Source organism: Dasypus novemcinctus, chromosome 13 (genome assembly GCF_030445035.2).
Source record: "Dasypus novemcinctus isolate mDasNov1 chromosome 13, mDasNov1.1.hap2, whole genome shotgun sequence".
Taxonomy (NCBI): Eukaryota; Metazoa; Chordata; class Mammalia; order Cingulata; family Dasypodidae; genus Dasypus; species Dasypus novemcinctus.
The window spans coordinates 23510474-23582562 of NC_080685.1; the positions used below are offsets into that span (position 1 = coordinate 23510474).

A 72089-nucleotide genomic window follows, 5' to 3' on the forward strand; every position below is an offset into this window, starting at 1 on the left:
CCAAGTAAATGGCACATCTGAAGAGATAGAACCTTTTGTCAGGGTTGACCCAATACTGTCCTGGAGGAATTTCTGAGGTATCATTTATCTAGTTTTCGAAAAGCCCTGCAAATGAGCCAGTGGCCACCTGTAGGAGAAATACTGGATCCTGGGGCAATGTGAGACAGCAGCCTCACAGACTGCAAACTGGTTCAGACAGAAGATGGGTGGGCACCCTAGATGCAATTGCCTTTTAGAGGACCCACCACTCACAAAAGCTGCAGTCAGGGCTTCAGTCTCCATTCTAAGGATCTGCAAATGTATATGAAACTCTGGTGGCTTGTGGAATTCCTGGAATGTCCAGCATTCTCAGAATGCTGAGAGAGATTACTGCCAAAAGTTTGTGTGTTTACATGGTAATGGTTAAGCTAAATTTCTTATGGAATTTGAAGGGGTCTGAGTTTATAGACACTTCAGTGGGGAAGGACTTTCAAGCATTGGCTGCTACTGAAAAAACATTGAACAAAGCACTGGCCATTAAAAAAGAAAATCAGTGCTATGGTATGATGAAGAGTATTGGGGAAGGATAGAAAAATCGAACACCCTGCAGAGGTGGTTTTGCTGCTAGGATGTATTTTGGAGACAAGACTCTTTTAGATGAAATGGTCCTCATCAGAAGCCATTGCCAGAGATGGCCAAAGCATGGCAGTGCCCAGAGGGGCCATAAATAATTTTATTCTGGATGCTTATCAATAGGACAGAATCATTCAATGCCTGGTGATGCTTCTTACAACTGATTCGCAAAAATATTAACAGGTCAGTCACAGTTCTGCCTGTCCTCTCCTCTTATACCTGACAATGAGAGTTCTACATTTAGGCAGATGGAATTTGAGTGTATTCCAGAAATATCTTCACCCATAACCTTTAGAGATGGTCAAAACATCAGAAAACCATTAGAAAACCCATCTCAGGGTGGGAAAGTATATGTGACAGACATGTTACCTTGCCTTTCTGCTGTGATCAGTTGTAGATATAGATTACCTTGTCGAATAGTCTAAAGAAACTCCTGAATAAATAGTATTTGATATGAGGAAACTGAGCCTCACATCAGTGATGCCTCTTGTTCAAACCATAAACTGAGTCAGTGTAAGATTGAGGATCTGGGGAAACAGACTTTGGCCCAGTGGTTAGGGCGTCCGTCTACCACATGGGAGGTCCGTGGTTCAAGCCCCGGGCCTCCTTGACCCGTGTGGAGCTGGCCCATGCGCAGTGCTGATGCGGGCAAGGAGTGCCGTGCCACGCAAGGGTGTCCCCCGCGTGGGGGAGCCCCATGCGCAAGGAGTGCGCCCATAAGGAGAGCCGCCCAGCGCAAAGGAGGGAGCAGCCTGCCGAGGAATGGCACCGCCCACACTTCCCGTGCCGCTGACGACAACAGAAGCGGACAAAGAAACAAGACGCAGCAAATGGACACAGAGAACAGACAACTAGGGGAGGGGAGGGGAATTAAATAAATAAAAATAAATCTTTAAAAAAAAAAAAAGATTGAGGATCTGAATCTCGTGCTGTGTGGCTTGAAAGTGTAGAGGTAAAAGCTTGGGCACTGGACTTTGAAGGCCAGCTCTGCTGTTTACTGGCTATCTGACCTTGGCCAAATTACCAAATATTCCTGTGCCAGTTTCCTCATCTGTAAAATGAAAAGACAGTAACAGGAACTCTTCATATAGTCATTATGGGGAATGATGAGTGTCAGTGATAGGGGTTTGAACAATGCCTGGCATGTCATCAACACTGTATAAATATTAATCTATTGTTACTTTCATTATGATCACAGTATTGCATTAAGTTAAGCCTTGCCATGGTACCCCCAGCTATGTTCTAAAACTGGAAATACCCTGTAGCAAAGAGGCTTTTGCCATGTCTTTGGCACCACATTGCAAATGAGCCTGGTCAGTGATGTTAATTCCCCTCCCCCCAAGGTAGTAACATCATAGCAAGGATTAGGGAAATGGAGCATTGGAGAGGCAGGCAAAGCACTGAAAGATGAAGAATTCCCAAGGCAGATATTTTATTCTTGATATTACCCTGAGACAGAACCCAAATATGGCTAGAAGATCATCTGCTATCAGAGCTGAAAGTCATCTTAAACATCATCCAGTTCCACTTGCAATTTTTTTAAACATATAAACTCTTTCTCATCTAAAATCAAAGTTTCTAAGTTGGTACTAAAAACTTAGCTCACAGCAGCCAAGCTCACTGTGTCTCTTGATGTTTTAATTAATTAATTAAATTAAGTGTTTCCTTGCACTAAAGAGAAAGGTCCCACTGATATTTGAACACTATTCCCCCAGTTGTCTTCCACTCCCCACCCTTTCTGTCCCCCATCACCTTCACCTCCCTCTTCCTTGGATCCTCCTCCCCAGTGCAGTGCATTCCAACATAGACATGAACAGCCAGAGTGTGAGAGGAGGATAAGGAATACATCTATCCCTGTTCTAGACCCTTTGGAAGTCTTTGTGGGCAAGGTAAGGGAATTGACATCCACCAGTACAGGTTCAGAATAAAAGTTGTTTTATTATCTGGGATGAGTTCTCATCATTACACCCTAGAACCACTGGCAAGTGTTAACCCCTGATGCTTTGGAGGTGTGGGCCTCTTCCCATGCTGTCTCCTTCTCAAGGACTTCCTTCCCAGACATTTCCTATCTGGTCACACAGGAGCCCTGTGGGATCCTCTGCAATAGGAGGAGATGTCCCTGGCTGATGATGTCCACGGATTGGGTGACCCATATAAAAACACTGGTCCAGAATGGCTAATGTGTGTCCTTGGAAGTCCAGGGAAATTGAAACCAGGGAATACCTTTGATTTTTGCAAGTGGAATTCAAAGTGGAAGAGTCACAGCACCCCCTCGTGTCTCTACAGGGACCCATCTCGCCTAGACCAGGGGCATGTCCAAAGTAAACCAACCTAATGCCCTGTCGACACCCTGGGGTAGTCTCCCATGGCCCCTGACCTTCAGCTTCTCTCAAGGCCTTTCTGTTCTGGTGATGTGGGGAATCTTCAGCACCACAGGCTCTTGAGGGTGCTGCCAACTTGTGGCCTCAGGGTCCTCCAGCAGTCTCCTTGCAGGGAAGGCCTTGTCTACTCTGAGCAGGATGTAGAGCACTGCCAGGTCCTAAGCGTCACACTACACAGCATTGCTGGCCTCCGTTGGGGACAGAGTCATCTGTTATGATCAGGATTTGAACAGAAACTGCCATGGCCCTAACACAGGTCCCTAGGTACACCATAGTCACAGCTGGAACCAGTGTGGCCAGGTGTAAGTTACCATCTCTTCTAAGTAGACAACATTTTCTTCTGGGCTATTTCCTCAAGGCCTAGAGGGGCATCTCCTCTCTCTCTGTGTATCCTTTCAGCTTTCTCAGTTCACCCTCCTCCCCACGTGCTTGTGTCTCCCCTGTTGAAGGTTTGAGGCCTCTGCCCCATACTGGGTGGGGAGTTTAGAGCCGTTCCAAGCAGTGCCCTCTAGATGTTCCCATGATCAGGACCTATAGCTGGTTCTAAAACAGATGTGGATATAAATTTTTTAAAGAAATTTTTTGGATACAACAATATATAAAAAGACTTATGCACAGTGACCCAGTGGTATTCATTCCATGTATGCAAGACTATTTCAACAGAAAATCAATTAATGTAATTCATCACATCAATATGCCAAGAAACAAAAATAAATAGAAACAGGAGTACATTTAATGAAATCCCCTCAGTTATGATAAAAATAAATTCTCAGCCACCTAGATATTGGAACTTCCTCTACTTGATGAAATCCATCCACAAAATCCTATAGCTAACATAATACTTAATGGTGAGAACTGGATGGTTTTCCTTGAGGTGAGGAGCAAGGCAAAGGATGTTCCCTCTTAACAAACCTATTCAACGTTGTACTGGAAGTCCTAGCTAAAGAAAAAGAAAAAGGATTGAGAGATATGCAGATTGTGAAGTAATAAAAACTTTCTTTGTTTGCAGATGAAATGATTGTCTATATAGAAAAATCCAAAAGGAAGGACAAAAAAAAAAAAAAAAAAAGACACTCCTGTAACTAATAAGTGATTGTAGCAAGGTCACAGGCTATAAGGATAATATTCAAACATCACTTGCTTTCCTAATACCTAATACAACTGAAAAGAAAAATATAATATCATTTACTTTAGCCCTCCTGAAAAACATAAATCTAACAAAATATGTACAGGATCTAAGGATGGAATACTAGAAGACTGTAGTTAAAGAAAGTAAAAATGATCTACATAAATGGAGAGAGATTCTATGTCCTGGGTAGGAGGAATTAGTACTACTAAGATGTCAGTTCTTCCCAACTCGATTAATAGATTCAGTGCAATCAAAATCAAAATCCAAGCACGTCATTTGTGGATGCTAACAAACTTATTCTAAAACCTATAAGGAAATGCCAAAGAACTCCCACTTTTGGAAACCATTAACATTCTTCCATTTTGGTTAATGTTAAGACTAAAAACATTGAATACACATGAAATGTTAGGCATACCCCTTCCACTGAATCCTAGGACAGAATGCCTTCATTTACTGAGCACCTATTTTCTGCTTACTAGATACCAGGATCGGCTGTGGATAAGGGGTGGTATCTGGAGCAAAGCTAAGGTCCCTGCCCCATGGGGTCCATATCTAGAGGCACCAAGAGGGGCAGCACTGTATAGACAGACAATTTGTGTTCTTTACATGACCATCTACTGGCTCAGATCTGTGGATTCAGGGTGAGAATGACCGGCAAGTAGAGTGAAGAATGGGATTTGGATGACTTCAGCCTGATAGGCTGTGGTTGTCACCCTTGGGGGCAGCTTTCAAGGTAGTGAGAGGAGGTGGGGAAGGTAAGGGCCTGGCATTTGATTGCCAGAGTCCTGCACTCACCTGAACTCCTTGTCAATGCCCAAAGGAGCCCAATGACAGAACTCAGTGTCACTGGCACCAGTGATTATTTTCTTCCCATTAAAAAAAAAAAAAAGCCTATTTCTGTTACTCAGATTGAGCAAATTCTATAGATCTGTCCTCAAGTTCACAAATTCCATCTTCTGTCATCTCTACTATAGAGCTCATCCAGCAAGGTTTTAAAAATACTGGTTACAGTACTTTTCATTTTGATTTTTCATTTTTACTTATAGCCATACCAGCCTAATTAGATTTAGTGTTTGCATGGCAATTAAATTTTCCATCTATTTACTTCCAACTTGTGTGGCTCCTTCTATTCAATGTCAGTTACTTATAAACAGGTAGAGTGCCACCATAGCTTTTTATGCAACATTAATCTATTGGCATCTTATGGAATTATTGATATGGCTCAGTTTGAGTCCACCACCTTGCTATTAGTATATTTTGTTCCCTTTGTTGTTGGTTCTTTAGCTACTACTTTACAGTAAATTTCTTTATGTTTGACTACTTTAGCAAGTTTGAACTCCATTTCCTTTGGTAGATCCTCATTTAGCTTATCTCATAACGCTGGCCTTCACTTACAAAAATCAAGAAGACTTAGGTGATATTTTCGATATTGTTGATGAACTCTCTTTAGTTAAACCACATAATTCATTATGTGTATTTTTCATTTTCCACAGAACAACAGGCAATGTTGTTAAATTATGGCTGCTACAGAATACACATGGCCCCCTTGCCTGATTCCAGTGTTTCTCACTTTGGTTTAAGCTTTCAAATGTGGAAGCCTCTTCAAATATCTTAGAGCTTTCACCCACAGCCTAGTTCCAAAGTTACTGCCACATTTTATCTGCCAAATTCTATATTTCATTTTCTCTTGCTTTATGATGAATTACTAGAAAGGTTGGCAGCTTAAAATAATGAGCATTTCCTATTTCAGACATTTTTTGTTGAGCTATAATCTGGGAGCAGCATTCCTGGGTGGTTTTGACTCTGGATCGAACCAATGTATTCTCCTTGTAGAACTAAATCCAAAACCAAAGAAGGGAGAAGATGAGAAAATAGTCTATAAATGGTGTGTGTTTAGGATGGCAGAGTTGACACAACAACAAGTGGCAGGTAAAAAGAGAAATAAAACAAGAGAATAGGGTCATTGATCAAGGGGTAGAAGTTTGAAGTGGAGAGATATCTTTTAAAACTTGTAAATCAAACAAAAGATGTTGCGTACCTTAATAGATTTTATTGCAATTGTAAACATAGCGTATACTATTGTTCCTCAGTAAGAAATAACACACAAACATCACATGCTCAAACAAAAGAAATAACATGGAGAAATGCAGTAATATAATCTAACACATACAGTTAAGAGAGTCTACAGCTCATGAGTTGTAAAAATAAATATAAATAGGGAAAATTATATTTATGATGATATATATCCATATGAAACCAAAAATAATGACCACACTGAATCAAAAATACGTGAGTCCATAGTGATAGTCAAAACAAATTTAATAGTAAGGAAAGGGTTGGGAAAGCTATTTTTTTTTTACAGCAGAATAATAGCAATTAAAACAATAGAAGAATGACTAAATTAGGAAATTATCAACCTAGAAACACAAATAGTGTAATTGCCAAGGAGCAGAGATGATCAAAGAAGCTGGGAAATTCAGAGAAATATTATAGAACAGGATATTAACTACTCTCAAAGTACCACTCTCCAGATTACTGCATCATAAAAATAAAATAATATATCTCCACAGTGCAGAGTTCTGCTAGACCCCTCCTTACCCGGGTGACCAGACCTAGGACCACAGTAATGCTGGTGGACGCACTGGACATCATCCCTCTACTGGCATGTGCTAGGAAGCACACAATCTTTCAGAAATCTTGCCCAAAATGTTAACCTGAATTTAGTCTTGAGCAAAATAATCAAACAACTTCAGAATATAGAACATTCCATGAGAAACCTGACCTGGCCTCTTCAAAAAATTCAACATCACTATGAACTAGGACAACAAAACAGTGAGGACACACTTTTGGTTCAAAAGTACTACAGAGTAAGTTCCTTGGTTGTGAACCAAAAATACATCCACGCCATTGTGTTATTATAGTTGTTTGTGATGTTGATTGTTTGAAGAGGACAAGTAGGTTGTCTTGTTGAATGGAATATATTCTGTAGTTGTCTGATAATTTCCTCCTGATTAAATTCAAGTTAAAATTTTTGAGCAAGACCACAGCATAGTTAATGCTGTGTGCTTCCTAGCAATCCCATCTGCTGTCAAAAGATGTCCAATTGACATGCTGTTTCTTCCACCTGCTCCTTCCTCCAGTTACAAATAGTTGGGGATGGAAAGGAGCAAGGATTAAGGACTCTCATATTTGCCTGTCGAATTTGGCAATGGTCCCGCTAAGTAGTAATCACATTTGAAGATGGAAAGAAGATGATTTTTCCAATCCATATACACTTTTGGACTAAAAATAAGAAGTGGCTGGTAGCTGTGAAATTGATCCCCAGGGATGAATGGCTCCAAGGGTCTGTTTGGACTTCAACTTGGACTGTTGTTTTATACTTTTTTTTTTGGTCAGGTAGAGAAGGTACTTTTCAAAAAAATCATTTCATTCAAATTAGTAGCATCTTTCCAGCAGAACTTAATATCTAAGACAAAAAAGAAAAAAAAAATCAAATGAGATTCCTTGTCAGTGATTGTTGGTAGTTGAGCTGGAGTGACTGCTAAATTGTGAGAGAGATCAGGCTTGTACTGAGATTCTATTGAATTTATGATCCTAAATGGTGGAGCTGTGGAATGGATCAGGGGTAGTGACAGCCTCAGATTAAAGGAAACATGGCCCCCCTTAAAATACAGTCCAGTCTATGGAGGAAGACAGAGATCTGCCCAACCCATACCAGGAACCAGCAATGGTCCTTCTCATCACTGCACAGAGGCCATGTCTGATCCCTACCACTCTTTCCTCAGCTGCCAGTTTTCACCTCTGTCCCCTTTGTGTAGAACAAAATCAGATTTTCACACCTCCAGACTGGGATTGGGTTTAAAATAAAAACAGCAAATTCAGAAACTGACTGCAGTAGGAATGAGAGGGCACATTGCTGGGAAACAGACCCTCCTCAAATTTGAAGTCCCAGGGTTTCCCTGTTATTGTGAGGCAAGGGGAGTGTGATCAGCCGGACAGCAGCTGTGAAACAAAGCAGAGTTCAGAAAATAAACAGGAGATGGAGTTGGCAGGGTGTGGCCTGGACCAACTTCAAGGTAAAAACAGGCAGAACTAGATGAGGTAACACCATCTCTTGGCGCAAATAAGGAAGTAAAACTGCAGTGGGAGAATGAGCAATGATCCCATAGAAAAAGCAAGAAGGAAGACATGCCCCAAAGAACCACAGATGTGTGATTACCTCTGTCTGAGCATGAAGGCCAGGGAATCGGCATGCTAACTTCCTCTTACTGAGCAGCAGTTTTCTTTTCAAAATCTTCTCTTTCAAGGCACTGGTGGCATCAGTGTGGCCAATGACTTGACACCCATGATTGTTGGCTGCTGGATTCTCAAGAGAATCACACTCTACCTTGGGAGAGGTTTTCATGCCTATGGAAGCATCAAAATCCAGTTATGAAAAATAAAAACATGGCTAAACAGGTTCCATTATTTAAAGCCTTACTATGATACATTTTATCAGTCTAAGAGGGGGCATCAAAGAACATAAGTCTCTGGGAACAAACAAGGCCAATAGAAATTCCTGGCCTGGTAGAGGCACTTCAATATTAATTCCTTCTTGATCATTGTTCCATTAAACAATAATATACACAGTGAGAGTATAGACACTTTAGTAATTTCCTTCTTGTAGATCTCTTTTCCATTCAACAATAATAGAGTGCTAGGAGGAAACAGCTCCCAATATTGAATATTAAATAAAAGTTGAGTTACTAAAAAGGAATTGTCCATAGGTGGTGAGGGCAAGGGCAAGGAAATTGCACTGGATGCAGACTGTTATTGGAAATGGAGAGACTGGAGTGAAGTTAACACAATAAAAATATGAAGTAAAACCCCATAGGAAAAAAGAACTGTGGAAGACTTCTGAGTTTCCAGTGGAAGTTAATTCTCTTTATAATGGAGTACTCACAGGCTTCATCTGGATTTAAGGTACTTGCTTAAATACATGATATATGTTATATATAACCCTTGTATAATATATATAGAAAATAAATATCATTACTATGACATAAGATATGAGTGTACATCTATATTTGTGTGTATATATCTAATTGAAAATATGATTAATGAGGATTTTAGTGATATTGAGTATGGCATTCTAATCTCTCTTCTAGTAGTTGGAATTCAAAAAATGTAGAAACAGAAGGAGAGAGAGATGTCAGAGTGGGAAAGTGATGACCTGTTAGGGACCAGATAGAAATCACAGGGTGGAGGAGAGGGAGAATAAAACTAAGAGTCCTACCTACAATGACTCTTTCTGCAAATGCTGGCATTTGGTCTGATTTCATGACATGGCCTGGGTGGGAAGTGAGTAGGAGAAAGCACAACCTAGCTGGTGGCCTTGAGTCTTGTTTGCTGTTGTGGGAAATCAAGAAGGAAAGGAGGGGCTAAAGGGAAGAGAAGATAACATCAAACACTTGAAGATAAAATAGCACTTGTGAGGACTGTGGGAAGATGGAGACAGACTAACAGGCAGAGCTGGGTGCACTCAAAAAACAATGGAGAAAGAACAAAAAGTGGTCTGAGGGACCTGCTTTGAGAGTCACTAGTCCAGGACAGTGTTTCACAACTCTCAGGAGGGTGCAGAATAGAGAAAAGCAAAAATAAGAAACATGAGTTACCAAGCCCCCCTAGCAGCCAGGAAGGGCTCCGCTCCCCCACCCCCAAGATATTACATTCAGGTAAAACCCCTGTCTCAATGTAGCCAAATGAGATCGGAACAGACACTGTCCTTCCTGTCAGCTGTTTCAAGAGAAAAGGAACCTGCATGGTTTTTTCCTGTGGATTTGGCCAAAAAATCCACTTAGAATCTCTAATCTGGATTCAACACAGGAACACACAAAGCCAGGACTGAAATACCTCTATGGAAAAATGTATTGGCCAGCACCATCTCTTGGCCTGTCTGGAAACAGTATAAACAAAAACTGTTCTTGCTCTCTGTATCCATCCCCTGGGAGAAAATCTATTCCCCAAATGTGAGGTCCTGACCCAATTTTGAAAACTTATGATGGGCAATTTTTAAAGACTGAGAATAAGTTGAACCAAAGACCTAAGAAGAACTGTGGAAAAACTAGGCAAGAGAAAGAAATTAGCCATCAGATTAAACACAACACTATACTCAGATGCCTACATATCAGCAAAAAATTATAAGCCATACTAGGAAACAGGAAGAATGGCCCAGCCAAAAGAAGAACCAAATATTGAAAGGTATACAGGATTTAAGACAATCTGTGATAAACACACGACTCTTGTAAATCATTTCAAAAAGTTAAAGGAAAACAGGATGAAAGAAACAAGGATCTTAAGAAGACACTGAGAGAGAATAAAGTATATAAAAGCCTGCAAAGAAAAAATAACATGCCTTATGGAAATAAAAGACCCAGTGGATGAGATTAAAAATATATTAGAGGCACCTAAGAGCAGATTTGAATTGCTTGAAGGCACAATTAGTGTTTTCAAAGACAAGATCTGAAATGGAAAAAGAAAGGAGAATAGAAGAGAATAGAAAAAATGGAAGAGTCTCAGACAATTGAATGGCAAAGCAGAATGCACAAACATTCACATTATTGATGCCCCAGAAGAAGAGAACGCAAAAAGGGAAGTAAGATCATTTTAGAATATAACTGAGAACACCCCAACACTTATGAAAGATATAAAAATCAACATCCAAGAAGGACAATGCACCCCAAAAAGAATAAATCATCATAGGCCTGCCCGAGACACCTACTATTCAGAATGACAAATATCAGAGATAAAGAGAAGATCCTGAAAGGACAAGACAAAAGCAAAGAATCAGACACAAGGGAAAATTGACCTCTCATCAGAAGCCATGGTAGAGAGACGAAAGTGGTAGGATGTATTTAAGGTCCCGAAAGTGAAAAACTGCCAGCCAAACATTCTGTATCCAGCAAAAATGTCCTTCAAATATGAGGTTGAGTTCAAAGCCTTCATAGACAGACAAAACCTGACGGAACATGTTACCAAGGGACCAGATTTGCAAAGTATATTCAAGGGGGTGCTGCAGCCTATAGGAAAAAAAACTAGGATAAGAAATTTGGAGAAGAGTTTAGAAAGGAAGAGTATCAGGAAGGGTAAACCAAAGGGTAAGAAGACAAAAATAGAAAAACATAACAAGAGAAAGGTGAAGGACAAAAGGGATGAGGCAAAACAAAGTTTTCAAGTAGTCCTTCACATCTATCCAATGAACCCTGAAATATGGAAAGAACACTCCAGGAGTAGCAGAAAGTGGCAGAGAGGATTAAACAGAGTGAAACAGCAGCAGAAGTAAGATTTCTCACCAAAGTCAAATCCTGAATATGACTTTGAAAGTGATGAAATTGTTGCTGTCTCTGCATCTGTTGCTGAGAAACCAAAGATGGCTTTAACAAGTAAAAGAACGGTTATTGTGTCTGCTTCTGGGACTGTAGAGACCGTAACTGAGAAGGAAGATGGTGCTCCAACACCAGATGATTCTGTTTTCATCAAAGCTTGATGAAGGAAAATGCATAGCATGAATTATTTGAATCTGTCTTTCATGATTATCATTTAAAATTTTAGAAACAGGGACATTTGTTCTGGAGAAACAGGGCAAAAGTCCTGTTTGTTAGATGAGTTTTCCAGATGAAGCATATCAATCTAAATGGTAGCATTATTGTACAATATTTGGACAATTCTTTGTTAAGTAATGGCTTATATTTAAGATTAGAATTCTGAGAAAAATGTTTTTGATGTATGAATTTAATCCAAATATATGGATGAATATATTTTGAAGATGCAACTTGAAAGGCAAATTCCTGAACAGTAATAGCTAGGTCAGTGTTATTAAAATGTTGAATCATTGACTTTTGCTTTATGAGAAAGGAAATGAGTGATTGCCTTCTCTCCTAGGAATATACTGCTCTTACCGTTCACTCTGGGTCCCTGGCTTCTGTAGAGTATGTTACAAGGCTTTATGTTTTTTATATGTATTTTCATTCAAAGTTGTGGTTTTGTTATATGTGCAATCTTTGAAAATTCAGCCAAAAAGACATCCAAATGTGAATATTCTCTAAATTTTGATTTGTGCTTAAGTTTTTGTCTATAAAGAAGTTATAACAAACGGGGGAGAGTGTTAAGTACATGGGAATCCCCTATATTTTCTATGTGACTTTTTTGTAACCTAAAACTTCTTTCAAGCTTATAAAAGGAACAAAATAAGATACTGGAGGAAAAAAAAAAAAAAAAAAGAAGTTATAACAATGGAAGTAGCCTCCTCCAGTATTTGTCAGATGTGTGAAGTAGTGATAACTGTCACAATGATGAGTTTTTAGATGATTACTCTATGTAGGTTAGTCCTAAACAAATGTGAATTTTTAATGAGCTTTTCATGTAACTTTTTTGTAATCTAAAAATTATTTTAAAAATAAAGTTTACTGTCCTTCTTTTAAAAAGAGCACTTGTGAGGATGGTCTGTTCCTCATTTCAGAGAGGAGGGCATCCTTGTACAGCTGAGCACCTAGTGATTAACATAGCACAGATAAAGTAGATGTGATGTGCTGAAAGCTGAGCACCACAATTATTGGAGAAAAAGTAGATCCTGATGTGAAAAAAACTGAAGGCATGGCCACCAAAAGTGAGGGGGAAATGAATATTTAAATGGAGTACCATAAAATAAGCTGTTTTGCATACTTTACTTTATGAAAGTATCTTAAAAAAAAATAAAGGTGTGGGGGTGAACAGTGAGCAGAAAAAGAAGCTTGATTTATCAGAAGACTGAATTGTGTGTCCAGGATTTACACCTATACACAATGTGTGAAACAGGAGAAATTCACTTGATGAGGGAAGATAAGAGAAGAGGAAGACAACTGGCAAACAGCCTTCTGAGATGCAGGGAAGGGAGGGTCTCGACCAAAAAAATGTTACTTCAGATGTGAAAATAAGGGACCAGAGAAATACAACGCTAATATTACATACTCCTGCCATTTACTGAATAATTTTTATTAAAGAATGCATTGTGAAATATTATCTTGCTTAATGCTCCTATAGGAGGTGGATATTATTTTTCTGGTTTCACGGATGATGAAACTGAGATGAAAGGACCTAAAACATGAGTAACTTGGACAAGTACAAATGCTGGTAAATGGCCAGGCCATATCTGATCCTAAATCCAATGAACTTACTGATCTTGCAGTTTTAGAGAATCATGGGATTCAATGAGAGCTTAAGCAAGCAAGGGAGAGGTCCCATTCTTTTACCCAGATCACTTTCATGAAGTACAGGCTGACTAGAGTGTCCTATTCTTCTCTTATTTCCTACCTTGCACAGATGACCATTTGTTTGCAGGCTCATTATTGGCTGTGAAGCTCCAGATGGTGGAGAAAGGGCTGAACCTAGCTCTGTAATCCCCACTATCCCACTGGCGCTGCAGCTGCAATTGGAGGCAGTTGTTAACCAAAGGGCTTGGCGTCAGCTGCAGCTGCAAGCCTTGCATATACGAGATGGGATGGCTCATGTGTCCAATCAGGGGGCCTGGGTGGTAGGCATCACAGCTGGGAGCTGAAAGCAGAAGAGGTATTTAGGATAATCAGTTTAAGTTCTTGCTCTGATAAACTCTCTCCAGAACACCCTTCTTTTTCCTCCCAGTGACAGCACCCTGATCCTCAATATCTAGGCAAAAATTACAGGCACCACTGTGTGAAGATGTCACCTTTCATATGGTGCCAGGGGATACCGAGATGAAAATTAGTGCCACTAAGAGGACAGTATCCACTGGCATGCATGGGGATGTGTGTGCAAATGAATGCCACAGTCACAGCCCATGCTGGTGAAGCTTATGGTCTGGCACTCAGGTGATATCGCTCCAAGGACAAACCAACTTAGAAAAGAGACAGACTGGTGCAGATCTGAGGAACAAAGAGGGTAGACATGCTCCAAAATTAGAGTCAAGAGGGCTGACTCCTTGGACAGCAATATGTGCTCAAGGCACCCATTTCAGGGAAGAAGATTCACAAGAATAATTCAGGGGAACTGAAATGAACCATTTTAAAGAGGGAGCTCTTGGAGACACCTGCATGCATGTGTTGCCCTTGTGCCTGTGATTCACTTGATCCTTTCATTCTACAGACCCTGCCAGTTTCCTCTCCCCTCCATTACCCAGAGATGGCTGGGGTGACAGGCATGAGACAGGAGATGAGGAAAAGTGTGAAGATAGTTGACTCTGCTATCTGTGGTTAAATCTCTTCTAGAGGCAGTTTCAAAAGGAGATGGTTTGACAGGGGCATCTACACGGCCACGTGTCTCAGCCTAGACAGAAGTACGGGGCACAAAGAAATTACAGACTCCCTGAGGTCCAGTAGGAGACTTTTCTCTATCATAAGTGTTCCCTATAGGTCTGATCTAAAAGAGAGAGGACTTCGAAATCATTATATTTGAAGGCCAGTATACTGGGAAGTTCCTGGGAGCTAAGGAGTACATGGCAACAGGAAGGAGTCAAAGAGCTTGGGTACATAATGGATAGGATCACACACACAAAAAAGAGGGCTGAAGAGTCGGACTTGGATTCTTCACACTCTCCATCAGAGCTGCCTTGGAAGCTCCATGCACCACTTCTAGTGAACTGAAGATGAATTCAAACTAGGATGAATGAAAAAAGCCTTGACACATCAGAGGCCTGAGATTATGATTTGATGACAGACATATTTTATAATCAAGTTTAGTCTCTAAAAGGAAAGTGAAGACAAAGTATACCAAAGCTGAGACGAGAATGGGGAGAAGAAGAATGAAAAGCCTTCTGAGAGTCCGGTGGAAGTTAACTCTCTTCCAAACGGTGTACTCACGGGCTTCGTCCACAGCCAAGTCAAGTTTGTAGTCATCGAACAGGAAGCCGCCCCTGCGGCCAGGCCCGAGGGAACCAGGCAGGTCAGGAAGACTCGAGGGAGCCAGGTAACGCTCATCCACGGTGTCCCGAAGGACTTCCTTCACCGTCTCTGCCTCTTGCTCTGGACGGTAGAACCTGGTGGAGTTGACGAGAGAGACTTGAAACCCAGAAGATGACCTAGCACAGGACCACCAGGTCCTGACAGGAGGCTTGAGAGAGAGGTCAGAGCAGGCAGAGGCTAGGGCCACTCGACATGGAAGCAAGCCACCCTGCTGGGACGAGGGCAAGTCGCGGTGCCCTTTGGGCAGGAGAGAGCGAGAGGTAGGTGACGAGTCACCTGTACACAGGCCAGAGACTGCCTGACGGAGGGGGCTCGGCTCCCTCTGTAAGGCACATAGCCAGGATGGCCCAGAGCACCCCGGGAGAACCCGGAGAGGGACTTCGATTGTCGTTGTTTCACGTGCAGAGGCCTAAGGAGTACTTGTCCCTGAGGCACTGCCGTTTTTTTTTCTCAGACCAATGCCTCCTACGTCTCTTTCTCGGAGCGTTTTCACATGTACGATACCTCTTCTGCACTTACATTCTTTTCTACGAGCAATCTGCCGAAACCTAAGTCAAAGAGGGCTGCAGGCAGACATACATCTCAGCGTGCTGTGACCCACCCAGGGGAGGACAGGTGGTTTCTGTGAGTGTAGACACTCCCTGAGGCCAGTTATACTAGCTCACCTGAGGTCCGACTGGCTACTCCAGGACCGTGAGGAGAAGAGAAGCCTTACGTGAGAGAAGGGCGTCATCCCCGGTGAAGGGAATGGAATCAGTTCCGCACGCGCTAGAACCTGGGGCTACTCTAGACCTCTCTGCCTGTTCCTTCTGGGAGGTGCTGTCCAAGTTTTTCCTGCTAATGGCCCTCGCCTGATCATTGGCTCTTACCTGGCCTCCAGCGGCAGTTCTTCTTCACCCGCCGCAGCCTCGGGACTTTCTGCAAAGAAATGAACGAATGCCCGGTCATACAGGGAACTGCTTGAGTTTCGCTTATTATCAAGACAGTAGCCTAAAGTGATCATGGAAACCCAATTATTTTTGGATGAGTTCAAGGGACACTAAGAGCATCTGACGGAAAGCCCCCCCTAGTTTGTATTTCACGAAAATCGACGGGCTTGCATTTCTAACCCTTCAGGCCAAACCTTCCCCATCTGGATCCTTGTCGTGCCGTGCTCCGTATCCAATGGGGCAAGTGTTAAACATGTTCTTTAACCATGCCTTGGAGCTCTCCCAGCTGTGCCTGCCATCCTGCCGTGAATCTCCTGGGCAAACACAGCCCCTCCACGGCCATCGGGGCTCTAACACAGACCCATTCCTTTCTGGACGGCACGGAAAAGTCATCCTGACACACCTCTCCCTACGCACTGGGCCTTCCGAGAGACTTATCGATCGGCTTCTACTGTGTTCACACGGGAAACATTCACTATGGGGAGTGCTCCAGGGTTAACCACATCGAGCTACGGCATCCGGCACCTAAACCGAGGCCAAATCGAGGCTGTATCTGCTTTTCTGACCTGGACTCAGGATGATTACACTTTTCCTTCTATCACAACCATGTGACACGAGCTGTGCCAAATTGCACTTGTGGAAACCCAAATCCATGATTATAACTCAACCCCCCTTGCCCTCAGGAAGAAAGGATGGGGGGAAATCCTCAAGGTCCTCATCCCCGATTTGGGCAGAGGTAAACATCTCTTGTCTTCCCAGAGTTCCTAAGGAACTGGACGCAGTGCTGTCTACAAGTTTTGCTGCAAGACGTAGGCTTTGCCCAGCGAGACCTCCTGATTGCTCTTGGCCTAGACGAGCGTCTCCTGTTACTAGCCTGATGGTTGGACTCTACAAACGTTCAGAAGGGAAAAACCGGGCTGGAGTTTCATAGACGATACGATCTGGGACCATTCGCGGGCTTGGGGACAAGGTCTGTGTCACAAGGTCTGTGTCACAGCCACGGGATTTACACTGGGACACTTCTGGGCCAGGAGAGACTGGGGCCTAGAGCCCAGGACTCAACGTAAGCAACACCCCCAGAAGTAGAGCCAAGAGACGGCCAACCTCCTTCCCTAGCCATAGGTTGTCCGGGGATATTGTTGCCAGGGGAAGGCGGGCAAAAGCATTTCAGGGGAGACAAGGTGGCCCGCCTTTTCTGAGAGGACCTCCCGCGGGCCAGGGCTGTACACGCGAGGCAGTGGTCACTCAGAGTCGGCCCTGGCCGCTTCCTCCTCCACGCCCAGGGCTGCCTTGTGAGCTACACCCACCGCGGGCCCGCAAGGTGAGGCGGGAGCGTGCAGATGCCCGACTCAACCCATGTCTGAGTTTCACGTTTGTTCCTAGAGACTATTTTCAAATCGACATGGGTCTACAGGGATTATGTGCAAAGACGCCTCTCAGCCGAGACAGAAATGGCGAGCCCAAAGAAGGAGAAGCCTTCTGAGAGTCCGGTGGAAGTTAACTCTCTTCCAAACGGTGTACTCACGGGCTTCGTCCACAGCCAAGTCAAGTTTGTAGTCATCGAACAGGAAGCCGCCCCTGCGGCCAGGCCCGAGGGAACCAGGCAGGTCAGGAAGACTCGAGGGAGCCAGGTAACGCTCATCCACGGTGTCCCGAAGGACTTCCTTCACCGTCTCTGCCTCTTGCTCTGGACGGTAGAACCTGGTGGAGTTGACGAGAGAGACTTGAAACCCAGAAGATGACCTAGCACAGGACCACCAGGTCCTGACAGGAGGCTTGAGAGAGAGGTCAGAGCAGGCAGAGGCTAGGGCCACTCGACATGGAAGCAAGCCACCCTGCTGGGACGAGGGCAAGTCGCGGTGCCCTTTGGGCAGGAGAGAGCGAGAGGTAGGTGACGAGTCACCTGTACACAGGCCAGAGACTGCCTGACGGAGGGGGCTCGGCTCCCTCTGTAAGGCACATAGCCAGGATGGCCCAGAGCACCCCGGGAGAACCCGGAGAGGGACTTCGATTGTCGTTGTTTCACGTGCAGAGGCCTAAGGAGTACTTGTCCCTGAGGCACTGCCGTTTTTTTTTCTCAGACCAATGCCTCCTACGTCTCTTTCTCGGAGCGTTTTCACATGTACGATACCTCTTCTGCACTTACATTCTTTTCTACGAGCAATCTGCCGAAACCTAAGTCAAAGAGGGCTGCAGGCAGACATACATCTCAGCGTGCTGTGACCCACCCAGGGGAGGACAGGTGGTTTCTGTGAGTGTAGACACTCCCTGAGGCCAGTTATACTAGCTCACCTGAGGTCCGACTGGCTACTCCAGGACCGTGAGGAGAAGAGAAGCCTTACGTGAGAGAAGGGCGTCATCCCCGGTGAAGGGAATGGAATCAGTTCCGCACGCGCTAGAACCTGGGGCTACTCTAGACCTCTCTGCCTGTTCCTTCTGGGAGGTGCTGTCCAAGTTTTTCCTGCTAATGGCCCTCGCCTGATCATTGGCTCTTACCTGGCCTCCAGCGGCAGTTCTTCTTCACCCGCCGCAGCCTCGGGACTTTCTGCAAAGAAATGAACGAATGCCCGGTCATACAGGGAACTGCTTGAGTTTCGCTTATTATCAAGACAGTAGCCTAAAGTGATCATGGAAACCCAATTATTTTTGGATGAGTTCAAGGGACACTAAGAGCATCTGACGGAAAGCCCCCCTAGTTTGTATTTCACGAAAATCGACGGGCTTGCATTTCTAACCCTTCAGGCCAAACCTTCCCCATCTGGATCCTTGTCGTGCCGTGCTCCGTATCCAATGGGGCAAGTGTTAAACATGTTCTTTAACCATGCCTTGGAGCTCTCCCAGCTGTGCCTGCCATCCTGCCGTGAATCTCCTGGGCAAACACAGCCCCTCCACGGCCATCGGGGCTCTAACACAGACCCATTCCTTTCTGGACGGCACGGAAAAGTCATCCTGACACACCTCTCCCTACGCACTGGGCCTTCCGAGAGACTTATCGATCGGCTTCTACTGTGTTCACACGGGAAACATTCACTATGGGGAGTGCTCCAGGGTTAACCACATCGAGCTACGGCATCCGGCACCTAAACCGAGGCCAAATCGAGGCTATATCTGCTTTTCTGACCTGGACTCAGGATGATTACACTTTTCCTTCTATCACAACCATGTGACACGAGCTGTGCCAAATTGCACTTGTGGAAACCCAAATCCATGATTATAACTCAACCCCCCTTGCCCTCAGGAAGAAAGGATGGGGGGAAATCCTCAAGGTCCTCATCCCCGATTTGGGCAGAGGTAAACATCTCTTGTCTTCCCAGAGTTCCTCAGGAACTGGACGCAGTGCTGTCTACAAGTTTTGCTGCAAGACGTAGGCTTTGCCCAGCGAGACCTCCTGATTGCTCTTGGCCTAGACGAGCGTCTCCTGTTACTAGCCTGATGGTTGGACTCTACAAACTTTCAGAAGGGAAAAACCGGGCTGGAGTTTCATAGACGATACGATCTGGGACCATTCGCGGGCTTGGGGACAAGGTCTGTGTCACAAGGTCTGTGTCACAGCCACGGGATTTACACTGGGACACTTCTGGGCCAGGAGAGACTGGGGCCTAGAGCCCAGGACTCAACGTAAGCAACACCCCCAGAAGTAGAGCCAAGAGACGGCCAACCTCCTTCCCTAGCCATAGGTTGTCCGGGGATATTGTTGCCAGGGGAAGGCGGGCAAAAGCATTTCAGGGGAGACAAGGTGGCCCGCCTTTTCTGAGAGGACCTCCCGCGGGCCAGGGCTGTACACGCGAGGCAGTGGTCACTCAGAGTCGGCCCTGGCCGCTTCCTCCTCCACGCCCAGGGCTGCCTTGTGAGCTACACCCACCGCGGGCCCGCAAGGTGAGGCGGGAGCGTGCAGATGCCCGACTCAACCCATGTCTGAGTTTCACGTTTGTTCCTAGAGACTATTTTCAAATCGACATGGGTCTACAGGGATTATGTGCAAAGACGCCTCTCAGCCGAGACAGAAATGGCGAGCCCAAAGAAGGAGAAGCCTTCTGAGAGTCCGGTGGAAGTTAACTCTCTTCCAAACGGTGTACTCACGGGCTTCGTCCACAGCCAAGTCAAGTTTGTAGTCATCGAACAGGAAGCCGCCCCTGCGGCCAGGCCCGAGGGAACCAGGCAGGTCAGGAAGACTCGAGGGAGCCAGGTAACGCTCATCCACGGTGTCCCGAAGGACTTCCTTCACCGTCTCTGCCTCTTGCTCTGGACGGTAGAACCTGGTGGAGTTGACGAGAGAGACTTGAAACCCAGAAGATGACCTAGCACAGGACCACCAGGTCCTGACAGGAGGCTTGAGAGAGAGGTCAGAGCAGGCAGAGGCTAGGGCCACTCGACATGGAAGCAAGCCACCCTGCTGGGACGAGGGCAAGTCGCGGTGCCCTTTGGGCAGGAGAGAGCGAGAGGTAGGTGACGAGTCACCTGTACACAGGCCAGAGACTGCCTGACGGAGGGGGCTCGGCTCCCTCTGTAAGGCACATAGCCAGGATGGCCCAGAGCACCCCGGGAGAACCCGGAGAGGGACTTCGATTGTCGTTGTTTCACGTGCAGAGGCCTAAGGAGTACTTGTCCCTGAGGCACTGCCGTTTTTTTTTCTCAGACCAATGCCTCCTACGTCTCTTTCTCGGAGCGTTTTCACATGTACGATACCTCTTCTGCACTTACATTCTTTTCTACGAGCAATCTGCCGAAACCTAAGTCAAAGAGGGCTGCAGGCAGACATACATCTCAGCGTGCTGTGACCCACCCAGGGGAGGACAGGTGGTTTCTGTGAGTGTAGACACTCCCTGAGGCCAGTTATACTAGCTCACCTGAGGTCCGACTGGCTACTCCAGGACCGTGAGGAGAAGAGAAGCCTTACGTGAGAGAAGGGCGTCATCCCCGGTGAAGGGAATGGAATCAGTTCCGCACGCGCTAGAACCTGGGGCTACTCTAGACCTCTCTGCCTGTTCCTTCTGGGAGGTACTGTCCAAGTTTTTCCTGCTAATGGCCCTCGCCTGATCATTGGCTCTTACCTGGCCTCCAGCGGCAGTTCTTCTTCACCCGCCGCAGCCTCGGGACTTTCTGCAAAGAAATGAACGAATGCCCGGTCATACAGGGAACTGCTTGAGTTTCGCTTATTATCAAGACAGTAGCCTAAAGTGATCATGGAAACCCAATTATTTTTGGATGAGTTCAAGGGACACTAAGAGCATCTGACGGAAAGCCCCCCCTAGTTTGTATTTCACGAAAATCGACGGGCTTGCATTTCTAACCCTTCAGGCCAAACCTTCCCCATCTGGATCCTTGTCGTGCCGTGCTCCGTATCCAATGGGGCAAGTGTTAAACATGTTCTTTAACCATGCCTTGGAGCTCTCCCAGCTGTGCCTGCCATCCTGCCGTGAATCTCCTGGGCAAACACAGCCCCTCCACGGCCATCGGGGCTCTAACACAGACCCATTCCTTTCTGGACGGCACGGAAAAGTCATCCTGACACACCTCTCCCTACGCACTGGGCCTTCCGAGAGACTTATCGATCGGCTTCTACTGTGTTCACACGGGAAACATTCACTATGGGGAGTGCTCCAGGGTTAACCACATCGAGCTACGGCATCCGGCACCTAAACCGAGGCCAAATCGAGGCTGTATCTGCTTTTCTGACCTGGACTCAGGATGATTACACTTTTCCTTCTATCACAACCATGTGACACGAGCTGTGCCAAATTGCACTTGTGGAAACCCAAATCCATGATTATAACTCAACCCCCCTTGCCCTCAGGAAGAAAGGATGGGGGGAAATCCTCAAGGTCCTCATCCCCGATTTGGGCAGAGGTAAACATCTCTTGTCTTCCCAGAGTTCCTAAGGAACTGGACGCAGTGCTGTCTACAAGTTTTGCTGCAAGACGTAGGCTTTGCCCAGCGAGACCTCCTGATTGCTCTTGGCCTAGACGAGCGTCTCCTGTTACTAGCCTGATGGTTGGACTCTACAAACGTTCAGAAGGGAAAAACCGGGCTGGAGTTTCATAGACGATACGATCTGGGACCATTCGCGGGCTTGGGGACAAGGTCTGTGTCACAAGGTCTGTGTCACAGCCACGGGATTTACACTGGGACACTTCTGGGCCAGGAGAGACTGGGGCCTAGAGCCCAGGACTCAACGTAAGCAACACCCCCAGAAGTAGAGCCAAGAGACGGCCAACCTCCTTCCCTAGCCATAGGTTGTCCGGGGATATTGTTGCCAGGGGAAGGCGGGCAAAAGCATTTCAGGGGAGACAAGGTGGCCCGCCTTTTCTGAGAGGACCTCCCGCGGGCCAGGGCTGTACACGCGAGGCAGTGGTCACTCAGAGTCGGCCCTGGCCGCTTCCTCCTCCACGCCCAGGGCTGCCTTGTGAGCTACACCCACCGCGGGCCCGCAAGGTGAGGCGGGAGCGTGCAGATGCCCGACTCAACCCATGTCTGAGTTTCACGTTTGTTCCTAGAGACTATTTTCAAATCGACATGGGTCTACAGGGATTATGTGCAAAGACGCCTCTCAGCCGAGACAGAAATGGCGAGCCCAAAGAAGGAGAAGCCTTCTGAGAGTCCGGTGGAAGTTAACTCTCTTCCAAACGGTGTACTCACGGGCTTCGTCCACAGCCAAGTCAAGTTTGTAGTCATCGAACAGGAAGCCGCCCCTGCGGCCAGGCCCGAGGGAACCAGGCAGGTCAGGAAGACTCGAGGGAGCCAGGTAACGCTCATCCACGGTGTCCCGAAGGACTTCCTTCACCGTCTCTGCCTCTTGCTCTGGACGGTAGAACCTGGTGGAGTTGACGAGAGAGACTTGAAACCCAGAAGATGACCTAGCACAGGACCACCAGGTCCTGACAGGAGGCTTGAGAGAGAGGTCAGAGCAGGCAGAGGCTAGGGCCTCTCGACATGGAAGCAAGCCACCCTGCTGGGACGAGGGCAAGTCGCGGTGCCCTTTGGGCAGGAGAGAGCGAGAGGTAGGTGACGAGTCACCTGTACACAGGCCAGAGACTGCCTGACGGAGGGGGCTCGGCTCCCTCTGTAAGGCACATAGCCAGGATGGCCCAGAGCACCCCGGGAGAACCCGGAGAGGGACTTCGATTGTCGTTGTTTCACGTGCAGAGGCCTAAGGAGTACTTGTCCCTGAGGCACTGCCGTTTTTTTTTCTCAGACCAATGCCTCCTACGTCTCTTTCTCGGAGCGTTTTCACATGTACGATACCTCTTCTGCACTTACATTCTTTTCTACGAGCAATCTGCCGAAACCTAAGTCAAAGAGGGCTGCAGGCAGACATACATCTCAGCGTGCTGTGACCCACCCAGGGGAGGACAGGTGGTTTCTGTGAGTGTAGACACTCCCTGAGGCCAGTTATACTAGCTCACCTGAGGTCCGACTGGCTACTCCAGGACCGTGAGGAGAAGAGAAGCCTTACGTGAGAGAAGGGCGTCATCCCCGGTGAAGGGAATGGAATCAGTTCCGCACGCGCTAGAACCTGGGGCTACTCTAGACCTCTCTGCCTGTTCCTTCTGGGAGGTACTGTCCAAGTTTTTCCTGCTAATGGCCCTCGCCTGATCATTGGCTCTTACCTGGCCTCCAGCGGCAGTTCTTCTTCACCCGCCGCAGCCTCGGGACTTTCTGCAAAGAAATGAACGAATGCCCGGTCATACAGGGAACTGCTTGAGTTTCGCTTATTATCAAGACAGTAGCCTAAAGTGATCATGGAAACCCAATTATTTTTGGATGAGTTCAAGGGACACTAAGAGCATCTGACGGAAAGCCCCCCCTAGTTTGTATTTCACGAAAATCGACGGGCTTGCATTTCTAACCCTTCAGGCCAAACCTTCCCCATCTGGATCCTTGTCGTGCCGTGCTCCGTATCCAATGGGGCAAGTGTTAAACATGTTCTTTAACCATGCCTTGGAGCTCTCCCAGCTGTGCCTGCCATCCTGCCGTGAATCTCCTGGGCAAACACAGCCCCTCCACGGCCATCGGGGCTCTAACACAGACCCATTCCTTTCTGGACGGCACGGAAAAGTCATCCTGACACACCTCTCCCTACGCACTGGGCCTTCCGAGAGACTTATCGATCGGCTTCTACTGTGTTCACACGGGAAACATTCACTATGGGGAGTGCTCCAGGGTTAACCACATCGAGCTACGGCATCCGGCACCTAAACCGAGGCCAAATCGAGGCTGTATCTGCTTTTCTGACCTGGACTCAGGATGATTACACTTTTCCTTCTATCACAACCATGTGACACGAGCTGTGCCAAATTGCACTTGTGGAAACCGAAATCCATGATTATAACTCAACCCCCCTTGCCCTCAGGAAGAAAGGATGGGGGGAAATCCTCAAGGTCCTCATCCCTGATTTGGGCAGAGGTAAACATCTCTTGTCTTCCCAGAGTTCCTAAGGAACTGGACGCAGTGCTGTCTACAAGTTTTGCTGCAAGACGTAGGCTTTGCCCAGCGAGACCTCCTGATTGCTCTTGGCCTAGACGAGCGTCTCCTGTTACTAGCCTGATGGTTGGACTCTACAAACGTTCAGAAGGGAAAAACCGGGCTGGAGTTTCATAGACGATACGATCTGGGACCATTCGCGGGCTTGGGGACAAGGTCTGTGTCACAAGGTCTGTGTCACAGCCACGGGATTTACACTGGGACACTTCTGGGCCAGGAGAGACTGGGGCCTAGAGCCCAGGACTCAACGTAAGCAACACCCCCAGAAGTAGAGCCAAGAGACGGCCAACCTCCTTCCCTAGCCATAGGTTGTCCGGGGATATTGTTGCCAGGGGAAGGCGGGCAAAAGCATTTCAGGGGAGACAAGGTGGCCCGCCTTTTCTGAGAGGACCTCCCGCGGGCCAGGGCTGTACATGCGAGGCAGTGGTCACTCAGAGTCAGCCCTGGCCGCTTCCTCCTCCACGCCCAGGGCTGCCTTGTGAGCTACACCCACCGCGGGCCCGCAAGGTGAGGCGGGAGCGTGCAGATGCCCGACTCAACCCATGTCTGAGTTTCACGTTTGTTCCTAGAGACTATTTTCAAATCGACATGGGTCTACAGGGATTATGTGCAAAGACGCCTCTCAGCCGAGACAGAAATGGCGAGCCCAAAGAAGGAGAAGCCTTCTGAGAGTCCGGTGGAAGTTAACTCTCTTCCAAACGGTGTACTCACGGGCTTCGTCCACAGCCAAGTCAAGTTTGTAGTCATCGAACAGGAAGCCGCCCCTGCGGCCAGGCCCGAGGGAACCAGGCAGGTCAGGAAGACTCGAGGGAGCCAGGTAACGCTCATCCACGGTGTCCCAAAGGACTTCCTTCACCGTCTCTGCCTCTTGCTCTGGACGGTAGAACCTGGTGGAGTTGACGAGAGAGACTTGAAACCCAGAAGATGACCTAGCACAGGACCACCAGGTCCTGACAGGAGGCTTGAGAGAGAGGTCAGGGCAGGCAGAGGCTAGGGCTTCTCGACATGGAAGCAAGCCACCCTGCTGGGACGAGGGCAAGTCGCGGTGCCCTTTGGGCAGGAGAGAGCGAGAGGTAGGTGACGAGTCACCTGTACACAGGCCAGAGACTGCCTGACGGAGGGGGCTCGGCTCCCTCTGTAAGGCACATAGCCAGGATGGCACAGAGCACCCCGGGAGAACCCGGAGAGGGACTTCGATTGTCGTTGTTTCACGTGCAGAGGCCTAAGGAGTACTTGTCCCTGAGGCACTGCCGTTTTTTTTTTTCAGACCAATGCCTCCTACGTCTCTTTCTCGGAGCGTTTTCACATGTACGATACCTCTTCTGCACTTACATTCTTTTCTACGAGCAATCTGCCGAAACCTAAGTCAAAGAGGGCTGCAGGCAGACATACATCTCAGCGTGCTGTGACCCACCCAGGGGAGGACAGGTGGTTTCTGTGAGTGTAGACACTCCCTGAGGCCAGTTATACTAGCTCACCTGAGGTCCGACTGGCTACTCCAGGACCGTGAGGAGAAGAGAAGCCTTACGTGAGAGAAGGGCGTCATCCCCGGTGAAGGGAATGGAATCAGTTCCGCACGCGCTAGAACCTGGGGCTACTCTAGACCTCTCTGCCTGTTCCTTCTGGGAGGTACTGTCCAAGTTTTTCCTGCTAATGGCCCTCGCCTGATCATTGGCTCTTACCTGGCCTCCAGCGGCAGTTCTTCTTCACCCGCCGCAGCCTCGGGACTTTCTGCAAAGAAATGAACAAATGCCCGGTCATACAGGGAACTGCTTGAGTTTCGCTTATTATCAAGACAGTAGCCTAAAGTGATCATGGAAACCCAATTATTTTTGGATGAGTTCAAGGGACACTAAGAGCATCTGACGGAAAGCCCCCCTAGTTTGTATTTCAAGAAAGTTCATTCGGTGGATTTCTAATCCAATTGGTAATATATTCCTATTCTGTACCATTATCATCCTTTGAGTATCTCTAATAGGACAAATATTTAAGTTTCTTTTTTTCACGAATGATTTGAACTTCCCAGCTAATCTCCATTCTCTGATATTGATGATTTCTAGACACAGTAGCTCTATGACCCCTCAGAGGTCTAACCCTGACCCCCTTTTGTCTTTATTGTATGGAAAAATCATCCTGCTTCACTTACCTCTACACATTTGATCCTTCATGGGGACTAGATATCTGCTTCTACTGTGTTAATACAAGAAATTCATTATGGACATCATTTCATATAAACTACCCTATGCTACTACTTCAAGTACGTACACTCACAGAAAACACAGGGTCTTTAGACTATTTTGAAGTGAATTCATAAATATTACATTTTTCCTAATACCATAATTGTGAAACACATTTGGCTTCTTTTTTTTTTTTTTTTCTTAAAGATTTATTTATTTATTTAATTCCCCCCCTCCCCTCCCCTGGTTGTCTGTTCTTGGTGTCTATTTGCTGTGTCTTGTTTCTTGGTCCGCTTCTGTTGTCGTCAGCGGCACGGGAAGTGTGGGCGGCGCCATTCTTCAGCAGGTTGCGCTTTCTTTTCATGCTGGGCGGCTTTCCTCACGGGAGCACTCCTTGCGCGTGGGGCTCCCCCACGCGGGGGACACCCTTGCGTGGCATGGCACTCCTTGCGCGCATCAGCGCTGCGCATGGCCAGCTCCACACGGGTCAAGGAGGCCCGGGGTTTGAACCGCGGACCTCCCATATGGTAGACGGACGCCCTAACCACTGGGCCAAAGTGCGTTTCCCACACTTGGATTCTTATTGCTGGTTTTGAAACCCAAATTCCTGAATGAGAAATCAAACCCTGATGCCTACATAGAAAGGATGGGTAATGTTTCATATCTACCCCAGAGTTCCTTCAGTCTCACAATACTTCTTCTCACCACCTTACTTTGGTCAATTAAACTTCTTTGGGTGCTCTTACTTCCCAAAAAGCCATATTCTATTGAGTAATGAAGGAGACATAATTAATAATGTGACCTCCAACCTAGTTATTTATTTTCTGACCTCGTATGCAGGCAATCCTGATTGCTTTGTGGCCACAAATGCCCCCTGTGAAGGTAGAGAGCAGATACAGTTGTCCTTTCCAGAGGTGGGGAGATGTGGCTCTCTTTTGACCCTGGCAATCAGAGCAACTCTGGGTCCTCAGGGCCTGTGGCCAACTTACCTGACTGGAGCTTGTGGTAGAGGCACTCTGCCAGCTTGCCTCCTTGATCCAGTTTCTTTCTAAAGCTCAGCCACTGGGAGCTGTCAGGTTCATTGTTGGTGAGTAGGTCTCTGAAGAGCTGATGGAGCATGTAAGAGACATCTCTCCCTACTTGCAGTTTCTGCCTCATCTGGAGCAGCTCTTGCAGGTGATCATGAATTGGGGAAATGTGTTTCCTATGATGGGACATGAGAGAAAGTTTAAAAATGCAAAGGCGTGAATAATTCTTTCTTTGTTTGTTTGCTTATTGTTTTTTAGACAGTATCAGGGATCAAACCAGGCACGTCACACTTGGAAAGTAGGCGCTCAACCACTTGAACTACATTTGTTCCCCTGAATGACTGGTTTTAATGATTTAAAATTCCACCATATTTTACGATACAGCTATTTAATTTTTGGATATATATCTGGCCAATCTGTACTCGGATTGTAAATTTCTGCCCTTGCCCTTGCTCTATTTTTCTCAGCTGAGCTGCCCCATGGCAGAGCTTTATCCACCTTCCCTCCTTACCTGAGCCTCACAGCAGATGCAGGCTTCTCTGCCAGCTCCTCCTCCTCAAACTGCAGCTTCTCCCCCAGCACGGATTCCAGGATGTCTTTATACTGTCCAGGCTCTGAGAAAAGAGAGACATGACTGCCTCAGTGGAAGCTGGACATGCTGCCTTCAAGGGAGGAGGTAGGGTCCATTCCTTAGTCAAAAATAACCCAAGTGTGAGACTCAAAGCTGGGATTTCTATTTTTTTATTCTTCAATCTCCAGCTACATGGCATGATCCCTGACCATTTTAGAGATGAGAAATGAAAATCTAGCCCATGGAAACAGAGTAACTGGAAAAGGCTGATTCAACTGCAATGAATCAAGCCAAATTCATGTTCCCTCAGGTCTCATGGTGAATCCCGGGCCCCTTTACCAAGGCTCATCACCTCTTAGGTAGAGCGAGAAGCAGAGAGCTAAAGGAGAGAATTGTGGCAGACTGGGAAGGCCCCCAAAGACTATCAGTTTTGTTCTACTGTGAGTTTCAAGAATTTCAAAGATTACACAGATAATATACATTATCTAGAAACTATTATGTAAACTATAACGCTCAAGACCCATAAGTGCCTAGAACAAAGGAGACCAAACACTAGTACATTTGCTTTCAATTGCAAGTAGAAAAAAAAATAATAAAATATTATACACTACACCTGGCTCTGCTGTGAGAGCTTTACAAAATTTCACTAATCTCTTTGTTTAAAAAACTTAGTGAGGTAGGTACTATTGTACAACTATTTTAATAGGTGGGGAAGTGAGGGTGCCAGAAGACAAACAAAATCGATCTGAACCCAGGAACTCTGGCCCAGGCTCCATTCTCTTCTTCACTACAATGTTACCTTCATGCACAGTTCATGGGAGATATGTTTCTTCTTCAACTGCATTTTTCCCCCAACATTTATATTATGACTATGAAAAAAGGACAGCAGTAAAACTCAGTTTATCCATTCCTCAAAGCGTTCCACTTAGTAACATACTTTAACTTTTACTTTCCTGATTTTCAGGCATTTTCAATAAAGCAAACCCCTCTATTGGTTTATACAAAAATAATTGTAGGAAAATGAAGCCTATTCAGGTTCAGAGTTGACAAGATGCCATCGATTCATTCTGTTGTGCATGTCCCCTTATTCTCATTATCCCTTCAGACCAACGGGTTTCCAAATGTGAAGGATGACTTTGGGGAGGGAAGTGGCTTTCCCCGACACCGTGACCTGGGCTTTCCTGGGCTTGGTGTCTCCTCCACTTAGCCTAGCTCTCAGCTTGCCCATGTGTCCTAGCTCAGATGCTGAAGGCCCACCCAGAGCTCCTGGCTGCTCTGAGGCATGGAGGCTCCCCAGCTCAGGGAGAGGCAGGCAGGCAGTACCAGATACTCTGATTCTCCCAGATTCACACTCAACCACACCACAGAATGGAAATTGGCTTCCTTGGACTTAAGTGGAAGGAGGCACTGCCTTCAGAAGCAGGACTACCTTCTCACCAGGCAGAGGGACATAGGAAGTTCAGTGAGGAGCAGTCTCCTGTTTAAACTCCTTCAAGGCAAGCATGGTGTCCTAAAGTGACGTTTCCCCAGTGTAACAAGAACAGTGCTTTCCCAATGGGGCCACCATAGAAGGATCAGTTGACAGAAGCCAATTAGTCCCAGGATATCTAGACCAACAGTAATGTCATTTCTCCAGTATCTGATCCAAGAGAGCTTTCTAGAGATATTGTGTCACCCATTACCAAGAAAAATAACAGTTTTGTGCCTACTCTGAGAACTCATAAAGTGAGATCTGAATTCTTGTTCTTTCACTCTCACTGCTAACTTGGAAAATTAGTTTTACTTCCCTGTGTCTCAGATTTTCCACCCTCTGCAAATGGAGAGAAAAATACATATTATTTCAACCTAAAGATTATGGCCTGGATGAAGTTCTTTTTGAGGTAGGGGAGAGAAGAATAAAATCTGGAGGGTCTTTATGTTATCACAGGGAAGACAGAAAGTCCATCATCACCCTGGGAGTCTAGACCCTATGGGACTTACTGTATTTCTGTAGCTGGTTGGCCAGGGAGTATGCAGTCGCTTGGGATATAAGAAATTTCTCTGTGAGGTCTCTGAAATCCTGTTTGCTTTTGGTCAGCTGGGAGCGCAACTCCTGGTTGATTTCCTGGATGCTCATTTCTGTCCTGGGAGCACAGGAAGTGTGGAGAGAGACTGCCATGCTGAAGCAGGTGGCACAAGAGTGGAGGCCAAGACTGGGGAGAAAGTCAAGCACATGATGGATTAAAAACAAGTGAAATCAGGTGTTGAATCAGGAAGGAGAGATGAGGATACTGTAATTCTTAACTTACTGTTAGGAAAACTTTGATCAATTCTCTACAGCTCTTGAAGGTCCTTAACACACAAATCAAGTTCAAGATGCCAGAGCACAGAGCCTTAGGCACTGCCTGGGGCTCAGTCTCCAACAGGAGAGCTGGAGGGAAGGCCCAGTGCTCCAGGTAACTGCCTGCAGGCTCAATAACAGAATTAGAAGGTGGGGGAGTTGTGGAATGTTGGGAACCTATACCTTCCAGTTGCCTAGGGCACCTGATACTGGAGACCAACTGGTCCCCTCTGAAGGTCACCACCCATGGGGTCCACCCCTTCAGCAGTCCCTCTCAGTTTATGTGTGGCCTTGTCCTGGTACCACCCACCTAACACTTGCCAATAAATCTAGGCATTTCTCATTATTCATTCTTATATAGATAAAGAATATCAGTCACTCCCCAAATCCTTATTTTCTTTATGGCTTCCTTGAAGTCATGCCACCTCCTCTTAAAATTCAAACAGATTTTATGCCTTATCTTGGGAAAAATGGAAAACTCTCAGATTAACACTGTTTTTCTCTGGGTCTTCTCTATTTTATACATCTTCTTAAAAGTATAGAAAAAATAGCAACATATTATATAAACAGTAAATGATTAAATACTTCTAAAAATGCTTACTTTACCTTCTTTTTCTGTATCCTATCATGTTTTTTTTCTAACTATGGGAAGCCCAGCTGGCTTTTCATTAAATTCACCTACAGACTGTCAGCCTACCAGGTAACCCTCATCCTACATGAGTGTGATGCTTTGGCTATACACATCACTAAACATTACATTTTGTACTCTTCAATTCTGTATTATATTCAGGCCCTACAAGAATTGTTTCCAAGATGTTCAAGTGATTAAAATAGTCGATATTTCCTTAAATACTTGTCAACCTGATGCTATTTACATGTTTTTAATACACTACATATTGAATAGAACAGGACTCAAGAATAGGTGTAAGGAATATTTCTTGGTAGGATGTTTGTGTTGGACTAAAACCAGAACATGGTAAGACCAAGTCATTACTCTGGGGTGGGTGGTGAACCCCAGGAAATGTGAACTATGGGGCTCAGTGTCAGAGAAGGTTAAGGAGAATTAGGCAGGCAGAGGATAGTGATCAACTGGGTCATTCTTCAGTGACTCTTTCTCCCCACAGTTTCTAGTCATCCCTTTCTACCTGGGTTTTGCAAGCCTGGCTCACAGATGAATCCCCTGTGGTATCCTCTCTTCATTTGAGTTGCTGGATTTACCTGAGTTGAAGGTGACATGGGTGTTACTATGAGCCTTTGAACAGTCATGAAAAAGGAAAAAAGTCAAGAAAAGGACAACTGGATCAACTACTTCCCCACTTTCTTTTTAAATAGGAGGTACCAGGCATTGATCCCAGAACCTCATACATGGGATGAAAGCACAGAACAACTGAGCTCTATCTACTCCCCAATAGGAGTTTTTTGCTGGATTGTTTGCTTTTTAGGAGATGCTCTGAATTCAACCCAGCATCTCATATATGGGAAGCAAGTGCTCAACACTTGAGCTATATCCTCTCCCCTGCATCCACCCCTGCCTAATAATATAAATTTTTGTAGTTTCCAGTTTTGGGCAATGATAAGTAAAACTACTAAGAAACATCAAGGAAAAGATTGTTGTGTAGGGTATATTGTGTGAACACTGAAACTCAACCATCTGGTCATATCACTGGTATATGTTTAAATTTTTAACAATTTTATCTTTTCAAGTGCTTATACCATTTTTCTTGATCACAAGTGGATGAGATTTTCTGTTGCTTTAAAACCTCCCTTACTTGGTAATTTCAGTCATTCAGTTTTAGTTAAACTAAGGGATGTGTGATGGTGTTTCACCTTAGAGTTAATTTATTTCCCAGATGACTAATGCATTGAGCATGTATTCAAGTGCCATTGGCCCTTTATATATATTCTTTGTAAAGATCGGTTCAAGTCTTTAACCAATTATTTTATTGCATTGATTATCTTGTCAGGCTTCATGATATATTCTACGAATTGTTTCTTGGAAATAAATATTTATTTTTCCTATTTAGTGTCTTATTTTTTCATAATGGTGTTATTTTTTGACATAAACATTTATGTGTGTGTGTGTGTGTGTGATAATTTAAGAAAAATTCATTGCCTAATGTAATGATGAAAAAGTTTCCTTTATTTTCTTTTGAGAATTTTGATAGTTGTAGTTTTTCCACCTGCTCTAATCCAGGTTTAGGGATTTTTGTGTATGTGGTGAGAAAAGGGCTGCTATTTTCAATACAACATTTAGCTTTCCTACCCTCATTTCCTGTAAAGAGTTAACATTTTCCATTGAATAGCATTGGTCCTTTCAGTGAAAAGCAATTGACCATGTTTGTCTGTCTATGCCTGGGCCTCTCTGGTCCATTAATCTGTAGGCTACAGTTTTTGTTTTTGACAACACAGTATCTTGATTTCTCTAGTTTTATGAAAATTCTGATATTCGGTAGTGATTCCTTTTACCATGGAAAGACTTCAATATTCTTAAATGCTTCTTTGCATTTACTGAAATGATCATGCGTTTTTTTCTCCTTTATCCCACTAACATGAAAAATTGTATCATTGATAACTTTAAACATATAAAAGCATATAAGCTGTATTTCAGGTTATACAGTTTTTGTGCATTAAAACTATTCTATTGGTTATATAGGGGTATACTTGATATACAATAAAGTACTCAAAGTTGAGGTCAAAAAATTAAGAAATTTTGACACATATTTATATGCATGCATCATCAAGAGTGTGGGTACATCTATAACCCCAAAAGTTTCTTCCTATTCCTTAGAAGCCTCCTCACACCTTTTCCAAACTGCAAAAAAATCACTCTCCTAATAGATTCATATGCATTTTAAAAAGTTTTCTATAAATGCAGTCATTCATTATACACAGTCTTTTGTTGGGGATTTCTTTCAGTCATAATCATGTGATTCATCCATGTTTTTGTTGGTTTCCTCTTTTATTATCATTGAGAGGAATCCATGATATAGGTACATAGGAAATTGTATTATTCATTCAAATGTTGGTGGATCTGGGGGTGATTTTGTGAATTAAATAGAAACTGCTAAAATCCACTTTGCATGGATATATATATATGCTTTCTTTTCATTGGGCAGAGTGGCTTTATCACATAATGGGTGTATATTTAACCTTAAAGATGATCCAACTGTTAACTGAGTGTTTATACAATTTTACTTTCCCATTAGCAGGTTAGAAGTTCAAGTTCATTTATATCCTTGTCAGCACTTGGTGTGATCAGTTTTCCAGTTTGAGATATTTGTAACATTGGGTTTTAGTACCTCATGGAAGTTTAAATTTGCATTTACTTAATGACTAATGGTGTCGAGTATCTTCTTTTGTTGTTGAGTATCTTCCATTCAAAGTACATCTACACATCTTTTTTTCCTTTTATTTTCTGAAAAAGAAACCAGGTTTAACATTTGAAAATTACTTCACCATAAAAAGGTCTGATTTTCAAAGACAATGTTTTTCACTGTTGTTAAGTGTACATGAATGAATAATGGAGATCTTAAAAATAATAGCTCTAATGGTACCAGCATTCATTTTTGAATGCATTTTTTAAATGAGAGAGGTGTAAACTTACAAAAATTTCATGCACAATGTGCAGAATCTCATGCATCAAACTTCCACCAACACCTTGTATTTTTGTGGCACATTTATTACTGATTATGGAAGAACATCGAAATATTACTACTAAGTATGGGCTAAATCTTACATTTGATATATTTTTCAATATACCTCCCTAATAGTAACCGTGTATTAGTATTGCACATTTTATACTTCATGAGAAAATGCTGTCATATTTCTACAATCTTTTGTCCTTTTAAAATCTGTTTTTGTTTTTTTTTTAGTGTGTCCTTATTGAATTTTGAGAGCTCTTTATATCATCTAGATAGAAGTTCTTTATCAGCAGTTCCTTCTGGAGACAACTAAGCCACCATGGAGCCAAGGTGTAGCTTACATCCACTAAACTGAAATCTGGCTGATGTTCAGAGACATGTCATCCAGCTGTTGGAAATAACCAGGAGGACCAGGAAAAGCACTGAGGTGAGGCCCCAGGCAGCAGTGATCAGTTCCTCCTATCAACCCTCCTTCAAACATTTCTCCTGCCTTACTGTTTCCTAGACTGAGAGCACTCTGGGTTGGTTAAGTTCATACGTGATTTGGCTAGTTATGTGTCCAAAGGTTTGCTCAAGCAAGCACTGGCCTGATGGTCACTGGGAGGGTACTTTGCAGATTTTAATCTTTAGTCAGAACTGTGCTTTGTTGTTGATTACCTCTACAATCCACAAAGGAGATTGCCTTCAGCAAGGAGAAAAGTCCCACCCAATCCTTTGAAGGCCTTAAAGGGAGAACTGATGATTTCAGCAGTTAGGAAAGAACCATTTCTAACTCTTTTCCAGCCAGTCAGCTTCTGGGGAATTCATTGAAACTTACAATGATTCAATATGTGTTCATCAATTGTAGCAAATGCAACACACTAAATGAAAGATGTTAATGTGGGAAAGTGTGGAAGGGGGTGGGGTAGGATATATGGAAATCCCCAATATTTCTGAAGTTACATTTATGTGATCTGAAGCGTCTGTAAAAAAAATTTTAAATACAAAAAGTAAAAAAGAAACTTACATTGTCATTCCTACTTCTGCCCTATGTCATGGAATTGGGACTTGCCAGTACCCATTGTCACATGAGCCAATTTCTACAACAGTCCTCTTAATATTTATATACATCCTGGCAGTTTTGTTTCTCTGCTGAACCCTGACTGATATGGCCTATGAATTGGGATAATATTACACACATCTTTGTATCCATGGGTCCAGGTACAGAAGCAAGCACTGAGGAACCCTACAATAAAGTTCTTCACAGACTGAAAAGGGAAGTAACTACAAACCTCAAATGATCTCACCTGCACTCCTGTTCCAAGCATCCTCTCAGGGATGCTGTACATTCTCCAAAGGGGAGCAAATCCACAGTCCACATCCCTTTACCATGCGCACTCTATGACCAGTCACCCAGGAAAGCTCAGATGAAAATGGGACTGTTTCAAGTATTCAACTCAATACACCTCTCAATAGGAACAGGTGTCTTTAGCCACCTACACCTCTTCTCAGATGCCACGATACCTGAAATAGGGGATATAACATAATTTGCTGGAAGTGTTTTTACTCTCAAAGATCATGTAGGAAGTCTTAATGACCTATACCGCACAGAGTTTAACACAGTGAAAGGAAACCCAAGCATCAGAAATTATTGACATAGTGTGTGCAAAGTCCATCTCAACTGTTAGCACAATAGACTATTATTATATCACTGCTTTAAATGCAAAGATCCCCTTACCTGGACTCTGCAGAACTCAGGGAAAAACTGTTGAAGGTAAGTCTGGGGCCATCTCTAACACTTCCTCAAGCATTATTTACTCCAGCAAAGGTCACACCTATTTAGATGGTATCCACTGTGAGGGCAGCCCTAAGGTAAAGCCTCTGAGTCAGGGACAGGCCTAGTGGTCACATCCACCTCCTCTTGAAATTGGTGTTTCCCAGCAGTATAAACCAGCCCTCAGCATGTCCTCCGCATTTCCGTAACCAGGTAAGCAAGTTCTCAGCTGAATAAAGGGACTTTTCCAGTGCTCATGGGGCAGATAGGGCTGTTCTTGACAGGTGTGTTGATATCATGGGCAGTCTTCAATTTCCCCATAACTTTGAGAACCCAGTCTGGAGACTGTCCTCATTCTGATCCCCTATGTTTACCATTTGCTCATGTCTTTGGGACACTATTACCTCGTCCTTCAATGGAGTATTCTCATCCTCCAAACCTGCTGACTTTCTTCCATCTGATTCCTCAGCTCTGTGTTATAAGGTCTTGAGCTCAGGTCAGGTTCCTGTAAGAAATACACACAGCAGAGACCAAGTCAGGTCTCAGGGACACTGTAAGCAATATCTCAAGCCCTCACAGACTCGGGAAAAAGTGCGCAGGAATCAATCCTGAGAAAGAAAACAGAAACCTGAACTTACTGATGAGGAAACTGAGGGCAAGAATAAATAGGAATTTTTGCAATGCCCACATTCATGGATGACAGCAGAGCCCCCATCCATAGACCTGACTTCAAGTTTCTCTGTCCGGAGCACATGAACAAATGCTCCAGGTCCATGGACCTGAATATCAGGCAGTTTGGAACAAATATGGGTATTTCCACAGTAAAAACAGAAATTTCAGAAAGGCCTTTGCTGGGACAAATCTTTATCAGAGTTCTGTTTTCCTACATTTATACTCAGTCAGTGTTCAAACTCTGGCTGATAGCAGAGAATCAATGAACACAGACGTATTCAATAATGCTCACTACAACTAAGCTGAAAAGATATTTATTTATATGGTTACATGGAACATGTCTTCCTTTTCTGCCAGAAAATAGTCTTCCCAAGAGCAGGGAGCCTGTCTGCCTTATGCACCCCATATCACTGACATATAAAACAATCAGTAAATAATTCTGAAATTAATGAACATAAGTCACTAGGCTTAACCAACTTTCACCAATGCCCTCAATTTCCAACCATAGTTCTAACAGATGCTATGTTTGGTCAGAGTTGAAGCAATAAAAGAGCAGCCTTTAGGAAAGGAGAGTAAGATAGAAATATCACTTTCAGAAAGCAACAAGGATATTTTAGTGGACATTTCCCTTACCATGTTTCAATCTTCTTCTCTTCATGTATAAAATAGATACGACAGCATTAAGCACTAGGGCACTGGGAGATTAAGTTGAATACTAGGCAGCAGAGAGGTCTCCTGATTCCTAAGTAATAGCTGCAAAGATAAAGAACGATGACAGTGTTGTCACTGGGGTGCTTGTTTAAAGGTCTCTGGGAATATAGCCCAACAAAGAACAATTCAGACAAACTCTCAAAGAGGTTTCCTGCAAAGTAAAAGCCCCACCATCAAGCAAACAGCCTGGGGTAGAGACTCCAAAAGCCTCAATGTCAAAAAAAAACTACTCAGGTGGAGCAGTGCTAGGCCTTGACCATGGTGGCCATCCAAAGGGAATTGTTTTCTTTCCAGGGGAGGGTAGCCTACATGCAGTGGGAATAAGGTAGACCCTGCAACCCCAGTCTAAGCCTTTAGCTTTCCATTGTCTTTCATCTTCTTGCCTCTGCTCTAATTGTTGGGGATCTGGGAGCTCATATGGACTTCAGGAGCAGGACGCTTGATATTTTCTTCTCTTATTAGAGAAGGAGAGGTGAGAGATTGGTTCTGGGTGACTTTTGTCCTACACTTTTTCATAATCTACCTAGAGTTGCTGAAAGAAGTAATAACTGATAGAAGTCAGATCACTACAGATGATCCCAGTAGACTGTGAGACCACAAGCCCTATTAGGAACCAGTCACATCCATGACATCATCGGCAGATTTGTTGGTGCTGGAAAGACACATTGACAAATAATAAGGAAGATTGGGGTATGGGAATGGGAAATGAAATGAAGATTCAGAGGAGTGGGAAGAAAGAGATAATTACCTGAATACAAATGGGAAGGCATGAGTCACAGACAGACCCCATGTCACAGAGCATTATTTCCAGGCTGTTGGGGATTGAATCATATCCCCACAAAAGGCATGTTTGGGTCCCATCCCTGGGTCCTGTGGCTGTGAATCCATTTGTAAGTAGGATCTTTGAAGATGTCATAAATTGTTGTGCCCAAAGTGACTAGGATGGGCCTTAAGCCCATATGGATGAAGGCTTCACAAGCAGAGGAAATTGGACACAAAGGAGAACATACAAGAAGCACCCAGAAGCTTGAATCAATGGACTCTGGATGAGAAAGGAGAAGGTGCCACCGTGTGCACAGTCGTAATGGAAAGCCAAGGGCCCCCAATGATTGTCAGTCAGCAAAAAGATACTGATCCTGAAGGAAGCAAGAATTCTCACCTCTGAACCAGTGAGCCAATAAATTCCCATTGCTTAAATCAATCCCTGGTATGGTATTTGTTTTAGCATCCTGGAAACAAGAAGAGCTTTTTGTAGGAGAATGTGGAGAGAGGCTACACAAAATACCTAAAATGTGGAAACAGCTTTGGAAATTGATAATGGGTAGAGACTGGAGGAATGATAAGGTGTTTGACAGAAGAAGCCTAGATGGCATTGAAGAAAATGTTGGTAGGAAAGTGGACATTAAAGCTACTTTTGGTGAAGCCTTAGAAGAAAGTGTTGAATGTGTTCTGGGAAACTTTAGAAATGGAAATCCTTATTTTAAAGTGGCCAAGAACTTGGAAAAATTGTGTTAGATGAAAGGGAGAACTTGAAAGTGATGAACCTGGGTACTTAGCTGAGGATTCTTTTTTTTTTTTTTAAAAAAAAGATTTATTTATTTATTTAATTCCCCCCCTCCCCTGGTTGTCTGTTCTTGGTGTCTATTTGCTGCGTCTTGTTTCTTTGTCCGCTTCTGTTGTCGTCAGCGGCACGGGAAGTGTGGGCGGCGCCATTCCTGGGCAGGCTGCACTTTCTTTTCACGCTGGGCGGCTTTCCTCACAGGCGCACTCCTTGCGCGTGGGGCTCCCCCACGCGGGGGACACCCTTGCGTGGCAAGGCACTCCTTGCGTGCATCAGCACTGCGCATGGCCAGCTCCACACGGGTCAAGGAGGCCCCGGGTTTGAACCGCGGACCTCCCATATGGTAGACGGACGCCCTAACCACTGGGCCAAAGTACATTTCCCCTTAGCTGAGGATTCTAAGCTAAGTGTAGAAGGTTCAGCCTGGTGTCTCTGCTGCTTAGAGTGAAATGAGCGAGGAAAGGGATAAATTGAGGATTGAAATGTTGAGCATAAAAAAACGAGCAACTGGAGAACCAGCAACAAAAATACGAAACTTCATGGTGCTGTATCCACAAGCTTCCAAGTAATTTTGGTTCCTTTTCATACTCTTGACATTTCAAACACCAGAAATAAAATCTTCAGTGCACCCTTCCTTACACCTGTTGTGTGCCACAAGCAAGCATTGAGACAATGGCTAAAACCAGTGAGCACAGATCGGTGACTACATTTCTTTCTAAACTATTCAAGCACTTTAAATCCTGAAGCCTATTGCTTATTTTAATGTGGAGAACTGTATGAGCACTAAATATTGAAAATTATAGGCCTCCATCTAGTGCCACTACCAAATGGATGTAGATAAGCCATACTTCTCTTGGTATACTTGGTGAAATACTGAATTTAAAAGTGGATATTATATCTGAAAATATCTTTGTACATAGAAAATTCTGACTCTGGAAGATCTGATTTCTTTCTGGAAGTACTGAATAAAGAGCATGCCTCTATTTAAAGAAACTTAAAGGGGTCAATAAAGAATAATTCTCAAAAGGAACCTAACCTGCACCTAATCTGATTTACTTGTGTCATTCAGTAATCAGCTCAAACAATACTACAGGCAAAGGTTTACTCTAAACACCTGAATTGCCTTTACCTCTGCTCTTTAACTTGGCCCTCCTAATACTTAGGAATCAAGTATTCCAAGACTGCTTTCCTGGTTTTGATTACCTACTGCTGAAGATTGTAACATTTTAGCAGGGTCATTCCTAAATGCTCTCAATTGTTCTCTCTCTCCCTTCTTGTAACTTTTCCTTGATTTGGCTAAAAAGGGAGAAAAAAAAAACCTCCTTTCAAAGAGCAGGAGTTGATTGAATAACAAAAATACTACACACACACACACATTTGTGACATGACTGAAAAGTGAAATGGATTGCAAAACTAGGGGAGGAATAAAATTTATTGGCCCATAGAAGCAACGAGGAAGGGAGTTCCAGGAAAATGGTGTCGATGTAGGTAGGCACTGCTCAGCTCTTTCACACAGACACACACTCACACAGACACACACACACACACAGACACACACACAAAAGCAGAGAAGGGGCAAAAACCTACCCCAGTGAGCTGTTTTGGGAATCAACTGCTCAGCTCTTTCACACAGACATACATACACACACACACACACACACACAAAAGCAGAGAAGGGGCAAAAATCTACTCCAGTGAGCTGTTTTGGGAATCAACAGAGGAGACTTCAGAGCATCATTCTGGAGGGAACTGGACAAAGGGATAAAGAGCCCAAGGGAAACTAGGAGTTGCTCCTCCTGTGGCTGGATAGGGCAGGCAGGTAAGCCCCACCCTCAAGACAAAAGCCTCTTTGGACCGGCTGGTTCTCCCCAGCCAGCTGGGGGGAGGGAGCAGAGAAGGCACCCAGCCAGCATCTTATGATAGGGAACTTGTAGACTGAGTTTCTACTGTTTTGTTTTACAGTTTGGGGGATGTTTTTCACTCTTTTTCCTTTTTTTCATTCACTAAAACTGGATACATCCCCTGGGTGGGCAGCCTGCAGGGGGGATTAACTGGTGAGCACCAGCAGCCTGAGAAGGTCACTAGGGGCCTAACAGGGAAGGCTGTTTCTCTCCAGTCACTTCTCTGTTGCTGTTTCATTTCTTGCTTGTCGCTTTGTCTTTCTCTTTCCTTTTCTTCCTTTACTTGTCTTTTCAGCATAATTATCTCGCTTCTTTCCTTCATCTTTTTGTTTTCTGACTTCTGTGCTTTTCTTCCATTCCACCACTTCCTGTTTGGTGTTCATTTTTTCTTCTTTATCTCTCTCTCTCCTTTTTTACCTTTCCTTCCGTCTTATTCTCTTCTCATCTGTGCAACCTCATTCTATTTTTTCAATCTTTTTTACTTTTATTTTTTCTATTCCACCTGCTTTTACTCTTATTCCCTTGTATCTCCTATGATTTTATTCCTTATTTTAAATGTATTGAAGTATATCACTCATGCATAAATACACATAATCAATAAGTGTATAGTAATAGTTGTGTAATTACAAAACAAACATATATAGCATCATAGAGAACCCTCTAACTCACCCTACCACCAATACCTTGAATTGTTGTTAAACATTTTTAACTAATGATTAAAAAGCATTGTCAAAATATTACTACTAATCAAGGTATTTTCCCCCAATGAATCTTTTTTTTTTTTTCATTTAATTCACCTCCCCTCCCCCCGTTGTCTGTTTTCTGTGTCTTTTTGCTGCGTCTTGTTTCTTTGTCCGCTTCTGTTGTCGTCAGCGGCACGGGAAGTGTGGGCGGCGCCATTCCTCGGCAGGCTGCTCCCTCCTTCGTGCTGGGCGGCTCTCCTTATGGGTGCACTCCTTGTGCGTGGGGCTCCCCTACACGGGGGACACCCCCGTGTGGCACGGCACTCCTTGCGCGCATCAGCACTGCGCATGGGCCACCTCCACACGGGTCAAGGAGGCCCGGGGCTTGAACCGCGGACCTCCCATGTGGTAGACAGATGCCCTAACCACTGGGCCAAAGTCCGTTTCCCCCCAATGAATCTTATTATTATCTTTATATGATTTATATATGAATGTACATAAAATATAAGTATATAGAAAAGTTGTAAACTTACAAAGCAAGCACGCATAATATAGTGGGGTCCCAAACTTTAACCGTCCACCAACACCTTGCTTTGTCATGAGACATAGGTTAGAGATTATGAAAGAATACTCTCAAAATCTTACTGTTAACTATAGTCCTTATCTTACATTTCATAAATTATTCCAACCACACTATTATTTTTAAATATATTTTTATGACAGAAGTTGTAGACTTATAGAATAGTCATGCACATGTGCAGAATTCCCAACACCCCTCTATCAACATACCACACTGTGTGGGAACATGTTACAGATAAGATAATACCATCTGATTGTTACCATGTTCATAGTGTGCATTTGGCTCATATTTTCCATACTATCCCATTATCAAAAATTACATCTTTAGCACAGATGCAAGCCTATTACGTTATTACTGCTAACCACAGTCCATAGGTCACTCTAGTTGTCCTTTTCCCAATTCTCTTCACATTCCCACTACCTGCAGTAGTGATGTACATTTGCTCTAGCTCACAAAGGACACTGCTGCATCTGTACCATCAACTGCAATTCTCATCCGACTCTTAGTTTACTGTGCTATTCAGTTCCTAGATTATTCGATAGCATTCTGTCAATTAGCATTTACATCCCCAGACTACCAATTCAGCCACATGCCCATTTCTAAACTAGTTGTTACTCACTATTTGTTACCATCCACTCTATAATTTCCTCACTTTTACATTAAAGCTAATTAAAACTCCTACATACATGAAACATTAGTAGTCCATCTCAATCCTCCTCTTAACTCCTTTAAGAATTCCCCAGCAGCTACCACCAGGACTTGAAGATATTTAATGACAATTTCTTCTAGAAGCTTTATGGTTCTTGTTTTATATTTAGGTTTTTGAAACATTTTGAGAAAATTTTTGCATAAGGTATGAGATATTGGTCCTCTTTCCTTCTTTTGGTTATGGATATCCAGATCTTTCAGCACCTTTTGTTGAATGGACTATTCTACCTGAGCTGTGTGGGTTTGAAAGGCTGATCAAAAATGACTTGACCATACATATGAAGGTCTGTTTCTGAACCATCAGTTTGGTTCCATCAATCTATGTCCCTGACTTTATGACAGTACCATGCTGTTTTTACCACTGTAGCCAGGTAATATGATTTAAAGTCCGGAGACGAGAGTTGACTTTTCCCTTTTAAGATGTTTCTGGCTACTCAGAACCCCTTACACTTTCAAATAAATTTGAGAGTCATGCATTCTGTTTTTTAAAAAATGCTAGTGGAATTTTTATTGGGATTGCATTGAATCTGTATATCAATTTCAGTAGAACTGTCTTAAGTATTTAGTCTTCCAATCCATGAGCATGGAACGTTCTTCCAGTTATTTAGAACTTTTTTGATTTCTATTAAAATTGATTTACAGTTTTCTGAATACAAGTGCTTTACATCATTGGTTAAGTTTCTTCCCATTTGAGTTTTATCTGTCATATTTTATTTTCCCCACTCTTTGGATACTTTTGATTACTTTTATTGATATAATCTTCATTTCTAGACTCTCTTCCAGGCCTTTCTCACCCGTCTTTTCTTTTCAGGTTCCAGCACATCCTTTCGCATTTCCTGAAAATCTGGTCTCTTGGTTAGAAATTCTCTCAGTTTCTGTTTATCTGTGAATATACTAATCTCACCCTCATTTTTGAAAGACAATCTTACCAGATGTAAATTTCTTGACTGGAAGGTTTTCTCTTATAATATCTGAAATATATCATACCACTGTCTTCTTGCCTCCATAGTTTCTAGTGAGAAATCAGTACTTAATCTTATTGGGTATTCCTTGTATGTTGTGCATTGCTTTTCTCTTGCTGCTCTCAGAATTTCCTCTTTATCTTTGGCATTTGACATTCAATTAGTATGTGTCTCAGAGCTGGTCTATGAAGATTTGTTCAGATGGGAGTACACCGTGCTTCTTAGACATGGATATCTATGTCCTTCAAGGATGGGAAATTTTCTACCATTATTTTTTCAAATATTCCTTCTGTCCCTTTTCCCTTCTCTTCCTCTTCTGGGACACCAAGGATACATGTTTGCACACTTTTGCTGTCATTTAGTTCCTTGAGATCTTGATCAATTTTTTCCATTCTTTTCTTTATCTATTCTTTTGTATGTTCATTTTCAGAAGCCATTTCTTTTTTTTTTTTTTTAAAGATTTATTTTTATTTATTTAATTCCCCTCCCCTCCCCCGGTTGTCTGTTTTCTGTGTCTTTTTGCTGCGTCTTGTTTCTTTGTCCGCTTCTGTTGTCCTCAGCGGCACGGGAAGTGTGGGCGGTGCCATTCCTGGGCAGGCTGCTCCCTCCTTCGCGCTGGGTGGCTCTCCTTATGGGTGCACTCCTTGCGCGTGGGGCTCCCCTACGCGGGGGACACCCCCGTGTAGCAGGGCACTCCTTGCGCGCATCAGCACTGCGCATGGGCCAGCTCCACACGGGTCAAGGAGGCCCGGGGCTTGAACCGCGGACCTCCCATGTGGTAGATGGATGCCCTAACCACTGGGCCAAAGTCCGTTTCCCCAGAAGCCTTTTCTTAAAGCCCAACAATTCTTTCTTCTGCCTCCTCAAATCTGCTTACATGATTCCAATGCTTTTTAAATTTCATTTATTGCACCTTTCATTCTGATAAGATCTGCTATTTTTCTATGTATGCTTTCAAATTCTTCTTTGTGCTCATCCAGTGTTTTCATAATATCCTTAATCTCTTTAGCCATGTCATTGAATTTATTAAGGAGATTTGTTTGAACATCTACGATTACTTATCTCAACTCCTTTATGTTATCTGGAGGTTTATCTTGTTCCTTTTACTAGGCCAGAGCTTCCTGTTTCTTGGTATGGATTGTAATTTTTTGTTGGTGTCTTGGCATCTGGCTTACTAGAGTATTTATTCTGGGTGCAGTTTCTCTTTTTAGTTTAGGCCTTCCTCACTTTGTGCCTTGCTGGCTGTGAAGTAGAAGCAAAGGATGTAGTTGGTGCTATAAGCTGTGGAGTGTCAAGCTGCCCTCATTGCCCCAGGGACCAATGATGCTTCTCCCAATTTCAACCTTTGCCAGTAGTAGGACAGAGTCACAGCTGTGTGGAATAACCCAAGTTTTTCATGCCTAGACTAAAGTTGCCTAGAGAGACTGATGAGGTTTAATGCTCCTTTCTTCCCTGCCTCAGGCAGGGATGGAGCTGCAGGAGTGGACAGCAATCTATGCCGTGTGGGTCCAAAATGACTACAATTGCCTGGGTAGACTTCCAATTTTTCAGTCTGTGCCAGCCAAAAATACTAGCACTTACATGGGTAGGCTGGTGCAGGGCCTACTGCCTCCTCCTTTCCAGAGTGGGTTGAAGCTTAGCCTAGGGCTCCAGGCCAATCTGGATGAAAGAACCCCATTCCTACCACCACTGTGATTTTTGCTCCTGGCTTCCCCTAATGCTGAGGCTGGAGTCAAAATGGCCTCCCTCTGACCTGGACAGATTCATACTCCAGCTTTTCCTAGGGCCATACCATAGTCAACCAAGTCTACCTATCAGCATCCCAAATCAGTGGCCAACTGTCTCCTCCTCCCTTGCTTTGGGAAAATGGAGCTTCAAATTCCGGCTACAGAATAGCTCCTGGGTGTCTTGCACTGACAGAGTAGGACAATCACCAGCCTCCATGACTTGGCCAGTAATTTCCTGGAGACACTGGCACAGGTCCCCCCAGCTTCCTCCCTGCCAGAGGGCTGGGGCTGAGGCTGGAGCTGCAAATCTGATCTGGATAGAGAGAAGCCTATCCCCAGCAGTACTGTGATTTTCAGTTTGCCCTTCATGAAATATTAAAGGGAGTTCTGATAGTTGAAAAGAAAAACAGGAGAGAGAGAGAGAGTTGGAGGAAGAGAGTGTAAAAATAACAAAGAGAAAAGAGAAATAAGAAACAACACATGGTATACATAAACCTAAAGAATAAATGGCTACTGTAATTCCTTGACAGTATAACATTGAATGTTACTGGATTAAGTTCTCTAATCAAGAGACAGAGATGGTCAGAATGGATCAGGAAATATGACCCATCTATATGCTGTGTGCCAGAAACTCACCTTAGAATCCGGGATGCAAGGAGGCTAAAAGTGAAAGGTTGGGAAACAATTTTACATGCAAACAATAATCAGAAAAGGGCAGGAGTAGCTAGACTAATATTAGACAAAAAAGACTTTAAATGTACAACTATTGGAGGAGACAAAGAAGGACATTATATGTGAATAAATATGTCACCTTATCAAGAAAAAAGAAGAATCATAATCACCTATGTACTTAACCAGGGTGCCCCAAAATACATGAGGCAAACATTGAACAAAACTAAGTGGAGAAACACATGCCTCTACAATTATAGTGGGAGATTTTAATACACCATTATCACCATTAGAGAGAACTTCTCAACAGAGGATCAATAAAGAAACAAAGACTGTGAAAAATACATTCAGATCTGGCCTGAATAGACATATATAGAACAGTACACCCAAATACATGGATCATTCTATAGGATAGATCATGTGCTATGCCACAAAACAACTCTCAAGAAATTCAGAAATTTGAAATTATACAAAGTAATTTGCCTGACCACAAAGGAATGACACTGGGAATCCATCAGGAGCAGAGGAGCAGACTGGGCACAAAGATTTTAAAAAATACTTGAAAAGAGGAATAGAAGGAAACTTTCTCAACATGATAAAGTGTATAGACAAAAAACCCACAGCTAACATCATATTCAATGGTGAAATCCTAAAAGCTTTCCAAGATCTGCATCAAGACAAGCAGGCCCACTGTTCTTAGTTAACATTCTGTTAGAAGTATTTGCTCAAGTACTTAGGCAAGAAAAAGAAAAAGATATAAAAGGCATCCAAATTGGAGAGGAATAAGTAAATATTTCACTATTGGCACATGACATGATCCTATACATAGAAAACTCTGAGAAACCTGGAACTCAGATATGACTTCCTTTAAGTGGCGGGTTTTAAGATCAATGTGCAAAAACCAATAGCATTTCTGTACACAAATAATGAGCAATCTGAGGAGGAAATCAAGAAAAAATCCCATTTACAATATGAACTAAATGAATCAAATACCTGGGAATTCAATTAAAGATATAAAAAACATGCATGCAGAAAAGGACTCAACACTGTTAAAGGAAATAAAAAAGGACCTAAATAAATGGAAGATTATTCCCTGTTCAGGGATAGGGAGACTAAACATCAATAAGATGACCCCAAACTCATCTACAGATTTAACACAATCCCAATAAAAATTACCACAGAATTTTTTACTGAAATGGAAAAGCTAACTATGAAATTTATTTGGAACAGCAAGAGACCCCAAAGAGCCAAAGACATATGGAAAAAGAAAATGAAATTGGAGGAATCAAATTCCTGACTTTAAAACATACTACCTACATGTGTTTATGGGCATTTGGGTTGTTTCTAATTTTTGGAAATAGTGGAAAATTCATCTATGAACATTGGTGTGCATAGTTCTGTTCATGTCCTTGCTTTTCCACCAGCAGTAGATGAGGGTTCCATTCCTCCACATCCACTTCAACACTTGTTATCCTCTTCTTTTTTAATAACCACTAGTCTAATGGGTATAAGATGATATCTCATTGTAGTTTTGATTTGCATTTCTATAATAGCTAGTGATGTTGAGCATGTTTTCATGTGCTTTTTAGTCATTTGTATTTTTTCTTTGGACTACAGTCTGTTCAAATCACTTGCCTATTCATAAAAGGATAGGTTGTCTTTTTATTTGTGAAGTGTACAGAACTCTTATCCACTGCTGGTCGGAATGTAGAATGGTGCATCCATTTTGGAAGATAGTTTGGTTGTTGCTCAGGAAACCAACTACAGAACTGCCATATGATCCAGCAATCCCACCACTGGGTATATACCCAGAAGAATTGAAAGCAGGGACATGAACAGATATACGCCCACCGATGTTCCTAGCAGCATTATTAACTATTGCCAAAAGTTGGAAACAACCAAAATATCCATCAACAGATGAATGGATAAACAAACTGTGGTATACACATGCAATGGAATATTACTCACCTGTCAGAAAGAATGCAGTATTAATACATAGGATAACATGGATGAATCTTGAGGATCTTATGCTGAAAGCAAGCCAAACACTGAAGGACAAAGACTACATGATCTCATTATATGAATTAAGCAAACTGAGCAGACTCACAGACCTAGAATCTGGAAGATAGGAGTACAGGAGATAGAATGGGAGAAGAAGGTTGTGAGCCAATGGCTATAAAGGCAAAACCTATGATAAGGTGGAACTGTGTAGTTGTGCAGTAGAGGGGCAGGACAGGGGTGCAATTGTATTACTGGTTTGTGCAGTGCTAGTTTCTTAGGGGGTAGTTTGGGGAGGGTGGGTTGAATAGTCCATGGAACTGGGGGATAGGGTTGGGAGAGAGCAGGTGAACACCGGTGACTTGTGGGTATGTGGTTGCAATGACAACATTGGGAATGTTCTTTTTGGCAACATAGCAGTGGAAGGTTCCTGGTTTAGGGTGTTGGATGTGGGAGGCATTCAGGACAGGCTGCACCTGGGCATGCTTCAGGGAATGTATGCTAATGTTTGCATAGTGTGTTGTATCAGTGGTTAGAGACCCACATAATGAGCAAGAAGGTGTTGGACTCCCATCCTGGGGAGTCCTGCTATGATCTCAAATAGAGGGGCGGGAGACTCTCAAGAGCCTAGGGAATGATTAATAGAGGAGGACAGACCAGTATGTCAAGCACTCAATGTTGTTGCAAGTAACTATGAATCTCGTTCTTCAAGGAGTGGGTCCTGTTGGTTGCCACGGCCTTGAGGGGTGGGGGAGACAGGAACAGAATAGATGGAACATGCGGCATTTTGCGGGTGATGGAAGTGTTCTACATGAACTTGCAGTGATGGATACAGGCCATATTAAATATCATCAAAATTTAAAAGTGCATGGTCCAAAATGTAAACCATAACGTAAATGATTCACAATGGAAACAGCTATGTTTCACTATTTGTACATCAATTGTAATAAATGTATGATTCACATTTAAAATGTAATTAATAGGGGAAAGGGGGAAGGGGGAGGATTTGGGGTATCTGGGATTCCCCTATATTCTATACATGACTTTTCAATAGGATAAAACTTCTTTGAAGATGAAATGAAAAAAAGTAAGACATGGGCGAATAGAGCAAAGAAAATCTCACTGTCCATACAAAACAACAGATCTTAAACTGATGAAAAACATGTCAAAAATTTCTAAAAAATATTTTTCATTGGTTTTCCTTGTTTCACTTTTTTTTTTAAGTTTTTTGTAATTTTTTCTTTTTTGAAAACTATCATATTATCTATCTCTTTCTCTTATTAATTGTATTTAGTTATTTATTGGCTTCATTTTTTAAGAAGTTTTGGATCACAGAAGAGTTACAACTATGACAGGGGAGGAACATTGGCATGGGGTGTCAGTGATCAGGAATACATGGGAAGAGGTTCATCTGGGGCATATATATAAGGCATGGGGGGAGTTTCACACAATAAGCGAAAGAATATTGAATTCCCATCCTGGGAAGCGCTGCCTTGTTCTCTAATAGAAGAGTAAGAAAAGAAACAGGGACAGTGACTACAGAAAGAGCATGGACCACTGAAGGGCCCTTGATACTGCTGACATTACTTTTAAAATGGAAAATTACACTAATATTGTATGAAACTTTACTTTTGAAATTGAAACTCCAAACGTTGAAACTTAAATTTCAATGCAAATGGAGAAAGACATTGAACAAAAGGGGGTACAGAAAAAGTCAAATGAGTTCATATGAATAAAAGATTTCAAAGTTGGGAGGTCATTACAGAGTTTACATCTGTGCACATCTCAGCAGGATCTCATTGACTGCCAAAGTAAATATTGCCTCAAATACCAGGGCTCCTGAGGACTCTGGAGCTATCCAGACACTATAGTCAGGGCAGGTAGCTCAGGAATTTGGTGCCCTGCCAGTGGGCCCTACTTTGGAATTTATGCTCCCCAGTGTGACAGACTTGGACTTGGTTGTGTTTTCCCTACACATGGCTCTCTGACCCTTCTATTTGAAATTATAATTAGTACGAGATTTGATAGATGTATGTCCAAGAGATTTTTTAAAATTCATTTTTTAAAAAAATATTACATTAAAAAAATATGAGGTCCCATTCAACCCCCCCACCCCCCACTCCCCCCACAGCAACACTCTCTCCCATCATCATGACACATCCATTGCACCTGGTAAGTACATCTCTGGGCATCGCTGTACCCCATAGTCAATGGTCCACATCATAGCCCACACTCTCCCACGTTCCATCCAGTGGGCCCTGGGGGGATCTACAATGTCCCGTAGTTGTCCGTGAAGCACCACCCAGGACAACTCCATGTCCTGAAAATGCCTCCCACCTCATCTCTTCCTCCCATTCCCCGCACCCAGCAGCCACCATGGCCAACCTTCCCACACCAATGACACATTTTCTCTGTGGACATTGGATTGGTTGTGTCATTTGCACATCTATGTCAAGTGGGGGCTTAGATTCTACATGGATACTGTATGCAATCCTCCTGCTTTCAGTTGTAGGCACTCTAGGCTCCATGGTGTGGTGGTTGACCTTCTTCAACTCCATGTTAGCTGAGTGGGGTAAGTCCAATAAATCAGAGTGTAGGAGATGAAGTCTGTTGAGGCTCAGGGCCTGGCTATCATATTGTCAGTCAACAGATTCAAATCCCCTAAATATATCTTAAACCCCAGCACCAACTACAATTCCAGTAAAGTAGCATGAAAGTCTTGTGAAAAGAGATCCCATCTGAGTCCAGTTCCATCATGCAGAAACACCAGCTCCAAAGAAGGGCCATCTCGATGGGGTTAACTATCAGGGCAGATGGCCCCTCTTTGGAAATGGTGTGTATGTGTGATGAATCTGGACTCAGATGGGATCTCCCTTCATAAGTCTTTCATGCTAATGTGCCGGAGGTGCAGTTAACGTTGGGGTTTAAGATATATTTAGGGGATTTGAATCTCTGGACCGACAATGTGATAGCCAGGTCCTGAGCCTCAACAGACTCCAGCACCTACAATCTGATTTATTGGACTTACCACACTCAGCTAAGATGGAGTTGAAGAAGGACAATCACCACACCGTGGAGCCTAGAGTGATTACAACTGAAAATGGGAGGACTGCATCCAGCATCCATGTGGAATCTGAGCCTCCTCTTGACATAGAGGTGCAATGGACACAACCAATCCAATGTCCACATAGAAGAGGTGGCATGGAATTGGGAAAAGTGGACATGGTGGACGATGGGTATGGGGAAGGGCAGGAGGAGATGAGAGATGGAGGCGTCTTTGGGACATGGAGCTGCCCTGGATGGTGCCTCAGAGGTAATCACCGGACATTGTAAATCCTCACAGGGCCCACTAGATGGAATGGAGGAGAGTGGGGGCCATGATGTGGACCATTGTCTATAAGGTGCAGAGGTGCCCAAAGATGTACTTACCAAATCCAATGGATGTGTCATGATGATGGAAACGAGTGTTGTTGGGGGGGGAGAGGGGGGGTGGGGGGGGTGGGGATGAATGGGACCTCACATATATATTTTTAATGTAACATTATTACAAAGTCAATAAAAAAAATTAATTTAAAAAAGAAAAAAAAAAAAAAAAAAAAAAAAAGAAGGGCCATCTGATATGGCAGTGAACCCCATCTGCCATGACCATAGAACCCGTGGGTCTCTTTATCCCTCAAAAGAACCAATAGCTGGGGTTGTATCTACTTTATCTGTCTCTTAGACTCTGCTCAGTTGTGCATAAGGGCAATCCTTCTGACAACCTCCAGACTCTTTTTTAGAGACTCGTAGCCATATAAACTCATTTCTCCTTTCCATTTCCCCCTTACATTAGGTCAAACAGCATTTTAAAGTCAAGTTATTATATGTAGACAGGGATATTCTGCTGATCTGCATTGAACCTTTAATTCAAGGTCATATTCTAGTTGTATCTTCAGCTTAAACAGACTTGCCCTGCATCTCATGGAGTTGCAATACCTACACTCCAGGTCAATGGAATCACCCAGGACAACTAAGAAGGAAGTAATAATAGATAATGAACATCTCAAGGAACTGAGAGAGTCTACAACTGCAAGCAAGAGATGCCCACGAATCTGCCCTGTGGGATTGAAGCACCCTCTCAATTAGAGGTGGAGTGGATATCACCATCCCAGAATCCTTAGGATGGGTAATGAACTATGGACTAAACTAGACTTATTATTATTCTATTGTAGACATAATTTTTCCAATGGAAGAACTCTTATCATGGATATAAAGGCACTTGGCACAAGAAGTTCTGGGACAAGGGAGAGGAAAAAAACAGGAGCCACATGGGGCATTTTTTAAATTTTTGAATTATCCTAAATAACATGGCCATGACAGACACAGGCCATTATAAATCTTGCCAGAACCTACAAAACTGTGCAGAATTGAAGTGAATGTACTACACTAATGAAGGAGGTTGTTAATGTGGGAAATGTGAGAGGAGTAAGGAGTGGGGCATAATGGAATCCTGTCTATTTTTTATTTAATGCTTATGTAATCTAGGTATCTTTTGAAAAAATGAAAAATATATACTTTTAAAAACATACTAGAAAGCTACAGTGGTCAAAACTGCTAGGTATTGGCAAAAGGATAGACATAGTGACCAATGGAACTGAAGTGAGAGTTCTGCTATAGATCCTTGAATGTACAGTCAACTGATATTCAATAAGGCCATCAAGCCCATTCACTGGGAGAGAGTGGCCCCTTCAACAAATGTTGCTTAGAGAATATCCATATCCAAAAGACTGAGAGAGAAACAGCATCTCACACCTTATACAAAAATTAACTCAAATGGATCAAAGATCTAAATGTAAGAGCCTAGGCCATGAATATCTTGGAAGATAATGTAGAGTTCCAGATCTTGTATTAGGAAATGGTTTCATGAACTTTACACCCAAAGCATGAGCATGGAAGATAAAATAGATAAATAGGATCTCCTCAAAATTAAAACTTTTACACCTCAAAGGAGTTTGTCAGGAAAGTGAATAGGCAGCTTACCCTATGGTAGAAAATATTTCATAATAACATATCTGATAGGGAACTAATACCCATTGTACATAAAGAAATCTTACACCTTAAATATAGGCAAAAACCCATTTAAAAAAGGGCAAATGGTTTGAATAGACACTTCTCCAAACAAGAAATATAAATGGCCAAAAAGCACCTGAAAAGACACTCAACATCATGACCTATTAGGGAATGCAGATCAAAACCACAATGAGATATCTTATGCCCATTAGACTGGTGGCTATTAAAAAAATTGAGGACTATAAGCATTGGAGAGGATGTGGCTGAATGGGAACATTCATCCACTGCTGGTGGGAATGTAGAATGGTACACCCATTGAGGAACACAGTTTGGCAGTTGGGTAGGAAGCTAGCTATAGAACTGCCACATGATGGAGCAATCCCACTCTCGGGTATACACCCAGAAGAACTGAAAGAAGGGACATGAAAAGATACATGCATACCAATATTCATAATGGCATTATTCATTATTGCCAAAAGAAAGAAACAACCCAAATGTCCATCAACAGATGGACTAATTGTGATATATACATACAATGGAATATCACTCAGCTGTAAGAAGGAATGCAGTATTAACACACAGGATAATATGGGTAAATCTTGAAGACCTTATGTTGAGTGAACCAAGTCAGACACTAAAGGACAACTATTACATGACCTCACTGATATGAATTAAAGAAATTGAGCAGACTCACAGAGCTAAAGTCTGGAAGATAGGTTTAGCAGAGACAAAAAGGGAGAAGAAAGTTGTGAGCCAATGCACACATGGACAAAATCTATGATAAAGGGGATGGATGTAGGTGAACAGAAGATGGGTATGACAATTGCACAGTGATGCTATTGGGCTGGGTGGTGCGTGGAGGGGGGATTGGATTCTCCATGGAACTGGGGTGAGTGTTGGGGGAGGAATGAAGTGAACACTGAGGATTAGAAGGTAGGGTGGTTGAAACTACAATGAAGGGAAAGTGCTTTTGACAAATATGGTAGGCGAGCTGAGCATATGGGAATCCCCTATATTTCTTATGTAACATTTATGTAATCTAATTATGCTTTAAAAAATTAAAAATTTCATTTAAAAAAAGGGATGGGGATGAGGAGTGACTACGGAAAAGAATGTGTGTAATTGGGAAAACTAAAATGGAATGATTTAAATGTGCATTTAAGTACTTTTCATAGCCTCTACTATCCAATTTAAACATAGATAAATAGAGTGAGATATAGGTAATCTAAAATGAGTTCCACTTTGTGATTGGTGCTACTTCTACACATCTATCTTAGTAAGTTACCAATTAACCTGCTAAGGGCATGGAACACACTCCCTGGTGAGTGCAAACAAGGTTTTCCATCCTGGGCTACAGTCTGCTCAGAAGACACGCTCGTGACTAACTGGCACACTTTCCAGTTCCCCACCTCCGATGGTGCCCAGGACCTCAAGCCTCCTTAAGCATGTCAGGAATCTTCCAAGAACTTGTTCTAGGAAACCACATAATTCTGGGGCACCTTCCAGTTCCAACTGCAGACTCGATCTCTTTTAGAGCCAACTGAATATGCCACATGGAAGAAATAATTAGCAATCAACACAAGCCTTCCTAAAAGCCATCAGTACACTCTGAGCCATGAGACTTTCTAAAGTAATTGTTCTCCAGGACACAATAAGTGAATGTGGTATTTCTTCTGGCACTTGTGTTCATTGCTAGTGGATTAGCAAGGCCTGCTCCTTTCTATAAAGCCTGATTTCATGGTAGATCTTGGGCCAGTTCTCAAATGAAATCATAGTTCTTAGAGAATTCTCTCACACCCGTATAGCCCACATAAGAAAAATTTTGTTACTTACCTAAGTGCTTTACTTTCTGATAAACTAAAACGCAGGAAAAAATTAAATGCTAACTGAAGCAAGAGTGAGCCAAGCAAGTCTGCCACTAAAGATAACATTTTCTCATTTGTTAACAAACTTGACAGTGCTCTGAAAAGGAATCTGACTCATGGAGACCAAAGATTCAGAGGTTTTTTCCTAAAAACACCATCAAGTAGTCCAATCATATCTTTCTTCTACATTCACTCTCTTGAAATAGGAAGAAAAAAATGTTTAAACCCAACAAGAGACTAGGAGAAAATGAGTAATAAAAGAAAAAATTAGGAAAGGCAAAAGGGGGTTTTGGAGGGAAGGCAAAATGAGGGGGATGGGGGAAAGAGAAGGGATATAAAATGAACCAGAAAGTTCTAATATATACATGGACTGAAACCAAGTGGTAGAAGGAAATACATTCATCAGGATAGTAAATATCATCCCAGCATCAGTGCTCATTTATAGCCTTACTCTTAAAATACAACAGAGTTTAGCATGGCATGGAGCAGAGAAAGGAAAGGAACATATACTGAGTGCTTACTACACCTGAGGTTTAAGAGACTGGAGATAACTACTCAGTTAATCTCTGCAATCAGCTATGTGAAATAAGACTTATTCCTCATTGGTGATTTTGACATCAAAGCTCAGAGATCCACACAACAAATGACAACGTGAGTAGCTCCAGTACTGTCTCTGCTTTCTTTTTCTCCTGCCTCCATATGGTAGGTATCTTCACTTAAAGAGGAATAAAAGGAAAAACAGCGTAGTCACTCTCCTACCTCTCTGGATGGGCATGGAACTTCATGAGCCTGCTACTGAACTGCCTCTCTGCTTGTAAGTCCTCACTGACTGAGCTGACTCTGTTCATCTTCCAGTCCTTCCAACATCATAGCAACTGAGGAAAGAAACTGCAACATGCACATGGGAAAATTAAACATGAAGCCACAGCTAATCCTGAGAAAAGGACTGAAAGGATGTATTAGCATTTTATTACGAGGGTAAAAGCCCATCATTTTATTACTTGGACTTTCTATAGAGTATTACTGTTTTCAAAAGAAATGACACATTCATTATATATCTCCCTTCCAAACTCTATAACGCAGAATTCAAACATGGGAGCAAAGAGGAGGAAGCAGAATAAAGAGACTAAGGAAAATAGGGGAAAAGAAGAAGGAAGGGTAGTAGAAAACATAAACAGTAGCATAATTACTGAGCATCTTCTACAAGTCAGACTCTATTCTAGGTTCTGGGGATACTATCAAAAACTCACTATCCAGGAGGAGGAAAAAACCCATCAATCACAGACATCTCTCACCTTGAGTAGTAGTAAATACAATCAAGAAGATGTGTTCTGATAGTCTATACCCAGCAGGAACTGTTTAGTACTAAAAGCCAGATTGGAGGGAGAGGAATGGTAAAAGTGACAAAGATGAGAATGGAGAGAAGGAATATAGGCAAGCAACTCTTTTTGAAAAGTTTGGCATTGAAGAAAGGCTAGATGGGGTAGCAGCTACAAAGGACTCTGAGGAAAAGGCAGGGATTTCCCCCTTTTTGGTTTTTTATTACTATTTTTTAATTGAAATTGGTTTGACTGTATTTAAATTCAGGTAGACAAGAAGGGTTCAGTTGAAAAAGGGATGCCTGATGGATGAGAATGTGGGAAAACTGACATGGTGGGTTCAAAAGCAGCTGCTATTCCCTTTCAGACTATAAATGTCATGATAAGGGCAGCTCTGGGCCCTGCTGACCAAGGTAGGAAATTTCAGAGTACATACTCTCCATGAAATATCTTCAACTGACTACTTTATAAGTAATTGAGATCAACAGCCTTTTCATTGCCTATTTCAGAATAAAAATAAAGTTTGCCTCCCCAAAATTTTGCCTATTGTCTTTAGTTTCCTGAAGTTTCTTGATTCTGTGATTCTACTGAAAGAACTTTTTCCTAAAGAAGTAATACTTTCTGGGTTAGATGCTCCATAGCTGGAATGTCTTCAAGATCAACCAGTTACATTTGCAGATACTAGAGTAAAAATTTAAAAAGTTATACTGATAAAAATATTACTCATTAGAAGAGAAAGAAAATAAGAAACTGCTCCTGAAATACATGCTTTGTGTTCAAGGGAGATCTTGGTAAGTCATATGACAATAATGACACTTTCTTTCTGAAATCTTAGCAAGGTGAAGTCACTTAGAATGTGGTGATATCAAGAAACTCAAACTAATAGTGCAGCAATGAAGTAAGTACCGGTCAAGGACTAAATGTACCCAATACTGTGTGAAGATGCCATTTTGGTCTTCTGAGCTGTGATAATTTCCAATAGTTTTTAAAACACTTTGAAAGACCCTTATGAGGTCTCCTTTAATCTGTATGTTCCTGGTCAGGGACTCCATATCAGTAGCCTGAACCTGCAGCTCTTCCTCTTGCACAGCCACCATGAACTGTAAGCCAGAAAGTTCCATCTGTGAAAAGAAGAAATGAAATTCTGATGTCAGTGGGTAGAGGAAACAATGCCATATTTACATCTTAATATTTAGGCAAATGTTTTTTCCATATTACTATCACCAGTAATGCAAATGAAAACTAAAACATGATAGTGCTCTATTGAAGAAAAGCTATAAACTATACAGTGTGGTGCCAAAGGGTGTTTTATGGAAGCTGTAACAGTAAATTTAATGATGGCCTACATATGAGTTAACACTGTAAAATGTATCAAATGTGTTTAACTCAAGAGTTTATGATACTTTAAAACAAGTGTTCTCCTTTAGCAGATACAAGAATAGATCAAGTGTTTCTTTATAAAAGTATTTCCACTAATAGATGAAGAAATGATAGAATTAGAATATGTATGCACTGAGGATCCACACTTGCAAACTCTAGCAGTTTGGTATTGTTTATGGATTCCAAAAATAGATATTGGACTGTGTTTGTAGACTGGTCTGTTCCTCTGGGCATACTAGATTGTACTAGATTCAGAGATTTCACTTTTACTTGATGAAATTAAGTTTGGGGCTTTGATTTAGCCACATTAGTAGGATGTTGAGTCCCCACTCCCTTGCTGGACAGATACTCACATGGAAGTAAACATACAGAAAAGAAGAACACTGAGGAAGAGAGAAAGCGCTTTAGACAGAGCAGAGGCCACATGAAGAGAGATGAGCATGATAGTCTATAGCTGAACTTGTGAAGAGACCTGAGAAACTGAGCCCAGAAACAAACAAGCCCTGGGGGTACAATGAAATTTATACTAGCCTATAGCTGAGACTGGAAGAAGCTGGGACCATGGAGTCTTAAGAGGAAGAAGGAAGGCTGAACCCTTTCAGATATCACCCACCATCTTGCTCCAACACATGGCCAATGACATCGGCTGAGAACTACCTTTTATGGAACCTTGAGTTGGACTCTTTAGGGCCTTGTGACTGTAAGCTTCTACCCTAAATAAATACCCCTTATAAAAGGCAAGAAAATTCTTGTACTTTGCATCAGCACCCCTTTGGTTGTCTAAGACACACATTACATTTCCTGATGCAAGAACATGCCACCATCTAAGAAGTCTTATCTAAAGTTCCTACCATTTACTTTAAACTTTCAGTGTTGTAACTTTAATCCATTTTCACCATGAAACAACCAAATACTTTATTATGACAAATTCAGTAATAAACATAATAACAGTAGCTGCTAACATTTGTTGGATGTGTACTACAAACCAAGTAGAATAAATGATTGCATACATTTAATTCTCTTAGTAAGCCTTTTTATCTGATTCTTGTCTACTTCACCAATTTCAATACTGCCAATTTACTTCTCATTCAAAACTCTCTAGGCACAGCAGACTTCTCTCTTCTAGGAATACCAGACTTTGTCTTACTTGAACCTACTATTTCTTCTGTATTAACGATTGTGTCAGTTTGGTACTGTTTATAGATTTCAAAAATAGATATTGCATTGTGATTGCAAACTGGTCTGTTCCTCTGGGCAATATTAGATTGTATTAGATTCAGAGGTTACACTTTTACTTTATTAAATCAAGATTAGGGCTTTTCTTTGACCGTATCATTAAGCAAATCTGTTTGAGTCCCCAACACCCATTTTCTAGGCTATATAAATGGAGGCTCAATCAAAGACAGGGAAGTAAATACATGCAGAAGAAGAACACAGAGAGTTTAGTTTTGAAAGCTGGAGCCCCAGAGAGCCCTGCCATTCACATGATAGTGTACAGGTGGCATGGTAGAAGGAGCAGAGCAGCTGTGAAAGCCCAGAACAATACAAGCTCTGGGGAGAGATGAACCTTAGGCTAGCCTATAGCTGAAATCAGAAGAGGCTGGAACCATGGAGCCTTAGGAGGAAAAGAAAAACGGAAGCTTCACAGAGAACCATCCTACTCAAACATGTGGCAAAAGACTTTGGTCAGGGAAGTAACTTACTCTTTATGGCCTTGTAACTGTAAGCTTCTACCCAAAATACATCCCCTTTATAAAAACCAACAGATTTTGGTATTTTGCATCAGCACCTCTTTGGCGGACTACTCAACTATCTTCCCTATAGTTTTATCTTCTAATTCCATCATTGTTTATAGGATCACTGAGTGGGTTCATGATGATTTATAAATATTAATACATGAAGCTACCTAATGGTTCTAGGCTAGGAAGCATGGTAGGAATAAATACTATCCTAACGTTTCCATTTTGTTGAAAGAGCTCAATTAGTGTAACTCCTGACCTCTCTCCATCCCTTCACTCACTCAGGAAGTTAGAGAGACTTATCTTAATTGTACACAAGGGAAGAATAAATCAGTCACACTTACTCATCTCCACACTTTCCTGGTAGATGGGGGTCTACAGGAAGCTTGTTTTCTCCATTGCTTCTGGGAAGGTATGATATTCCTTACCATGTAGGATGGGGTCTGCCATGGCCCAATGTTTTCTGTGACTGGGTAAGGAAGCTACCTAATTCTGAGGTTTGTCTAACAGGCCCTCTTGCCTTGGACATCATGTCTCTCTATGAGTAACAAAGCTGGCAGAGTACCAAATTATCTGCCCCTACTTTAGTTCTCAATTTCTTCTGATCTTGGGTACAGAAAAGGGACACTGAGGCCACCTCTTAAAATTGACTCTTCTTTTCATGAAAGATTTCTCTGTAGCATGTGAACTGTCTGATAGTATTTCACCCACAGTAGAACTTCTTTTGAAATTGGAGGCAATCCTCTCAAATCCTGCTACTGCTGTATCAATTAAGTTTATGTCATATCCTAAATGTTTTCTTGTCTTTTCAGCAATATTAACAGCATCTTCACCAGGTGTAGTTCCCACCTCAAGAAACTACTTTCTTTGCTCATCAGTCAGAAGCAACTCTTTGCTGTTCAAGATTCAGTCACATCTTCATGCTCCATTTCTACTTCTAATTCTTCTGCTACTCTACCACATCTAAAATTACTTCCTCCACTGAAGTCTGGAAGTGCTCAAAGTCATCCACTATAACTGGAATCAACTTCTTCCAAACTCATATTAATGTTGATATTTTGACCTCCTCCCCTGAATTAAGAATGTTCTCAATTGCATCTAGAATGGTGGTAACTCCTTTCCGGAAAGTTTTCACCTTACTTCGCCCAGACCTATCATAGTAATCACCGTCCATGGCACCTATCATTGTAGAAAATATATTTTTTAATAATAGGATTCAAAAGAAGAAATTACTCCTTCATCCATGGGGTGCAAAGCAGATGTATCAGCAAGCATGAAAACAAAATTCACCTCATTACACAACTCCATCAAAGCCATGGGGTACCAGGTGCACTGTCAGAGACTGCTAACTTTTTTAAAGGAATCCTTTTCTGAGCAGTAGCTTTCAATGGTTGGCTTAAAATATTTAGTGCCATGTCAGTGGGCTCTTCTTTGGAATTTGTTTTCCTGAGTGTGATAGAGATGAACTCAGATGTGACCTTTCTACACATGCCTCTTCTATCACTTTTACTGAACATGTGGTTGGCGCTAGGTTTGGTGTATACTCAGGAGACTTGAATCTCTGGACTGTCCACATGCCAGTTGTGCTCTGAGCCTCAGCAGAGTTGCAACTCCTACTCTTTGGTTTTTGGACTTACCCAGGTCAATTTACCCAGGTCAACTAACAGGAAGGTATGATGGTCAACCACCACATCTGGGAACTGAGAGTGTCTACAACTGGAAGCAGGAGAATTGCATTCATCACCCATGTGGAATCTAAGGCCCCTCTTAATATAGAGGTGGAGTGGACATCACCATCCCAGGGTACACAGGATGGAGGAATAAAATATGGATTAGAGTGGACTTACTGATATTCTACCAAAGAACTACTGTGACTAGTAATGGAAGAAATTGTAGCATTGATATGCAGAAAGTGGCCAAGGTAGTTGCTGTAGGCAGGGAGAGGGAAGAAGAGATGTAATGTGGGGCGATTTGGGGGACTTGGAGTTGTCCTAAATGATATTGCAGGGACAGATGCTGGACATTATATATCCTGCCATAACCCACTGAATGTACTGGGGGAGAGTATAAACCTCAATGTAAACTTTTATCCATGTGGTGCAGGAGTACTCCAAAATGTATTCATCAAATGCAATGAATGTGCTGCAATGATGAAAGAAGTTGTTGACGTAGGAGTGGGGTGGGGGGGTGGGGGATATATGGGAACCTCATAATTTTTAATGTAACATTTTTTGTGACCTATGTATTTTCAAAAAAAAATCTAATTAAAAATGATGTGGGTGGGGGATGAGGAGTGGGGTATATGGGAACCTCATGTTTTCTTTTTTTTAAAGATTCATTTATTTTTATTTATTTCCCTTCCCCTTGTGGCTTCTTTGCTGTCTGCTCTCTGTGTCATTCGCTGTGCATTATTCTGTGTCTGCTTGTCTCCCTTTCTTGTATTACCTTGTTGTACCAGCTCTCCACGGGCATGGGCTGTCAGCTCGGCACGGGCATAGGTGCAGGCCACCAGCTCTCTGTGGGCATGGGCCAGCTTGCCTTCACAAGGAGGCCCTTGGACATGAACCCAGGGCCCCCCATATGGTAGACAGGAGCCCAATCAATTGAGCCACAGTTGCTTCCCTCTCTCAAGTTTTCAATGTAACATTTTGTGTGATCTGTTAACTTTAAAAAAAAGTTAATTAAAAACTAAAATAAAATTTAAAAATATTTAGTAAACCAAACTGTAAACAGATGTGCTGTCATCAGCCATTGTTCCATTTATAGAGCACAGGCAAAGTAGATTTAGCATAATTCTTTAGGGCCCTAGAACTTTTGGAATGGTAAATGAGCCTTGGTTTCAGGTTCAAGTCACCAGCTGCATCCAGCAAGAGAGTAGGCCTGTCCTTTGAAGCCAGGCACTGACTTCTCTCTAGCTAGGAAAACCTTACATGGCTTCTTCTTCCAGCAGAAGGTTGTTTCATCTACAGTGTATATCTGTTGTTTAGCGTAGCCACCTTTTTCAATTATCTTAGCTAAATCTTCTGGATAACATGCTGGAACTTCTACATCAGCACCTGATGTTTCACCCTGCACTTTTATGTTTTAGAGACAGCTTCTTTCATTAAAACTCAAGAACCAACCTCTCTTAGCTTAAACTTTTCTTTTGTAGCTTCCTCATCTCTGTCTTCCTTCATAAAACAGAATGATTTAGAGCCTTGCTATGGATTAGGGTTTGGCTTAAGGAAATGTCGCTGATTTGATATTCTGTCCAGACTCTGATGGTTAAGTTCATGTCTCAACTTGGCAATGAGATGGTGTCCAGTTGTTTGCTTAAGCAAACACGGGTTTGATTGTTACCTGTGAGGATATTTTATGAATTTAAATCTTCAGTAAGTTGATTGTACCAATGGCTGATTATAGCTACCATCCACAAAGGAGACTGCCTTCTACAATGGAGAAGTCTCATGCTATCAGTTGAAGCCCTTAAAAGAAGTGATGATTTCAGCAGTCCAAAGGGAGAATTTCTAGCTCTACTTCAACCAGGCAACTTCTCCTGGGGAACTCATCCAAAACCTTCATTAGAGTTCCAAACTTGTGGCCTACCCTACAAAATCTGAACTTGCCAATTCCCAGAGACATATGAGCAAAGTCCCATAATAAATCTCATAATATTAAATATATGTAGATCAGGTTGGTTTCTCTGGAGTACCCTGACAAATGCAGTCACATAACCTGAGGTTGCTATTGAGGATGTGGTAATGAATAGAGAAATCAGATGTGCAATAAGATAATTCTATCACAAATATGAACACGGGTATTACAGCATGGATCTAATTACTTCAAAAATATAGAACAAACAGAAATTGGAAATTACACAGACTAGCAGGCTAAACATAATTTAGGAACCAATGACACTGACTGATCTTCTAAATAGATCTCATACAAACATAAAGGCTTTTAGTTTTAAATTATAACTCTATACTAACATTTCTTCCACATCAATGTTGGACACAGAACTGGCCCTTCAGGGAAGGCAGAAGGAGAAGAGATTTTCTGTAAGGCCTAAAGACCTCCTCTAAGGAACTAACTGAAAACTCTATTGCTGGAAATAAAGCATGAAAGTGGGAAAAATTATCTGCTGCAGGACATGGCACGTGCTTGGGCATTTTTTAAATAATGCATTTCTCACCCCATTTATTTTAAGCCAGTGTTTTTGCTTCTTCACCTATAAAACAGGGTCAATACATTTTCCCCTGTATAATGGCAAGAGCATTAGCACTAACAGATTTTAAGCACATACCACAGTGTATTGCATATTAGTTAGTAATCAATAACCTTATTAATCATGTTCAAATTTCTTTTGTTCCATGTTCCTAAAACTAATTTTTAATTATAAGCAGCAATTATACAGCACTTAATTTTTTTGGCAAAGGTTTTATAAGTATTTTATTTCAAGTAGCAATGAAGCGAGAAAGCTGAGTTGTCTTAGCACTTGAAAAGTTTTAAAACTCCCCATTTACATAAACAAGAGGACATTGGTGACTTAATGAGTATCTAAAACGACTTAGATTTTTCTCCAAAAAGAAAGAAGGCATCTGTTGAGCTTGGAGCCAGATATTAAAGAATTATCCTCTTTTAAATATAAACTATTTTGGAAAAAAAGAAATAGGAATTTAGAAATTACGCTTGAGTAGAATACTCACCTGAATTTCCCTTTCTTTCTTAGCCATGAGTTCAAGTTCTTTCACATAACTCAGTTCTTTTTCCAGCCCTCGAACTGTGTCCAAGTCTCCTAAAAATGAACACACAATGCATATTTGAAAAACAATTAATATAATGTGATCTTGACAGCATCAATTCTGAGGTTCTTATTCTGAAGGCAAATTCTAAAAATACATATACATATATATACATATACACACACAATGTGGTTCTTTGCAGCATCACTTGCAATAGCACAATATGGAAATTAATCTACATGCCTTCAAAGAGACAATAAACAAACCATTGTATATCCACACAATGGGACACTATATACAAGTGTAAAAAAAATAAATGAGGAAGAACTTCTTGAATTAATATGGAATAATTTCAGGATATACTGTTAAATAAAACAACCTAGGTGAAAAAGAATACATCTAGTGTGCACATTTTCTATTAGAGAAGCAGGAAGTAACAGCACACACATGCAACCTACATATACACATAGGATTGAATGTTTTTTAAGGTTATAAAAGAAATACTGGATGAATAACTCAGAAATAAACTTGGTTACATACAGAGGGATGAGTGCAAACAATAAAGAAGAGATAGGGAAGTAGATGGGACTTCTGAGAAGATCTTCCCCATATATTTAAGTTTTGAACCATGTTAATGCTTTACCTTTTAAAGTGTTCATTTGAAAACATTGGGGGAGAAAAGGCCTAAAACTGAACAATAACAGAATGAAATGAACCTATATAGCACATACATAATAGAATCACATAGAAGATAATAATAATAAAATAATAATCCAAGAAATGTTGAACATACTACTCTAAGCACATACCCTCCGTGGAATATAATCTGAGGGTAAAAAGAATCACAAAAAAATCCTAAATGTTACTTAATAACATCTAGGAACATCTAGAAAAGAAGATAGTTTTAAAAACTGCTTAGCACTGTCAAGTATATAGAGTTGTCAGGAATAAAATGCACACACAGAATAATGGTTCTAATATGAAAGGATCTTCTAAATATGACCAGTCTGGCATAGAACCTTCTCTTCTCTTCCTCTTCTCAGCCTTCTCCTCGATGTCCTCTAACCCACAGAACCAGCCTGGATCCTGGATGTGTGTCACTCCCGGTGTCCCTTCCAGAGGCAGTCAAATTCCATCTCAAAGTCTTTTCCAGAAGACATTTTCCTATGATTTTTAAATTTTCAACAAATGAGCATTATAAGACGTGTGATTTTCTAACTCTATTTTATCATAGCTCAGCAACCCTTTTACATCTAGAAAGCCTGGATGGAGCAAAAGTTTGCGTGTAGAAGGTTGGGGGGAGTTGGGAGCAGCTTTTACACATTATATGCAGAGGCCTTTATAAACGGCCAGGACACCTTCCCGAAGGCCCACGGGCACCTCTTGGCCAAATGAGGCGCGTTGCCCTACTATGTCTCTCTTCACTGCCAAGCAGGGTCTGGGGGAGGAAGACACCGGCCGCTAACCTCCCGCCGTGTTCACCTGGCTCCGCTCGCCCTGCAGGCCCCTCAAGGCCTTTGTCATCGATGTGGCCTCTGGTCCGCCTGGGGCGGTGCGGTCACCCGAGGCCCGGGGGCTGCTCCGCGGGCTCAGAGGAGGCCGGGCGTGGGTCCAGCAGACCCGCCTCTGGCCTGGAACCGCCTTCCTTCTCTCTCTGCCGCCCAAAAGGGCCGCGTCCTCTGGGGCCTTGCGGGGACTAAGCCTCCGCCCAGCAGGTTTGGGCGAGGAAACATGGCGGCCTGCGGGGTCCAGGAGGAGAGGCCGCCGCCTGCAGGGCCTGGCGGGGGAGGGAGGGCAGGGCCGGCCGCCGCCTCAGGGCCTGACCCAGACCAGTGAGGACCACAGGCACGGCTCAGGGTCTCCCAGGGCGGGGACCACTGGCCGCCCCGGCACCCCCAGCCTCAGAGCTGGACCGACGCTTTAGGGCCTGGAAACGCAGCCACGCTCCACGTTGCACAGCGCCCTCTGCTGGACCCGTGAATGGTGTGCTGTAGGGGAGCTCGCCTTCTCTCTGAGCCATCTTCCCATTTCCACTGAGGATTTGCTGACCCACGTCCTTCCCCAATGGCGGAGCCAGCTTGATGTACCCATTAACTAGGCAGGTTAATTGGAAGCAGCAGGAAGCCTGTATGGAAGTGTATAAAACGTTAGCCTTAATTTGGCTACATGGTGTGACATCATAACCCACTCTAAAGTCCGAGGAGCAATATGCACAGTCAGACTTCATGCTACAGATATGGAATCTTTTCCATGACGTCCAGTTCTTTGGTAAAGTATATTTAAGCCTGGGCCAGGGGCCATGGGAACAAAGTGAAAGAAAACTTTAGTGAACGCGTAAAGATAAGAAATTACCTAGTAGCGTTGGGTTATAAAATTGTGTTCTCCTTTGTACACACATTTGCACTTCCAAAACCTAGAAAACATTCCAGTGTATTGCCCACCTTACATGACGTAACTTCAATCTGAAGAGACATCAATTTACACTAATTGTTTGGCCTTATACATTTTCCCCATCCACTATTTGATTATCATGTCTTTTAATTCACCATTCCTATTTTACATAAGACTGCTGTAGTAAGGGTGAAAAGTAATGTGGTATGTCTATGTAATAGTAGGTTTTCTGGTTTATATGAATACTCAGAGTATCACTATTAGTGTGCTTGTCTACCTTTGCCACACACAGGAAACCCTGCAAACCTTAATAATGTACAGTTACCAGGGTAAACACATTCAATCAACTTTCAAAGGCAAAGGAAAGCTCAGACATGCTTTTATTTCTCCCCCCTCCTCCACCCTGATTGGCTCCTTCATCTGTCTGCTCGTTGTGCCAGCTCACTGTATCAGCTTGTTCTCTCCTTATCTTCTTTAGGAGACACCAGGAACCAAACCCAGTATCTCCCATGTGGCAGTGGGTGTCCAATTGCCTGAGCCATAGCTCCTTCCCCTGGACTGGCTCTTGGTCTAGAATAATATTTTGTACTATGATATCCCTATTTACTTTGACATTAGAACTGTAGATTATTGATAGAGATACCTTAGGATAGATACGGTAAAAAAAAAAAAAAAACCCACTATTTTCCTGTTGGCCAAAATGATTAGTAATTAAAGTAATGGGCTGTTATCTGCTCCTATGCCTTCAGACATAGGTTTACTGATTTCCACTGTGTGCAAAATTTCCTTTCCATCTTGCCCAGAAAGACACTTTCTTGGAGCTCAATTACATCAGCTTGGAGCCCTTTTACCCTCTGGTCATCTTCCCCTGTTTGGGGTGTGTTTTTCCCTTCTGAGGATTCTGAGTTTAGGCTACAGGAACTACTGTGCTCTATATCATGGAGAATAACCTGGGAGTCTGTGACCACCAATCTCCATTTAATCAGCTCCCCAATAATCACTACCTGGGACAGAAGTAGGAAATCTCTTTTTACCAGCCTGGAGCAGAGCGACACAGAGACATAACTTGCACTTCATGTTCTACTGCAAAATGAACCTCCCCTGAAGGACTTTGCTGGAAACAACACCATACGCAGCAATTAATTCAAAATGGCTCAAAGACCCAAATTAAGAGATAAAAGTTTCAAACCTTAAAGAGAATAGATAGGATAAAATATTTGTGACTCTGGATTAGGCAAGAATTCTAAGACACCACACTCAAAGCATGAGCCATCAAAAAACTAATAAATAGTCCATGAAAATTAAACCATTTCAGCTTCAAAAGACATCATTAAAAAAATGAAAAGACAACCCACAGATTGGGAGAAAATATTTGCAAAAATAATTTCAATAATGGTCTTGCATTCACACTGTATAAAGAACTCTTTCAATTCAATAATAAAGGCACCCCAATTTTAAAATCCAGGAAAAGGCTTGACTGGACAGTTATCAGAGAATACATATAAATGATTCATAAGCATATAAAAAGGTACTCAGGAATTACAGATTAAAACCACAGGGACGTGGCCCCACTTCTTTGGCTGTGAGTGAATGGATAGATAAATACAGAGAGTTGCTAAAGATGTGGTAAAATGGGAACCCTCCTATATATTTGGTGGGAAGGTGAAATCATGCAGCCACCTTGGCAGTTACTTTGACAGTTTCTTATAAAGTTAAACTTAACCTTTCTATGACCTAGTGAGACCGCTCCTAGAAATTAAGAGAAATGGAAAAATATGTCCAAAGAAGATGTGTACAGGGATGTTCATGGCTTCATTAGTTTTAATAGTCAAAAGACAGAAACAATTCAAATTTCCATCATGTGGGGAATGGGTAAACAAAAAGGGGTATATCTTTACAATGGCCTTCTATTAAACAATAAAAAGCAAAGAAATCAGATACATGCTACAACACAGTTTAAACACAAAGCATGATACTGAGTGAAAGAAGCCAGTCACAAAAGACTACACACCATCAGATTCCCTCTATGACAAGTTTTTGGTCCTAGGGAAACCCTAGAATGGGATGAGATGAAGGGTTTTTCAAGGGTAGACACTTTACAAAACCTTTCTTTGTCCATCTGATTCAGAAAGAGGTATAGGTCCCCATGAAAGAAATGTCTAGAGGTGTCACCTGGAAATTTGCTGAGCTCCCCAGACCCAGGAGGGTGCTGTGGTCTCAGCCTGGGGGGGGGGGATGGGCTGGGAGGGGAGTGAACCTGGGGGCTGAAGGGAAGAAGAAGAAAGAGGGTGGGGCAGAGTGGGGATCTTCTCCTACATTTGGTATGGACAGCCTTTAAATTTAGGCATTCAAATAGTTTTGCAGTGGAATCTTATCTTTTAAAATACAAATCAGTTTTACTGATGCATAGTAAAGCATACAATTATCAAAAGCGTACAATCAATGGTATTTGTATAATCACATAGTTTTATGGACATCACTTCTATCATTATTAGAATGTTTTTCATTATTTCAATAAAAATAATAATAAACATAAAACAGTGCTACCGAGAGGAAAATTCATAGTAAGAAATACATATCTCTACAAAGAAGAAAGAGCTAAAATCAAAGACCTAACTGCACACCTGGAGGAATTATAAATAAACAACAAACTAACTCCAACGGAAGTTGAAAGATTAGAGAAGAACTAAATGAAATAGAAATAATAAAGCAATAGAAAAAATGAAAAAACCAAAACCTGGATCTTAGAGAAGCTCAATAATATTGATAATCCCCTAGCTAGACTCACAAAGAAATAAAGAGAGAAGAGGCAAATACACAAAATAAGAAAGGAGGAAGGGGATATCACCAATGACACCACAGAAATAAAGAGTAGCATAAGAGGGTACTTTGAAAAGTTATACACCAACAAAGTTAATATTTTAAAGGAAATGGACAAATTCCTAGAAATACACAAGCAGCTGACTTTGACCAAAGAAGAAATTAATGAACTCAACAGACCAAGTAGTGAGATTTAAACAGATATAAACAGTCATCAAAAAACTCCCAACTAAGAGGAGCTCAGGACCAGAGGGCTTCACAGATGAATTCTACCAAACATTCCAGAAAGAATTAACTCCAATCCTGGTTTAACTACTCTAAAAAACAGAAGTAGAAGGAACATTGCCTAACTAATTCCATGACACGAACATCACCCTAATACCAAAGATGCCACAAGGGAAACTATAGACCAATCTCCCCAATGAACCTAGATGCTAAAATCCTCAACAAAATACTTGCTAATCATATTCAACAATATATCAAATGAATTATACAACATGACCTAGTGGGCATCATCTCTGGTATGCAAAGATAGTTCAATATAAGAAAATCAATATTATATACCACATAAACTGATTGAAAGAAAAAAATCACATAATCATCACTATGGATGCAGAAAAAGCATTCAACACAATACAGCAGTGTTTCCTGATAAAAAGACTACAAAAGACAGGGATAGAAGGAAACTTCCTCAACATGATAAAGGGAATATATGAAAATCCCACAGCGAACATCATACAATGGTGAAATCCCAAAAGCATTCCATCAAAATACGGAACTAGACAAGGATGCCACTGTCACTGCTCCTATAGAACATTGTGTTGGAAGTACTTGCTCAAGCATGAAGGCAAGAAAAAGATATGAAAGTCATCCAAATTGGAAAAAAAAAAAGTACAAGCCTCACTTCTTGCAGACAACATGATCCTATACATAAAAAGCTCTGAGAAATCTACAACAAAGCTTCCAGATTTTATAAATGAGTTCAGTAAAGTCACAAGTTATAGGATCAATGCGTAAAAATTAGTAGCATTTTTGTACACCAGTAATAAGCAATATGAGTAGGAAAACAGGAAAAAATACCATTTACAATAGCAACTAACAGAATTAAATACCTAGGAATAAATTTATCTAAAGATGTCAGTGACTTATATGCAGGAAACTACACAACACTGTTAAAGGAAATCAAAGAAGACTTTAATAAATGGAAGAATATTCCCTGTTTATGGAAAGGAAGACTAAATATCGCTCAGATGTCTATCCTACCCAATCTGATATAGAGATTTAATGCAATCCCAATAAAAATCACAACATCATTTTTTACTGAAATGAAAAAAATACCCATGAAATCTATTTGAAAGGGCAAGAGGCCCTGCATAGCCAAAGAGATACTGGAAAAGAAAAACGCAACCTGAGGAATCAGGTAAAGAAACTACCTGACTTTAAAATATACTACAAAGCTACAGTGGTCAAAACTGCATGGTATTGACACAAGGATAGAGATACTGACCAGTGGAACTGAATGAAGAGTTCTGATATACATCCTCGCATACACAGTCATCTGATATTCAATGAGACCACAAGCCCATTTGACTGAGAGAATGGCCTCTATAACAAATGGTGTTTGGAGGAGTGCATATCCATATCCAAAAGAATGAAAGAGGAACACCATCTCAGACCTTATACAAAAATTAACTCAAGATGGATCAAAGATCTAAATGTAAGAGCTGAGACAGTAAAGATCTTGGAAGATAACATAGGGAAACATCTACAGGACCTTGTAATAAGAAATGATATCATGAACTTTACACCCAAAGCAGAAGCAGTGAAAGAAAATAGACAAATGGGACCTCCTCAAGATTAAAAACATTTGTGCCTCAAAGGAGTTTGTCAAGAAAGTGAAGAGGCAGCCTACCCAATCTGAGAAAATATTTTCTAATCATATATCTGATAGGAATCTACTATCTATCATATAAAAAAAAATCCTACACCTCAAAAATAAAAAAACAACCCATTTTAAAAATGGGCAAGTGGTTTGAATAAACACTTCTCCAAAGAAGAAATACAAATGGCTTAAAAGCACATGAAAAAAATGTGCTTTAGGGAAATGCAAATCAAAACTAAAATGAGATGCCATCTTTCACCCTTAGATTAGCAGCTATTAAAAAAACAGAGGACTTCAACTATTAGAGAGGATGCGGAGGAATGGGAACCCTCACCCACTACTGGTCAGAATGGAGAATGGGGCAGCCATTGTGGAGGGCATTCTGGCGGTTCCTTAAAAAACAAACTATACGTCTGCCATATGATCCAGCAACTCTATTGCTGGGTATATACCCAGAAGAAGTGAAAGCAAGGACACGAACGGATAAATGAACACCAATATTCAGAGCATCATTATTAATTATAGCCAAAAGTTGGAATCAACCCAAATGTCAATGAACTGATAAATGGATAAAGAAAAGGTGGTATATACAAACAATAGAATATTACTTATCTGTAAGAAAGGATACAGTACTAACACACAAGATAACTTAGATAACCTTGAGGAACACATGCTGAGTGAAGGAAGCCAGACATTGAAACACAAATATTACATGACCTCACCAATATGAATAAAGCAAATTGGCAGATTCAAAGAGATAGTCTGGAAGATAGGTTTACA

General features: G+C 42.4%; 1 protein-coding gene and 1 long non-coding RNA gene across 2 annotated transcripts; both read right to left on the bottom strand.

Annotated features, from left to right (window-relative positions):
- Window positions 1–6423: 6423 nt before the first annotated feature.
- Window positions 6424–28606, bottom strand: LOC131273155 (NBPF family member NBPF4-like). Its single transcript, XM_058275403.1, has 16 exons — window positions 28597–28606; window positions 28198–28300; window positions 27648–27862; window positions 26164–26212; window positions 25193–25368; window positions 23608–23656; window positions 22637–22812; window positions 21052–21100; window positions 20081–20256; window positions 18497–18545; window positions 17526–17701; window positions 15941–15989; window positions 14970–15145; window positions 13450–13689; window positions 8342–8529; window positions 6424–7588 (listed from the first exon to the last, which is right to left on the bottom strand). Exons 1-16 carry the CDS (start codon window positions 28604–28606, stop codon window positions 7553–7555), a joined length of 1917 nt encoding a protein of 638 aa, XP_058131386.1. The 3' UTR covers window positions 6424–7552.
- Window positions 28607–57308: 28702 nt separating this feature from the next.
- Window positions 57309–65358, bottom strand: LOC131273136 (uncharacterized). The gene is made up of 3 exons (XR_009180300.1): window positions 65236–65358; window positions 64181–64269; window positions 57309–57497 (listed from the first exon to the last, which is right to left on the bottom strand). It is a non-coding gene; the product is annotated as an uncharacterized lncRNA (long non-coding RNA).
- Window positions 65359–72089: the final 6731 nt, after the last annotated feature.

Excerpts from the sequence above, each read along its gene's own strand:
- LOC131273155 (XM_058275403.1), bottom strand. Across the intron at positions 18,546-20,080 it reads CTTGGCTGTGGACGAAGCCC|AAAGTCCCGAGGCTGCGGCG; the intron begins GTGAGTACACCG and ends ATTTCTTTGCAG. Across the intron at positions 8,530-13,449 it reads CAAATGGTCATCTGTGCAAG|GCATGAAAACCTCTCCCAAG; the intron begins GTAGGAAATAAG and ends ATGCTTCCATAG.